General features: G+C 45.7%; 9 non-coding genes across 9 annotated transcripts; 5 read left to right on the top strand and 4 right to left on the bottom strand.

Moving 5' to 3' along the window:
- Nucleotides 1-11,186: 11,186 nt before the first annotated feature.
- Nucleotides 11,187-11,258, top strand: TRNAQ-CUG (transfer RNA glutamine (anticodon CUG)). Its single transcript has one exon. It is a non-coding gene; the product is annotated as a tRNA-Gln (tRNA).
- A 1,751-nt stretch (nt 11,259-13,009) lies between these two features.
- Nucleotides 13,010-13,081, top strand: TRNAH-GUG (transfer RNA histidin (anticodon GUG)). The gene has a single exon. It is a non-coding gene; the product is annotated as a tRNA-His (tRNA).
- Nucleotides 13,082-19,604: 6,523 nt separating this feature from the next.
- Nucleotides 19,605-19,768, bottom strand: LOC142438339 (U1 spliceosomal RNA). Its single transcript, XR_012782731.1, has one exon. It is a non-coding gene; the product is annotated as a U1 spliceosomal RNA (small nuclear RNA).
- A 3,651-nt stretch (nt 19,769-23,419) lies between these two features.
- LOC142437666 (U1 spliceosomal RNA) lies at nt 23,420-23,583 on the bottom strand. Its single transcript, XR_012782207.1, has one exon. It is a non-coding gene; the product is annotated as a U1 spliceosomal RNA (small nuclear RNA).
- A 14,156-nt stretch (nt 23,584-37,739) lies between these two features.
- LOC142438103 (U1 spliceosomal RNA) lies at nt 37,740-37,903 on the bottom strand. The gene has a single exon (XR_012782546.1). It is a non-coding gene; the product is annotated as a U1 spliceosomal RNA (small nuclear RNA).
- An 11,766-nt stretch (nt 37,904-49,669) lies between these two features.
- Nucleotides 49,670-49,743, top strand: TRNAN-GUU (transfer RNA asparagine (anticodon GUU)). Its single transcript has one exon. It is a non-coding gene; the product is annotated as a tRNA-Asn (tRNA).
- A 4,120-nt stretch (nt 49,744-53,863) lies between these two features.
- On the top strand, nt 53,864-53,937 carry TRNAN-GUU (transfer RNA asparagine (anticodon GUU)). The gene has a single exon. It is a non-coding gene; the product is annotated as a tRNA-Asn (tRNA).
- A 5,660-nt stretch (nt 53,938-59,597) lies between these two features.
- TRNAG-CCC (transfer RNA glycine (anticodon CCC)) lies at nt 59,598-59,668 on the bottom strand. Its single transcript has one exon. It is a non-coding gene; the product is annotated as a tRNA-Gly (tRNA).
- A 10,571-nt stretch (nt 59,669-70,239) lies between these two features.
- Nucleotides 70,240-70,312, top strand: TRNAV-CAC (transfer RNA valine (anticodon CAC)). The gene has a single exon. It is a non-coding gene; the product is annotated as a tRNA-Val (tRNA).
- Nucleotides 70,313-71,823: the final 1,511 nt, after the last annotated feature.

Genomic DNA, 71,823 nt, shown 5'->3' with positions numbered 1-71,823 from the left:
CTCTGGTTTCCCTAAAAAGAAAAGCTTTGGGATTTCTAGGCAACTATGAGTCCCATCTTTGTGTGAACAACGCCAAGAACCATAGGGAATGAATGAGCAAAAATGAGTTTCGACCTTGTACTATTCCTATTTTTCATTTCACACCAAGGAGTAAAGTAGAAAACTGTTTCTCCAGGTTTGTAGCAGCCAAGGGAAGGTGGGACATCCACATAACAATCACTGTACATATTGATCCTTTCGAGGAAGTGCTGGTGTCCCAATTTTACAAGGAATTAATGAGGACAAGCCAGCTCCAGCTAACGGTCCAGTGACTCCAAGTGTGCTTGGCTTCACAGCTCAGTCTGGCCACTGCCTCTGCAGTCTGCGCAGTCAGGGACCAGGCAGAAAGAGTGCTCTTCCCTGCGCAGATCATGTTTGCTAGACGTCTGGAGCCAGGGTCCTATGTATTTCATTGTCCCTACATTTGTGCTCAATTCAAAGGTCTAACTTCTGCAAAGGAGACAAGGTGCTATGCATGCTGCATTTCCCTCTAAGAATACACTTCCATGTGGCCAGTGCAGGGTTCACGTGCATGCTTGGACTTAGGTACCAGAAATCACTCATTTCAAGTCCAGTGCTGCCCGGAGAGATGACAGGAACTGGCAAGCACAACGTTCCCGCACCTGCCATTCTTGCAGCTACTTACAATGAGCTGTAACCTCTGGAGTACTACTCTTAGAAAACACTCCCCCACCCCCACCCACCGTGCTGCTCTCTCCCCTGAGGGAAACAGATATCTTTTTTTTAACCATTTAAATTCATCATTTCTCTGAGAGGCAATTTCCATCACTGCTTCTTCTGTGTTTGCTTTGAGACAATTTCTGAGCCAACCAATGTTGTGGCTGGTGTGGCAGCTTCTTTGTAGGTTAATTCCCCCTTGCAAGGGGCTGGTCTGCGTTGTAGTCATGGTGTGGTACGTGGTCTGTGTTGTGTGGCCAGGGAGCTTGGACTGATCACTGTTACTGATAGACTTAGAGCCTTCCATGTATAAATTGGGCTACTTTTATGTGCACGTGCTCCCAGATGCAGTAAATTAACCATAGAGGACAGAACAGGAACCACATGGATTAGCCAGGTATAAATACTGAGTTCCTCACATGAAAGCTCATTGTACCTGTGAACAGGAGCCAGACAAGTATGCCCTTTATCACTACTCAATTCAGTATTGTCCTGTAAATCTTAGCCAGAATGATAAGATAACAAAAAGAAAATGAAGGCATCCAAATTGGAAAAAAAGTAACATTCTATTTTCAGATGATATGACTCTATATGTAGAAACTCAAAGACTATTTGGAAGATTCAGCAATGTGTTTACAAGATTAACATGCAAAAATAAATCAGCTTCCTGTGTACAAATGAAGAGAACTCTGAAAAGGATATCCAGAAAACAATATCACTTACAATAGCAACCCCAGAGATGAAATATTCAAGAATGAACCTAACCAAAGGGGGGATATTAATTTTATATTATTTTTGTTAATTTTATAATGTTAAATTTTAATAATAACAATAATTGTTGAGAAATGATTATCGAGAACTGATTATCAAAGTTTGCATTGTTGATCAGTTGTTAGAATTCAACCACCATTGTTTGGACTTAATGAACAATGGCATTTTGGGGCATTGGCAAGGATGAAAGCATTTTGTAACTGTCTCTCAGATGATACACATTGTACTGTGTGCTAGTGCTAGTTAAACAAGTGATGTCAACAAATCAGCTATTCAGATCATTTATGTAAGTAATTTATTTATTTTATAAGTACATAAATTTTCTGGAATTTAGCAGACAGTACTCATATTATTTATATTTTATAGTGGCAACAAAAAGTTTAACGCCGGCCTTGAAAGTGACACGACTTACATTACGGCAAATTCAGAGAAAAAACTAATACAAGTTAGTATTGTTATTATTTAGAAAGAAATTTAGGATTAAAATTAAAATAATTAAAAATATATAGTTACTTTATAACAATCAAATTAATTTAATTTATAAACTAACAATAAAATATGTTCATGTAATCGTGTATCTACTTGCTATGTTTTTAAGCAATATGTATATAATAATTTATAATATAATTTTAAATTATTTTTTTAGATTTGTAACATAATGAGTAAGAAAAGAGGATGCGAATTCAATGATGATCTAAGAAGTGAATTTCCTTTTATTAAAAAAACCAAAAGCCATTACATGGTAAATGGGAGAAATGTAATGGTGAATTTTCTATTTCGCATGGCAGAAAAAAATGACGTTTCAAAGCACTTGGAGACACAGAAACATAAAAGATATTTAAATACTGCTGCATCTTCCTCCAAAATACAGGAATTTTTTTCAGAAAACAACTTATGGAGACGAAGAAAAGAAATAGCAGTAGCAGAAGGACTTATGTCTTTTCATGCTATTAATCACAATTATTCCTTCAGATCTATGGACTGTACATCACAAGTTGTCAAAAAGTTAATCAACAAAAATATTGCCTGTGCTAGAACAAAATCCGAGGCAATTGTGGGTAATGAGCTTTCCCCATATGCATTTTCAGAATTAAACAAAAATCTAGAAAAAATTCATTTTATATCCATATATTCTGACACATCTAATCATAAGGATGTAAAGTTATTTCCAAACATTATTAGATTTTTTGATTTGGAAACTCGAATAAAAATTAGAATTTTAGATTTCATTTCTGTGCCTGGCAAAACTTCTGAAATAGTTTTGAGTTCCATTATTAATATTTTGGGGGGAAAATTTTAAACATAAAATGATTGCATATTGTGCAGACAACACGAACGCAACTTTTGGAGGAAAAGTGAGAAGAGGTACAAAAATACTTTTTTATAAATTAAACAAAAACCTTAATCAAAACATTATTGGTGTTGGTTGTGCAGCGCACATAATACATAACGCCATTCAAACAGCTGCTGATTTGTTGCCTGTAGATGTGGCAGATATTGTTATTAAAATATAGTCATATTTCTATATATACCCTGTGCGCATTGAAATGCTTAAAGAATTTTGTGAAACTCGGAAGTCGAATATCAGAAAATACTTGGATACAGTAAAACATGCCGGTTAGCTCTTTTGCCAGCTGTCGAAAGAATTTGAAAATATACGATCATTTGAAATCCTACTTTCTATCACAGGATAAATGTCCTGGAATTTTAGAAGATATTTCTGAAAAAGAATCTTTAAAAATTTGGCTCGAGTTTGTACACAATCAAGCAGCTCTTTTTCAAAATGCTATAAAACTTATTGAAGGTGACAAAATTTTGGTAATCAAAGTAGCAAATGAAGTTAATAATATAAAATTTCAGTGTCAAGAAGTGGTTAGAAAATCATTTTCTTCCATTAACTATCCATAATAGTATAAGCCGGGTAGAAGAACAAGGTGCAATAAATCGTGCAGATATCACGAATCACGTTAAAAAGTTCTATAGTAACTGCATAGATTATTTAGAAGAGTGGATGGTAAATGACAGTGATATTGAACATTTTCATTGGGCTACATTAAAACAAGAACTTAATTGGAATGATGTACAAAAATCATTCGATAATATTACTCAAATTTTCCCATGTAGTAATATTTCAAAATATGATCTTTTAAATGAGGTATCATTATTAAAAAACATATATTGATAAGGAAAAGGTTAAATCCTGGGAATCAGCAAAAATCACAATAGAGAACAAATGGTTAGAAATATTTCAGCATTTTGAAACAAACCATTTCCATACAATAACACTAAAAATTGTGGAATACGCGCTGTCCTTACCAGGAACTAATGCTGAGACTGAACGCGTTTTTTCTACGGTAAATAAACTTTGGACATCAGAAAAATCACAATTAAGTGTTGAGACTTTGAAAGCCATTTATGTGTGAAATATAATTTAACAAATTCTTGTGAAAAATTTCATGACCTTTTAAAAGACAGCAATCTACTAAAAAAAATTCACTCAAATGATAAATATGCCAAAGAATAAAGTAATACTGTACATAATTTTAATGTCTTATATTTGTAAATTGTACCTATATTGAAATTTTAAAAATATTACAATACTATTTTTTCGTTCTATGAAAATATTTGTTGCTCCATATAGACCAAATTTTTAATCAAGATCCTTCTCCCCCCACCCCTGGTCAATGGTGTTCCATTTTACCAATGTTAAAATCTGGTCACATTAATATATATATGTTTGAATTTTGGCCTTTGTAAATGTCCTTTGCCTCCTGGTTCTTTCCTCTATTTCCTTTTACTTTCCTCTTGCCATCTGCATGTAATAAACTTTCCCTCAATCCTGATGTCGCTCTTTATATAAGCCAGCTTCTGATCACTTGCACAGCATACAGATTGCATAAGTGAGAGCACACCGCCCTGATTCACACCTTCACTTATTTTAAACTGTGCAGTGTGCCTTTGTTCTGGCTGCACTCTGTCTCTTGATCCGTGATCAGGGTCTTCATGAGTACAGTGCACTGTTCTGAGATTCCCATTCCTCTCGAGGCCATCCAGTCTGTTATTGTCCACAAAGTTGAATGCATTGGCATCGCCGATAAAATACAAGCTAACAACTTTCTGGTGTTGTCTGCTTTGAGCCAGTATCCATCTGGCATCAGCAGTGGTATCCCTTGTTCCATGTCCTCTTCTGCATCTGCCCTGTGCTCTCGACACCTCCCTGTCCAAGCAGTGCTGCGACCGTTGTTGATCTTCAGCAAGTTTTCCTGCATGTGATATTATAGATATTGCTTTATCATTTGAGATGGATATCTTCCAGTGAGCTGTACAAGCAGAGGTCTTCCGCACTTCCTGGCATAGAAGAGGAAGCGCTCCCAGTGCTTCCTCCGTTTGTTGAAGCCTTTCCGTTGGGATGCTGCCGATTCCTGAAGCCTAAGGCTTGCAGTGGAGCTACAACTTCATCACCCTGCTGTTGCTCATAGACTGCCTTTGAAATAGCAACTCATTGTTACTGTGCATTCTTTCCATCTCCTTTTTCCACCGCTCAATATTTTACCTACGGATTCTTTCAATATGCAACTCTAGGCTTGAATTTTTTCTCGAGTTCTTTCTGTTTCAGATATGCTGAACATGTTCTTCTTTTTGTTTTTCTAATTCTAGGTCTTTGGCGTTTGATTATATATTTTGCTCCGTCTTGTAGAGCTACCCTTTGAAATGGTCTGTTTAGCTCCTTGGCTTCATCGTTTCTTCCATTTGCTTTAGCTGCTCTATAATTAGGAGCAAGTTTCAGGGCATTCAGGGAATACTAGAAAACATTTACTTGTGTTGTATTGATTGTGCAAGGGCATTAGGGGCAAAAATCAGTCCTTATGGAAGAGAACTAGCACTTCTTTGGGTGCATGGTCTGCACAACATTCTTGAAAGTGTTGGGCAGCAGGTCTGCCACTGTGAACACTAGGGTGGCCTGACCCCAGTCTCCTGTCTTCAATCTTCTCATCTGCATGCGAATGCCCAAACATCGAATAATTAGTGCGTTTGAAATATGATGCTGGTGAAGAGTATTGAAAATACAGTGGGCTGACAAAAGAACCGACACATCTGTGTCCGAAGAAGTATAGCCAGATTGCGCCTTAGAAAAGAAGATGAGCAGGCGTGGTGATCATGGGTATGTTATCAGGAGAGGAATGAACTTGCTTTCACTCCCGTGTCACCGTGGCTCCTTTAAACTAGCATTAGGAAGGAGAAAGGTGATTTCCCCCAAAAGCCATTTTATTGGGAGCTCATACAGATATCATATCACTCTGTAGTCCAAGCACATCATGCAGTATTGTACAATTGCCACTCCATAATCAGTTTCAAAGCATTTTCTTCGTTCTTGGACTCCTGGATATCAGCTCCCCTTCCCCCTACATCTCTCCCTGTATTCCTCAGGAACCCTTATTCCACTTGTTGTCTCTAGAGGGTCATGAATGTTGGGTTTAATGTACCAAACAACATATAACAAAAATTCATAAGGACTACTCACAATGAAGTATACATCAGAGATAAACCCCAATATGAAACACACACACACACACACAATGTGGAAAACCAGATCAGGGCCAATGGATCAAAGGGATGATCAAGTGACAAGGTTTTAATGGTTCAAGTCAGCTTTATCATTTTGATCTCCTATAATCATCTCTCTCCCATACTTTGATAACCAGTTTATTCCTATCCCTCAATTGTGGTAAATGATGGGAGGCTGATTTCCGGTGTAGATCTTGCAGATGTATTTGTGCTCCCTCTGCCATCCATAGCCTTCTGCAACCAGAATCTCACAATTTAAGCTCTGAGACGATTTCCTCCTTTGGCTTTGGATCATATAATTTATAGTCAGTGTTTCACATGTTGGTATGCGTCTCCCATGTGGACTTAGTTAACATCTCACTTAGATAGCTGCTTGGTTGGAAACAAGCCTTTAAGATCCAGACAATATTCTATCTGATAACCAGACACCATATAATTTCTTTACCATGCTTTGCTGTAGCACCCAAATCTTCTGTGTTCCCTTCCTGAGGATGAGGATTGAGCAGGGCTGTGATGTAGGAACAAATTGTTCTCAAATTGGAGCTGGGATTTAGTGACAGCCCTAAATCCATTCCTGGATCTATGTTTTTTTTATCTGCCTCTGCTCCCCTTAGCGACCTCATTGTTAAGTTATGGTAGAGAGTCTTATGGATCATCTCCCGGAGCATAATGATTTTCTGTTAATAGTGGCATTGCAAAAGTGGCATAGGGGAAAAAGCTACTGTATACAAACATTTCTGGGGTGAAGACTGTGTAGTATGGCAGAGACCCGATCAAAACCAGGGATGCACATGGTAGACAACAGTGGAGGAGGAGGGGAAAGGAAAATAAAAGGATGAATACAAGGAAGAAAAGGGGAGTGGGGGCATGGGGCACTAATCCACACAAGGGGAGGGTATTGTTTATACCTCCACAGGGAAAGTGGGACCAGACTTCAACCCAGTGCCTCAAGGTGTGAATGCAATATCCCGGCGTGGAGTAGGGAACCAGTGGAGAGGTCTGGGAGGCTGGCCCCAGCAACAACATTAAGTGGATTCCTGCCACTCCCCTGAAAAGAATTTGTTTCAAAGGATGACATGGATTCTGCAGCTCCGGGAGATGGACATATCTGATCAGAGCACACGGGAGCAGATGAAGGGGCAGGAGGAGACAGTGGAACACAGCCTGGCCCACCAGGCCGTGATGATGATGTTCCTGAGTAGAGCAGCCAGTCCACAGAGAGAACAACATGGCTGGCCCTACTATGGGACATGATGCCCCTCAGTGACTAAGGGCGATACAGGGGACAGCACCGGAGACACAGTGTGGGAATTGCACCTGTCCTGATCCCACCACACCGAGGCAAAGCACGGGGGGAGTGCAGCGGAACAGCAAGGGAATGGAGTGGCAAGGTCCCCAGGGAATGCTGAAAGTGGACTTTGGGGCCAGGGCGTGGTGCCCAAACAGACTGGACTGGAAAACGCTCCTAAGGGCCAGCAAACGATCCTTGAACGAACTACAAGCCCTTCTTTTGTGAAGTGTTTTGTTTTGTTCTTTGTCAGTGGTTTGTTTTTATTGTTTTATTGTCTGGTTGTATACTGTTGCTTTGTTTTCCTCTGTCTTGTTTTCGTGCATGTTAGTGTCTCCACAGGTCTATCTGAATAGGACAGGATGGATGAACTATCTGGAGGAAAAACAATAGGACAGACAGTTCCGGGGGGACAGACAGATTGGGTGGGGGAGGGGGAGGAGGGTAAGGAAGTGGTGTTAATAAACACAAGGACAAGGGAACAACATGGGACCCAAAATGGTAGTGAGGGGGGAGTGGCAAGCCTGATGGGGAACGATCAAGGGTAAGGTTGCGTAGAGAAGAGGTATAGCTATAGCCCAGGTGGGGACGGAGCATGGTGGTGGGGCAGGAGGAAAGTCAAGGGAGATGGAGGAAGGAGATGGGAGTCAAGGGGCATTTATGAAGGTCTAGACAAAGACATGTACATGCAAACATATATATGAGGATGGGGAAATAGATCTAAGTGTCTACATTTATAGGTTTAATATCAAGGTGGCGGAAGGACCTTGGGCCTCTACTCAATCACTCCCTCAATGCATGAATACTTTCATTTATTAAATTGGTACTCTATGATGCTTACTCTCCCGACACAACTGCTGAAGCCAAAGTGGGTGAACAAGTAAATGTGGTGAAGAAAGCTGATGGTGCCTGGCTATCAAAAGAGATAGTGACTGGGGTCTTAAAGACTTGAAGATAAACAAGCGGCCCTCTAGCTCAGGAGCAACAAAGCCCACATGGAAGAACACACCAGCCTGTGTGAGCGAGTGATCCCAAAGGGATCAGTTATCACGCATCAAAGAACAAAAAATCATCATATCATTGGCTGCACACCTTCATGATAGGATCGCTGAAGACAAATGGGTGCATAAGCAAATGTGGCGAAGAAAGCTGATGGTGCCCGGCTATCAAAAGCGATAGTGTCTGGGGTCTTAAAGGCTTGAAGATAAACAAGCGGCCATCTAGCTCAGAAGCAAAAAAGCCCACATGGAAGAAGCACACCAGCCAGTGCGATCACGAGGTGCCCAAGGGACCAGGTATAAGGCATCATGCAAAAAAAAAAAAAAAGAATATGTGTATGTGTGTATATATATATATGTGTGTGTGTATACATATATATATGTATATATATACCATATTGAATGAAGGGGGAAGTGCAGAGTGGAGACCCAAGGCCCAAGTGTCGGCCACTGGAGATCCCCTCATAGAGGGGTTTAGGAGAGGAGATGGGTCAGTCAGGGTGCGAGGTAGTACTGATGAAGAGCACAGCTTTCCCCCAGATCCTGGATGCTTCCTCCCCCCAACTACCATGATCCGAATTCTACCTTGCAGGCGTGGATAAGGCAGAGGTTGTACACTGGAACATATGAGGGCTGGAGGCACAGGGAATCCAGGGTGGATGATACCTTCAGGACCAAGGGTGTGAGGGACGATGCTGGGAGAGTGGAGGGTGAGTGGGTTGGAAAGGGGGAACTGATTACAAGGATCACATGTGACCTCCTCCCTGGGAGAGGGACAGCAGAGAAGGGGGGGAAGGGAGACTCCGGATAGGGCAAGATATGACAAAATAACGATGTATAAATTACCAAGGGCACATGAGGGAGGTGGTAGCGAGGAGAGAGGGGAAAAAAAAAGAGGACCTGATGCAAAGGGCTTAAGTGGAGGGCAAATGCTTTGAGAATGATTGGGGCGGGGAATGTATGGATGTGCTTTATACAATTGATGTATGTATATGTATGGATTGTGATAAGAGTTGTATGAGTCCCCAATAAAATGTAAAAAAAAGAAAAAGAAAAAAAAGAAAGAAAAGAAAATGATTAGGGCAAAGAATGTACAAATGTGCATTATACAACTGATGTATGTATATGTATGGACTGTGATAACAGTTGTATGAGCCCCTAATAAAACGTTTAAAACAAACAAAGAATATTGGCATTGATTAGCTACTCATACTAATTTTTAGAACATCGTTGAGAAAGGGATATTTGACCAGGGTAAGCTAAGTACCTGTCACAAAACCTGAATTAATCGCTGTGGCAGAATCAATCCCTCTGTGACGGAGGCGATTTACACAAACAACGGAGGTTGGTTGTCATGTAAAATTTATAATAATATTCACTGACAATGTCAACCCCAGGTCTGCCGGGCTGATGTATACCCCAACTCAGCAAGTAGGGCATTGATGTAGGAAGGCAATGTTGGTCTGCCTACTAATCACAGTCCAACTCTCTTGGTATAGCTGTCTTCTGCTTCTTCACACACAGTGCGTTTCTCTTCAGACCTCAGGTTACAGGTGTGTTTGAGGAGAAAGGTGATTTTGAGAGCCAAAGTAAAGCATCCTTACATCCTCTTTGTACAATATTTAAATTATGGGTATACTTTAATTGTGAAGTTTACCTGTACTAACCAGATACCTATTTACTGGGGTGATGTTTTGTGCTGGTATGCAAATGGAATCACGAAACACAGCAACACCTGCATACCTGGGGAAACACCAGTGAGTGCTCCTGGGTGCCTTGATAGAGTCGCACAGGGAGAAGTCCGAATCCATTCCCCCTCCACGACACCAAACGTGTATCAGTCAATTCAGAGCCACCTGCTAGAACTGGATTGTGTCCCACCTCTGTTCTGACACCGAGTGAACACACAGTACTTCCTCCTCTGACCCTAATCACCTAGAGCCACTTTGACCCTCACAAGTCATGGACAGAGTCCTCGACGCCAATCTGCCCAGGACCTCAGAAGACAGCCCCCCAACTTGTGAGACCCTCATACACGTCTGCCCGGTGGCTCCAGATCCAGAGGTCCCTGAAAGCCCTTCCGGAGGCACGCGGAACCCACTCATCATTCTCAAGAATGACTCAGAGAACTCAAAATTCTGTTCTTATGACGACAGTTTAATAGGCAAAAGGGCACATTGGGCAAGGACTGGGAGGGTTTTCAGTGCGAAAAAGAAACGAAACTGTGAAGTATGGGTTGAGCATTTGGCATGCGGTGGGCTTGGCTCAGCAGGCAGACACGTAGGCGTCAGAGCCTGTCCTGTAGCCGCAACCGCTGTGCGCGATTCTGAGTGACAGTGGCTGCGTTCAGTCTGGTTTGTCTGAGGGTGTGCATGGTGCGCAACACCGTCGTTAGCTGACATCTCCCCTTTGAACGGGAAACTGGCCAAGTGTGTGATTTACTGAGGCTTGAAGTGCTCACGCTCAGTGCTTTTTACCTCGTTTTCTGATCTGCGAGCGGAGGACAGAAGTCACCGAGAGCGCAGAGCAGGATCCACGGCGGCGCTCGGTCCGGTCTGTGCAGGGGCCTCGGTCAGCCCCGGGCCGGCGACGCTGAACGAGTGCTCTCAGGGCTCGGTGGACGGAGGCAAGGAAGCCCTGGTAGCGCTGGCGATCAGGCGTTGGGCGGCCTCCCGAAAAGATTTACAGCCTCAGAAATCCTGCATTGTGAGTCGGAATCCACTCAGTGGCAGTGGGCTTGAGTTTTAATTCCCCCCATTAAAATCATGCGATCTGATAGATGTAAACAGGAGAGAACACCAGTGGACTGGGATTTGGCTCTGGGATGCAACAGGAGGATCACCACCGGTTCCATGGTGTAATGGTGAGCACTCTGGACTCTGAATCCAGCGATCCGAGTTCAAATCTCGGTGGGACCTGGGTCTTTAGGAGCTTTTTAAAACCTCACAGAGATTATGGGAACCCCTCTGGGTTTACTTACAGGGAGCTAAAGGGTTTAATTAAGATGACATCTCTCAAGTACCTGAAACTGATTCACATGAGAATGGAATGGAGACAGCACAGCCCTTTAGTCAGTTATGTCTGTGATCAGAAATCAACAAAATAGGATTTGCAAGAACCAGCTACCAGTCATTGTTGAGCCTCTTTCATATAAATAAAGATGAAGGCTTCTGATGGGGTGGTGCTGGTTGTCATCCAGTCAGCTCTGACCAGCAGACCTTATGCTAAGGGAGATGAAACACAGTGATAATAGTGACGAAAGCAAATTTTAATTGCGTATATGCATAAAGAAAAGAGAGAGTTGGGAAATGGGTTGACATGCCATCGCTACCTGTGTCTGACTGATTCAGAAGAACAATATAAGCATAAACAGCGCTATTGTGAAAATATTACCAAAAATACTTTACTAGTTAATGCAATTCCAATCCAAATGCCTACACAATTCTCCAAAGAAATAGACACATTATTCACCAGCTTTATATGGAAAGGAAAGAAACTCAGGATAAATAAAACACTATTAATTTTTTTTTAAGTAAGGGTCTTATCACTCCCAGACTTAGAAACCGACTGTGAAGCCATGGTAATCAAAACTGTCTGATACTGGTACAACTGTTGCAGGTTCAAATGAATGACAGCACGATCATGTCTCCATCACTTAAAGGAGTCCTGAGAGTGATGATGGCAGCAAATGTACATATGTGTTGACACAGTGGATGTATCTATGGGTTGTGAAAAGATTTGTATGCGCCCCCAATAAAATTATTTTTTAAAGAGTCTTTATTCATAGGTTATTACTGCACTGCTAGAATCTAAAAGTGATTCTTTGATTTAAAGGCGAAATGGTCTGCTTTTCCAGGCTGTAGGTGAAGGAGCTCTTCCCTCCCTTTCGGAAGCAGGTACAAAAGTGGGGAAACACACCCACTTCACTTGGCTAGGCAGGGAAGCTAAGCATGTTCTAGACATGTTGACATAGCTTCATGAGATGTGCTTTCCTTCGACAGCGATTTGAGATGAGGAGGACTCTTCGGCAAGTTCCCCTTTAGAGCGTACCATGTCTCTGAAAAGACAGGAGATGAGCCTTGTGTGTAGCTGTAGAACGGATGCCGCATTACACACAAGGGCATAGAGTGGATCCTGTCCCACACGGTTTCCTAGGAGGCCCTCTTATCTGAAACAGGTGATCGGTCTTTCTTCCGCCCAGCGCCTGTGGGTGGGAACCGGCACGCTTACGGCCTCCCTCTCAATGTGTGTATTTCAGTTGTCTGATAGCGGCAGTCCTGAGCGCAGCCACCTCTCACTGGGTGTTTGTGTGTATTTTCCTAACAAAGAGTAATGTCGGGGGTCTCGCATGTGCTTAGTCATCATTTAAATATCACTTTTACTGAAATTTCTCTTCAAAGGCTTTGTACCTTTTACTTTCTGAGTTTTGTTTGCTTGCGGATAGGTCGTATGCCTGTATGTCACTGTTTGTATGAGCTCATTGTATATTCAAGGCAGTGAACCCTTATCGGGAGCTTGGCTGTTGCATATTTTCACCCATTTTGTAAGTTCTTTCTTCACTTTGTTGCTTGGATCCTTTGAGGACCAAAAGTTTTCCGTTTTTTCTGCACGTGGTTTTGCTGTCATATCTAAGAGTCCAGGGAAGCCCGGCAGCGCGGGCGAGTGGCGCGCCGTGATCGTATAGTGGTCAGTACTCTGCGTTGTGGCCGCAGCAACCTCGGTTCGACTCCGAGTCACGGCAGTCTCTGCTCTCCACCGCAGTGGCCTTTCTCCTTTTAGGGAGGCCTCTCTGCTGCCCATTCTCCTGCTGTCTCCCCCAGAGCAGCACCCTGCGGGCTGCAGAAGGGAAAGCACTCGAACCGCGGGTCGCCGCGCGCACCCCACTTGGTGCCCAGCAACCGCTAGGAAACTGTGGGCGCCTGGCCTTTTCTCGGTGGAGGGACTCCAAATATTAGCATGAAACGAACAGGCCGATGAAAGGAGTTCGTCCTGCAACTAGGGTATTTTCAATAAATAGAAGTGAGTGCCGTCACGGGACACCTGTGTGTAAACAGTGCATTGTTGAAGGACGGCGTAATTCATACAGAGGGAGCCGTGTGCATTCCAGTACGCGGCACCACGAAGCTGACTGACCAGACCACGGAAAGCCGTCCTTGACCTACAGAGCCGCTCGGAGCGCTCTGTTCCCAGTGCACCTCATCCCCAGGAGACAAGTCACCATCCGGACGTCCAGCTCTTCCCACCGAGACGTGTACACAAATGACTCCACATTTCCGTATCTGTCTCTTTGTTTAATTCTTTGCCTCTCTTTTTAATGCCATCTAGTAGTTTGGACATGTATCCAGCTGGATGCATGCGTGTGTGTCGTTTCGGTGTTGTTCCTGCGTGCCATTCCCATGTGTGTGCAGACAGTTGATGGACAGTTGTGCTCTTTGAAGGTGGGTTGCTGTGCACAAGGTCGCTGTGACAAGTGTTCCACAATCTCATTTGTGCGTTTCTGCAGTCACTTCTTTTTCCTTCTGCAACTGTTTGACACTAGTTCCTGCGCCACAGACGCATGGAAGTCCGTTTCAATTCTACTTCTCCTTTTGCAGCCACTGGACCAGAGCTTAGCTCTGATAGGCAAGGAACCTGGACAGTTTTCAAGGTCCTGACCCTTCCTGCTCTCTTCTTTCTAAGTGTTACTTTCTGAGTTCTTATTTATTGAGTTGCCCTTTCATTTGTAAAGTAACAAAGAGGCTTTCTGCCCCCATGCAGAGGTAGAGCTTCAGAAAACCACAGGGGGCAATTCTTCTCAGCCAGAATCTCCTCTCCTGGCAGTGAGTTCACTTGAGGGCTGTCCTTAAAAAGTTTCACCAAGTGGCTGGCTGCAAACATCAGAAATTCATTCTCTCATCCTTCTGGAGCCGAGCCTTTGATCATCAAGATGCAGGCAGAGTCAAGCTCCCTCTGAAGACGACTGGGGAAGAGCCCTCCCTCCCTCTTCTAGCTCCTGGAGGTCCCAGGCCTGACCTGTCTGTGGGAGCGTCCTTACCGTCTCTGCCCGTCTTCTCTGCGCGTCCTCCCTGTGTATCTGTGTGTCTGACAGTCCTGTCCTGTTTCTATAGGAACAGCAGTTATGTTGGATTAGGGCCCACTGCACGCCAGTATGCCTCCTGTGAATTTATTTAATTCCATCCACAAGAGTCTGTTTCCGAAGCAGTCGACATGCTCAGGTACTGAGAGTCATGATATTATAGATGGAATATATACTGTATGATGGGCTGCTATTGGCATGGTCGGCAATCGGAAACCACCAGCACCTTCACAGAAGCCCTGAGCTTTCTTCTTCCTTAAACACTTACACTTTTGGAAACCTAGAGGGACTCACGATGAGACAACATTGACTAAATGGCAGTCAAAAGGAGTGACATATATATATATATATATATTTTTCTTCCCTGTTTTAACTTTTTTTGGTTCTGTTTTGTTTTAACTTCTTTGGTGGGAAAAACTTTCATGGTGAGACTAAGTGGAAGTTTACCAAGTAGACCTTCCTTTTTGCCAGGAGCAACATTCCATCTCCTAAAGGCTTACCCAGTTTTCCTCACGCTGTTCCCACAGGCTGATTCTATTCAGCCTCATGTCTTCCATTGGCAGGAGAAGCCAGCCCCCAACACATCATTAGGGGTCCGGTAGGCGCAATTGTACAGCGATAATAAGTAAAGATCACAGTAAAGTCATAGAGAGCATGAGAGATAGAAGTGAAGTATTGAAATAGATGGAGTCAGACAGGATTCATGGTAGCAAGCTCACCTCAGCCCCACTTGGTGGTCCACGTGGAGGAAGGGAGAGATCGTTAATGCTAGTCCAGGCTTTTTATATTCTCTGGGGACATGCAAGCCCCCTAATCACAGGTGAGGACATGTGTCACAGGAAGGGGTTGTGCTATAGGTAATACAGTCATGGGAGAGGGTGATCTAGGGGTATCCACGCAATAGGAAGAGGAGGGATTGGGGTATACATGTGGCAAGATGGGCGGATCCTAGGTACAGGATGGCAGCCTAACTTTGGATGTCACAGAGCCGGTTTGGCCTGTTCCCTGGCTCAACTGACAGACACCATTATCAGTGGGGTGTGAACTCCACCTACAGGAACCAAGCTAATGGTCACAGGCCCCCCCCCCCTGTGGTGTGGGGAGACAGCAGGCTGGCAGGGACTGCCTTCAGGGAAGATGCCTGTGAGCATCTGACCTCCCGCCACAATCCATATCAGGAGGCTCATAGAGTCATGATTATTTTTTTAACCGCGGGTGCTAATTTATTGTGTGCATGGACCAAAGACAACTCTGCCTTTCCACGGACGGGCGCATTGGCTGTCTCCATCCTCTCACGGTGGAAGGGCTGTGATGAGCACCAGGGTGCATGTCTGTCTGAGCTCCTTCTCTTTCAGAGGATGAACCAACTGCAGTGACTGTAGAGTCTGACACTTCTATTCCCAGGTTGGACACATCTTCCTGAGGGCACCGCTAACCCATATCATCTCGGAAAGACAGAGAGACCGCTTGTGAAAATGCTTCAGGATTATCTGGTTCCACACAAAACTGAACATCAATTGACAAAGTTCCCATGAGGAATATTAAAGTCATTGTAGTTTGCAGATATTTTATCAGAAATGTTGATGAAATTCAAGAAAACATAGCTGATCTCATCAGATCTCAAAAATTCTTTCCCAGGTTTGTGGAAACTACTATATCTCAATACTATAGTTAATTTGTTTGTAATAGAATTATTTTGTTATTTGTTTTGTTTTGTTTGATGTGAACTTTTTTGTCACTAAAGATACCAAGCCTACTTTCACTTTTACTCAATTAGAAGTATTTTAATAGTTTAAAAGGCAGGAAGATCACAGGCCATTTGGTGGGAAGTCTTGTGGATCCAGTGGTGGTGTAAGCATCTCAGCACTGGCAGGGATCTCCAAGTGGCTGCTCCAGCTCAGGGCACTAGCTTAGCTCCATGTGGCTTGTCAGCTGCAATATCTCCCAGGGACTCAGCCTGTATCCCGCCTCCAAGGAGCTATTTAATTCCTTAGTGTCTCCAATGAGGACATCAAACTGACATCTGATTGACAGTTTAGACTCAGGAGGAATGAAAGCACAAAAATTGATGGGACTAAAGTGAATGCTTGGGTGAGAATGAAAAGATTTAAACAGATCTCTCCTTTACCAGAATGTATTTATTGGTATGGATATTATGTCTAATTGGGTAAACTCCCTCTGCCTACTATTGTAAACTTGAAGGTGTATAAGTCTGCCCTTTGGCTGATATTCATTGGGCATGCTAAGCGAGAACCATGACAATTGCCTGGGCACCCTCGGACATCTTAAAAGGGTCCTTCCTAGCTGCCAGCGCAGCAGGCAGAGTGACAGCTGCCAGGCGCCAAACTTCAATAAAACTCTGTGCAGGCCCTCCCTGCAGGCACTTAGCAAGCACCCTCCAATAGTCAAGATGCCCAAAAGAAAGATTGGTTGGCTGAGCCAGCTGAAAGGGCAGTGAAGGGGGTGATCTGAAAGGTTGTCAGCCAAAGTGGAGACAACATCAAAGAAGGCAGCAGGAAAGGATAAATCTTCAGGTAAAATTGTGTCCCAAGGGTGAAAAGGAACTGTGAACACAGGTTGAAGGGCTAACTAGGAAACTAAAGAAAGTGGAGACATGAAATCCTAGGAAAGAGAAGCCTCTGTCTGATGTAGACCGAGAAAAAGAAGTCAGTGTGATCAATCTACCATGTCTTAGTGGACCCTGTTTCTCCCCCCCTCCCTTCCCCCCGGTACCATCTGAGGAATATTTTAACTATTTTGTAGATGCAAGTTTTTTGGTGGCTCTAGAAACATTTTTTTAATCATTTTATTGGAGGCTCGTACTATTCTTATCACGACCCATACATACATCCATTGTGTCAAGAACATATTTACTTTTGTTGCCATCATCATTCTCAAAACATTTGCCTTCTTCTTGAGCCCTTAATATCTGCTGCTTAGAACATTTTTAAGAAAAAGGAAATGTCACTTCATCCCATTTTTAAAAAGTATAAATGCTTCATTTTTTAAGGTCTAAAATCTACTGGCTGTTCATTTTTTGGTACAACCAGAAAATAATGAGATGCTGGATTATGGGAAAATTTGACTGTTTGGGGTAATAATATAACATCCTATGGGATAGGACGGAATGAGGTTGTACCACTAATAGACAACAGACTTAATGGAAATTTTTAGTTACTGCTATGCATTTGTGTGACCTGAACACTTAGAATGGTTTCCATGTTGCTTTTTAGTAAAATTGTATCTCAAAACCATTCCCTCATGATGGCTCTCCTGACAAAAGTGTGTGCATTCTGTAACACCTTGATCTCGGTAGTCCATTTTTCCTGATAACTTGGCTATGTGCTTTAAAAGGCTGAAAATTCAAGTGTGTGGCGTGCACAGCAGTAGTGAAAGATGTCAGTTTGTGATGTGCAGATGACACACCTTGATTGAGGAGAATGAGTAGGACTCAAAGCACTTGCTGATGAAGCTAAAGGATTGCAGTCTTTCATATTTATTGTAACTCAGTGTCATGGAGACCAAAATCCTCACAACTACATCTTTAAGGAAATCATAATAAATGGAAAAAATATTGAAATTGTTGAGATTTCATCTTGCTTAGATCCACAATCAATACACATGAAAACAGTAGTCAAGAGATCAAATGACCCATTGCATAGCATAAATCTGCTGTGTTTGACTTTTAAAAACTCATTTTATTAGGGGCTCATACAACTCTTATCACAATCCATACATACATCAATGGGTAAAGCACATTTGTACATTTGTTACCCTGATCATTCTCAAAGTATTTGCCTTCCACTTAAGCCCCTGGCAGCAGCTCCTCATTTTCCCCTGCCTCTCCCCCTCCCTCCGGCTTGAACCCTTGATAATTTATAAATTATTATTTTGTCATATCTTGCCCTGTCCGACTTCTCCCTTCACCCACTTTTCTGTTGTCCGTCCCCCAGGGAGGAGGTTATATGTAGATCCATGTAATCGGTTCCCCCTTTCCAGCACACCCTCCTGGTATCGCCACTGGCACCACTGGTCGCAAGACTTCTTTAAAGTGTTAAAAAGCAAAGATGTTGCTTTGAGGACCAAGTCATGGTATTTTCAATCGCCTCCTAAACATGTGAAAATTGGACTTTGAAAAAGGAAGACCAAAGGAGAATTATAGTTCTGGCAAGTAATATGGAAAGCACCATGAACTACCACGAAAAAAAGCATCTGTCTTGGAAGTACAGCCACTGGTCCTTAAGAGTCAAAGTTAGCACAGACAATGTCAGGACAGACCAGCGGCTACTGAAGGACATCATGCTTGGTAAAGTACATTGACAAGGAAACGGAGGAAAGCCATGACAAAATTGATTAGACTAGTCTGGGATTAGGATTGTCAGTTTGGAAGAGGATACAAATCAGGGCAAAGGGGAAACAGGATCCTCTCCTGGTGTTTACTTGAAATGCAGAGGATTAGTATAAAACTCTACCAAACACACAAAGCACATGTTGTTCTGTGCCACCAGAGAGCCTAGAAGCAGTATTACCTAGACCCTAAATCTTTGTTGCCAATGTCTTATCCATGGAATGAAGATTGCCAGAGTGAAACAGTAGCCTTTGAAATAAAACATTCTTGACTACAGTAACGCAACATGGACACAAGCTGCCTCTAAAAGATCAATTAAGCACTACTAAATTTAATGAGAAGTAAACAGCCACAGAGCAATGACTAAATATAAATGCGCTTCACTTGTAAAACACCAATGATAGTTCAAAAAAATTAGAATAAAAATTAAAGAATTCAAAAAAGTATTTACTGTTTGACAAGTGAGGATAAGGGGAGAGCCCACATACAGTCCCCACTACCATATATATATATATATATATATATATATAAGATGCAGTTGAATTAACTTCCCACACTTGGTGAACAAATGCAGAAAAAATGTAGATGACAGTCAAAGTACTTATGGGGCAGGTATAGATTTTTTATTGTTTGAGTTAGGAAATCATTTGTGCCTCACGCTCTTAACACAGAGTAAGATACACGTCCCCATCCCATCAAGGAACCATGCAAAAAGTACAAGGAATGTGTACGGAAAACCATTGAACAGAGACGCTGCTCTAAGAAACAGATATATTTTACTGAGCCTTGTGTTAGGAAGCAAAACACAGCTTAAAGGTCTACTTTTAAACCATCATCTACCAGGGGAGAGCGCGAACGCAGTCCCCCACTACCACAAATTATGCAGTCGAGTTTCCCACATTTGGGGAAATCGCAGGGGTCAGCACATCCCGAGTGCAATGGATAAGCCTTGCCCTGGGAAAACCACCTTTGTGATCATGGTATCTCCCCTGCCAGGTAAGTATGACTTGCTCGCCCGCTCGCCCCACGCGCGCTCACGCGCCCTGCACTTTCCACACGGATACTTAGCAGACCCTCGTTACAGATCGCTCCTACACCCTCTTGCATCCGAACGCACAAACCTTCATCCAACAACAGACACTCCATCCCCACAAAAGTACGGGAAATCACAGCGTAAGTTTTAAGCACCACGTGTGCTCATCCAGCAGCCACTGCGCTGCCTTATCTACATACGGCTCGACGTCACCACCGGTAGCTGGCTGTCCTCCAGTGCAATCCGGAAACCCGCTCCTTTGCTCTTTTCAGCTTTCCTGTGTTTGAGATCACAGTACTCTTGTGAAGACATAAGTGTCAGAAATCCAACGGGGCAGTTGTGCTCTGTCCTGTAGGGACTCGATGAGTGAGAATCCAATTCCTCGACTCAACTAACCTCTCTCTTTTAAAAAAAAAAAAATCAATTTTCTTGCTTTTTTTAAAAAGTTTTTTTGTCTTTTAAATTAAAAGATCACTTTACTGGGGTCTCTTACAGCTCTTATAACAATCATAACAAATATATTTGTACACATGTTGCCATCATTATCATCGTTATTTTCTAAACATTTACTTTCTATTTGAGCCCTTGGTATCAGCTCCTCTTTTATCCCTCGTGGCACCCTTGATAAATTACTATTTTCATACCTTACGCTGACCACTGCCTCCCTTCCCCCACAGTTTGTGATGTTCCCTGTGTGTCTGTTTATGTGTCAATCATTTTAATCAGTCCCCCCTTCCTCCCCTCTTGCCCCCAGCTTTCTCCTGTCCTCCTGGCATTCCAACTCCCATTTCTGCTCCTGAGGGGTTTATCTGACCTGGATTGCTTGTGTTAGGAGCTCTGTCGGTACCAGTGTGCATGCTCCTGTCTAGCCAGAACAGAAAGGCAGGACTGGGGTCATGATAGTGGAGGGTGAGAAGCCCCCATGAATCAGAGGAATAGTGTGTGTTTCATCTAATATACCACGCCCTAAATGACCCATCCCCTTCCTTGTGACCCTTCTGTGAGGGGATGTCCCATTGTCTAACGATGGGTTTGGGGTCTCTGATGGGCTCCCCACTTCTCAACAATGTTTTTTGTTTGTTTGTTTTGGGTCTTCTGATGCCTGTTACCTGATTCCATCGACACCTCCTGATAGCACAGGCTGGTGTGCTTCTTCCATGTGGGCTTGTTGCTTCTCTGCTAGATGGCTGCTGGTTTAACTTCAAGCCTTTGAAGACCCCAGACACTGTATCGTTTGATAGCCATGCACCATCCACTTGCTTCAACACATATGCCTGTGTACCCATTTTTGTCTTCAGCAATCATGCTAGGAGAATGCCGATTTTTTAGAACAAAGTGTTCTTGTGTTGAGAGAGGATTTGCGCAGAGGCCCAAAGTCCATCCACCATATAAATATATATATGTCAATAACTATTTTAGTGAATTAATATACTTACATATGTGCACACCTATGCTTATAGGTCTATTCATAGCTCTCCTCTGTTTTCTTAACCGTCCCCCTGTCTCACCATCATGTTCGCCCTTCTGTGTTTTAGTAATTCCTCTCAGCTAGATTGCCGTTGCTCCAACACCCCCAGGACTTCTACTTCTGCCTCATTGTTGATGCAACACACCCGACCTTGAGGTAACTGAGACATTTATTACTATTGATAATATGCCTAAATCACTTGAAATTTACACAGAGCCTCACCTCTGAGGCTTTTTTTTTTTTTTGGTTCATGTAATACTTGGCCCGTATGAAATAATTAAAAGAAATTTGGAATGCACACTTTAGTTTCATGCTTGTTAAAGGACAGAAAACCAAGGGAAACGTAAACTGTGTCCTCCCTCCAGACACACACATCATACAGTAGCTCGAGCCAAAAATCATTTTGTTCCAAAAAGCCAGACTAGAAACATTGTATTCAGTCAAAGCAGCTTGAAGAAATGTAAACTGCCCCAAATGTTTAAACTATTTGATGTTTAAGTTACAGTGGTAACCACAAATTGATAAAGCAGAAAGGGCAAGAGCAACCATAGCAACTGGTAAGTGTTTCTGGAAAGCACAGAAAAAGTCAGAGTGGGAGCCCAAAGCCCATGTGTAGGCAACTGGACAGAAGGGTTTCAGGGAGGAAACGAGCCAGTCAGGGGGCAGTGTAGCAAAGGTGAAACATACAACTTTCCTCTACTTCCTAAATGCTTCTTCCTTCCCCACTATCATGATCCCAATTTTACCTTACACATCTGGCTAGACCAGAGGATGTACACTGCTACAGATAGGAACTGGAACCACAGGGAATCCAGGGCCGATGATCATCCCTTTAGGACCAGTGGTGTGAGTGGCCATATCAGGATGGTGGAGGAAGGGTGGGGTAGGAAGTGGGGAACAATTACAAGGATCTACGTATAACCCCCCTCCCTGGGGGGCGGACAAGAGAAAAGTAGGTAAGGAAGACATCAGACAGTGTTAGATATGACAAAATAGGACCCGGGTCCGGGCTGCGTGCGGTCCCCGCTGGGCTGCTGCCCGCTCAGGGCTGCCGCAGTGGAACTCAGCGCCGAGTTTCTCCGGGAGAAGCTACAGCGAGAGCTGGAAGCGGTGCACCTGGAGGTGGAGGACAGGACTCCCAACCGTTGCTCCGCCAACTTCTGAGTCCTGCTGGTGTCCTCCAAGTTCCAGGGGAAAGCGCTGCTACAGAGACAACGTCTGGTGAATGCGTGCCTATCAGAAGAGCTTCATCACATCCATGCCTTTGAGCAGAAGACCTTGACCCCAGAGCAGTGGACAAAGATATGACAAAATGATTGATAAATTATCAAGGATTCATGAGGGAGCGGGAAGTGGGGGGGAAGCTGATATCAAAAGCTCAAGTAGCAAATGTTTTGAGAATGAAGATGGCAACAAATGTACAAATGTGCTTGACACATGGATGCATGTATGGATTATGTGATGAGTTGTATGAGCCCCCAATAAAATGGTTTTTTTTTAAAGGTACAGAGAAAAAAAAAACCCTGAGGTTTCTTGAGTGGGTAATATCTCACTTCTTGACTTCATACCAAGCCTGTTTGTAAAACAAGTGAGTTTTTATGGACAGAACAAGTTTCAGGCTTCACTGTCTCAGAGAATTACAGGGCATTTCAGGGAAAAGGCGCCATGCTGTACAGAAGCCACCCTGCACTGGGAAGGGCCCTACACTGGTCACGAACACACACCCCCACGTGGAGCCTGAAACAGCACATCGCAGCATAAATGTGGTGGAGAAAGAGTAAATGATTAGAGACTAAAAACACTTTTAGGATCTGTCAAGGGCAGAAAAGCTTGATTAAGAAAAAAGCACAGCTTTGCTGCCACCAGAGTACTTCAAAGCCGAGCTAGAACAATGGATACTTGATGATATTGACAAAACAGTAGATTTAACTACCCTACACCTCTTATGCAGCTGTCACACCTCTCAGGGATTATATTTCAGGTAAACCAAGGTATTGACACAGGTTGCCTCTGTTTGCGAGCAATTTGATTAACTAAAAGAATAGGCTAATGAGCACAGCTCTCAAGCAGTATGTATGAAAAAACAGCAAGGTCCTCTTGCTCAAGATCAGAGAAAGAACCCAGCTTAAGAGTCTGTTCTTTGACATCAGTTATTAGGGGAGAGCGCGAACGCAGTCCCCCACTAACACAAATTATGCAGTCGAGTTTCCCACATTTGGGGAAATCGCAGAGGTCAGCACATCCGGAGTGCAATGGATAAGCCTTGCCCTGGGAAAACCACCTTCGTGATCATGGTGTCTCCCCTGCCAGGTAAGTATGACTTGCTCGCCCGCTCGCCCCACGCGCGCTCCCGCGCCCCGCACTTTTCACACACGGATACTTAGCAGACCCTCGTTACAGATCGCTCCTACACCCTCTTGTATCCGAACGCACAAACATTCATCCAACAACAGACACTCCATCCCCACAAAATTACGGGAAATCACAGCGAAAGTTTTAAGCATCACGTGTGCTCATCCAGCAGCCACGGCGCTGCCTCATCTACATAAGGCTCGACGTCACCACCGGTAGCTGGCTGTCCTCCAGTACAATCCGGGAACCCGCTCCTTTGCTCTTTTCAGCTTTCCTTTGTTTGAGATCACAAACCTTCCAGTGCAGGGAACGGATTCACCTGGGAATGGAGACAGCACAGCGCTTTAGTCACTCAGGGCTCTCAGTAGAAATGAACAAAATAGGATGTGCAAGAACCAGCAACCACTCCTTGTTGAGCCTCTGTCATATAAAGATGAAGGCTTTTTGATGGTGCTGTTTGGTGTCATCCAGTCACCTCTGACTCACAGACCCGCCGTGATCCTTATGCTATGGGGAGATTAAACACAGTGATAATATTGAAGGAAAAAAAATTTAAGTGGAAATATGCATAAAGAGAAAAGAATTGGGAAATAGGTTGACATGCCATCGCTACCCATGTCTGTCTGATTGCGAAGAACAACATAAGAACCACCAGCCACATCGTGAAAATGTCATTACTAAAAATACTTTACTAATTAATGCAATTCCAATCCAAATCTGAGGTAGTTAAAGTTATTGTGCCAACCTGGCCGATAAACACATGTGGGGTTAATTGAAGGGTGGCGAGATAAATAGCTCAGTGAGCCTCACCTTTCCAGTTCTCAGGCCTCTTGCTTTGCGCTGGTCTGACCAGGATGCAGCTGCCTTCGCCAGTTCCCTGATAGAACTGGCAAAGCTCACTTCCTGCAAGGCATCCCTGAGGAGAAGCCACACGGACCTACCCCGATGCAGCACTGGGTGCTGGAGCAGCAGTGTCGAGACCCCTGCCAGCGCTGAGATGCTTACAAGATCACTGATTCGGCTTTCCTCCTGCAGTCGGCACCATACTGGGTGTTTTGTGAGATGGAGGAGGACTTTGTGGACTGGTGTTGGACATATGGGCTAATGTTGGACTTGTGGTCCTGGGCAGTACTGGGTTGGGATGTTTTCTTGATGTCCTCTTAACTTTTATTAAAAAAATCTTTCTTACACATGAGTTTCTGTGGATTTGTTTCTCTAAAGTACCCAGACTAACACAAAATCCCTGCACAATTCTCCAAAGAAATAAACACATTATTCACCAGCTTATAATTAAAGGAAAGAAACTCAGGATAAATTCAACACAATTAAAAAGAATTTGTTGTTGTTGTTTTTTTAAAGTAAGAGTCTTATCACTCCCAGACTTAGAAACCGACTGTGAAGCCATGGTAATCAAAGCTGTCTGATAATGGTACAACTGCTGCAGGTTCAAATGAATGACAGCCATCATCATGTCTCCATCACTTAAAGGAGTCTTGAGAGGGATGATGGCAGCCAATGTACAAAAGTCTTTATTCTGTGATATCTGCAGTGCTAGAAGGAATCTCAAAGTGACTGTTTGATTGCAGTCCTGAGTCCACATTTCAATCCCTCTTTTAAAGGCGAAAAACTCATTTATCCTGTGTCTAAGACTTAAGTGAGCCGTGACAGTTGCAGAAAGCAAAACTAATGTTACTTTTCTTTAGGGCTAGGGCGCATTACAAGGTATAGCATAGATTATAGAATCCCGGTAACTTCAAGAAGAGAAGAGCAAGCATTACAAGGTACATACCTTATCATAAACGAAATAATACCAACATTGACTATAACATACTGGTTACCGTAACAAGATTAACTGCACCATTCAGATTACGATCTCCAAGGGAACAATATTGAATCAGAACAACGGTATATTGAAGAATAGTCAAAAGTGATGCTGGCGTCCAGAACCTGGGAACATGGGAGTACATTCTAAAATACATCAGCAGCAGAGACTTTCCCATCAGGGGAGGGAGAATGGGCAGGTCACCTAGCAGTCAGCTTTCTGAGACAGGAGGGAGGAATGGGCAGGTCACCTAGCAGTCAGCTTTCTGAGACAGGAGGGAGGAATGGGCAGGTCACCTAGCAGTCAGCTTTCTGAGACAGGAGGGAGAATGGGCAGTCACCTAGCAGTCAGCTTTCTGAGACAGGAGGGAGGAATGGGCAGGTTTCTTAGCAGCTTACAAAATTGGAGTTTCTTTGGCTAGTCTGCCTCACAACCACAGATATGAAGATTAGAAGAGAGGTGGGGCCCAGCCCACACAACCAACAGGTCCCAGGGGCCGGTGTGTAACTGAGAGGTAAAATTAAAGGGACATCAGACAATATAAGGCATGCAATTGCTCACCTCCTGGACAGCTATGTTCTCACCAGCCAGGTCCACGCAGAGAGAGATTCCAATCATGGTTTGTGTACATTTTCCGGGTCATGCAAGCCCCCTAATTACATCCTAACAGGAAGGGGTTGTACCATAGGCTTACATGCAACAGGAGGGGGACGAGCCAGGGGTTCACATGTGACCAGATGGGCAGACCCTAGATACAAGATGGCAGCCGAACCTTGGTCCTCCTTGTGGTGGCTTGACCTGTCTTTGGGCTCTCCTTCAGGGGAATAAGTCACTAACCTTATCAGCAGGGAGAGGGCCCTCCTTAGGGTGGGGCAGAATCTAGAGTCTGATTGCTCTAGATGCTGATAACCCTCAGGGAGAGAAGCTTGAAGCAGCTAACCTCCAAGTGTGTAGAGGTTGACCTTGTGTTACAAGCAACTTAGGTTTGGCATATCATATGAGGGGACAAGCCTTCTTGTATCCCACAAATAGAGAACCGAGAAATACAACTAAGTACTTATAGACACCTAACCTTTGATAAAGGACAAAAACCTTAAATGGGGGAAGATGTAGTCTTCTCAAAACATGGTGCCGGAAAAATTGGACCTTCCTCTCCAAAACAATGAAAGAGGTTCCATACCTCACACTGTACAAAAAGGAACTCCAGATGGATCACATACCTAAACACAAACTATACCATAATATAAACCATCAATAAGCATGTGGGGTGGGTCAAATTTTAGGACCTTAATACAAGACCTAAACACACTACTGAACATGATGAGCAATATGCATACTAGAGAAGACAAAATATAGAACTGGCCCTGCCACAAATGTGACATTTATGCACGCCGAAAGACTTCAAAAAGACTTAACAGAACCCAAAGATTCAGGGTGTGAGGGGGCAATTCAGTAATAATATACTGGATAAAGGGCGAACCTCTCAAATCTCCAAATAATCCAATCAACTCGGCACAGGATATGAACAGAGAATATACGACATCCAGGAGGACAATGCCCTTTGATAAGTATTTCAGTTCATTAGCGAAAAGAGAAATACAACTTAAAACTGTCAGATTGATTCGGCGGTGGGGGGAAAGGAAGAAGGCAAAGATAGAAAACAGGTTTTAAAGGTTTATTTCAGAGTTCCCAGGTGAGATTCACGGGTCCCTGAATTGGGGCCTGTGAAGTTGGATGTCCCAGAGGGAGAGGAAGGGTTTTATAGTACTGGTCTGGGACAGGGGCAGGTTGGGGAATTTTCCATTTTGGTTTGTCTGGTCAGCCAGATGGAAAGTTAGAACTCAGTAACAATGTAGCAATAGTAACAATGTAGCCATGCTATCAGAGCTGGCTGCTGTGTCAGGTGGGAAGTGAGAGCTCAGTAACAATGTAACCATGCTACGGGAGCTGCCATCCTTCAGTGTCAGGGCTTGAAGGCCGTCATCAGGAGGGGTTGTGCACCATTGAGCACTGTTGTCAGGGTATTGCTTCACTTGCCGGCCCCACCAGTTCCCGTTTCTGCCTCACAAAAACAACACTGAGCTATCTCCTGAAATGAACAGTTTTAGCAAAATTAAATAAAACGGAAAATAATAAGTGATGGAGAGGATGTGGAGGGTTAGGAACACTTTACATTGTTGGTGTGACTGTGCAAGTGTACTACCACTATGGAAATCAGTGTGATACTTCCTTATGCAAATGCAAACACAAGTACCTTATGACTCAGCCATCTCTCTGCTCCCTATATGCCTTAGAGAAATAAAAACTGCAAGATGAATGGATATATTCGCATCTATGTTTATTGAAGCAATTTCCCTAACAGCAAAAACATGGAAACAACCCTGATTATAGAGGAGTCTATAAACAAGCCCTGGTACATTCACACGTGGACTATTATGCATTAAAAAATGACAACTCTCTTGAACACCGTGATATGGAGAAAAATAGAGAACATTATGCTTATCATGAGCAGTACGCACCTTTATTAAAAGGAAAAAGAAACATGGCTCCTGCAGAACCTGTCCACAGATCAAGAGGCAGCTGTGAGAACAGAGCAGGGCACACTCCACGGTGTAAAATCAGGAAAGGTGTGTGTCCTACTTATTCAATCTGTATGCTGACCAAAAATTCAGAATGGCTGGACTAGTAAGGTTAGGGATCTAGAGTCAGGGACAAGGGGTTTGTCCCTCCCATGTCTTCAGAGCCCCCCCCCCCCCTCCCATAGAGGAGATTGGGAGCAAATCAGGTGACTATTAGACACCTTTGAGGATACCCTAACTGAGCATGCTCAAATTCAGGCCCCCAATCCAGGTGGGAGGTACACCTGGGTGGTCCAAAGTAGGCCCAGGCTCAGGACATGACCCAAGTGAGCTCAACACAGCCAATGGGGGTCAACCAATACCATCAACCACGCCTCCCTTGCCTTAGATTTGAAATACCCTGACAGCAGGAAGGCTGCCTGCTAGCTCTCCTTTACCCTGCTTCTGGTCAGAGGCAGGTTGAAGAATGGAGGTGCACAGGTTCTGCCCCCTGGCATCCCCCTCAGGGCCTCGAGGGCCTGCTTGGGGCCCACAGCTTATCCACAGCCCCTCTGGCCTCTGTCCCACATGTGGGTGCTCATGACCTGTTGAGAGCTCCAGTGCGGCTTCCGCAGGCCTTGGCACGCTCCCCTGAAATAGGATGTACCCTTTAGAGACTGTAAAACCTGAAACTTGTCCCGTCTTCATAAAAGCAATTGCCTGTAGGAGGAGAGATGTACAATAAATCGTCCAAAATGAAACCCAGAGGGCAAAGGAGGTAAGGAAGGAACAGAGCACAGCCTCATGATCTCTGAGGAAACACCACATGGCCCAGTACCCATGCGATGGAGGCCCAGACACAGACCAGAGGGGCACAAGGAAGCCTTTGACTACATTGGCAAAGATAACGAGAGATCCTGGGGGCGTGTGTGTGTGTGTGTGTGTGTGTGTGCGTGCCCCTTGCACGTCTTTGTGGTCTCTGTGGAGACAGCTTTATTGACCTGTGCAATCTAAGGAGCTGCTGGGTACCAAGGAGATCCTGCAAGGGGAGATCCAGGAAAACCAACTAAAATAGAAGACTTTAAAGGGAGAAGGGCGTGGCCCTGGGCAGAGCTCGGTTGAAGAGTAAAAGCTAAGAAGTCTCCACTTCGTGCACGTGGTCATTGTTAGTGTCTGCCAGTTGGTTCGGAACTCAACAGCGGCCCTGTGTGCGCAACAGGGAACGCTGCTCTGGCCGGCACCTTCCTCACCGTCCATGCCATGTCTGAGCCCATGGTTGCAGCCCCTGGGTGCCTGCCTCTCTCGGAGGGCCTTCCTCTTTTCCCCGACCACGTGCTTCCCCTGGCAGGAGCCCTTCTCCTGGGATGAGCCCACAGTCAGCGAGTGGAAGTCAGCAGGGAAAGGTTGCCAAGTGCAGTGTATCTCAGCCAGCCCTGAAGGCAGCCTGTGGTGCGTTGCTGGTGAGGACGCTGGGGTCTTCAAGGCTTGAGCCTTGGTTCCCTTGACCTCAGGACTGTTAGGCATTAAACCAAGGTCCAGGCAGGCCTCTCACTTGTTGATGCTTCAGATCACAAGCTGCCGAATTAGTTCATGAGGTTGATTTGTCGATGGAAAGAAGGCAAAGATGGATAACAGCTTTAAAGGTTTATTTCAGAGTCCTGGGAGGGAGGGGAGAGCAGAGGAAGGAACGGGAGCATCCTGACCCCCCCGGGCATGGTCCATGGGTCCCTGAGTTGTGGCCTGTGAAGTCTCACTGCCCTAGGGGGAGAGGAAGGGGTTTATAGTACTGGTCTGGGGCAGGGGAGTTTGGGGGATTTTCCATTGTGGTTTTGTGTTCTGTCATGTTGACAGTTAGAACTCAGTAACAAGGGAACAGTGGTATCAAAGCTGCCACCCATCTGCATCGTCAGGATGGCCATCATCAGGAGGTGGTGCGCACCACTGAGCACGGTCCTCAGGGGATCGCTCCACTTGCCTGCCTCACCAGGTCCCCTTTCTGCCCAACAAGTTCAATCTGGGAGGATCAGGGTATACTAGCCCATCAGTTAGCTCATTAAAACAAAATAAAGATTTGATGTTTACTTCAATATTGGTCCCAATAAGTCTTTTAAAAAAATCATTTTATTGGGGTTTGTACCATTCTTATCACAATCCATACATACATACATTGTGTGAAGCACATATGTACATTTGTTGTCATCATCATTCTCAAAACATTTGCCTTCTTCTTGAGCCCTTAATATCTGCTGCTTATTTTCTGCTTCCGTCCCCACTCCCCACTACTTCATGAACCCTCCATAATTCATAAATTATTATTATTTTGTCATATGTTACACTGTCTGAGGTCTCCTCTCCCCCCTCTTTGCTATCCATCCCCTAGGGAGGAGGCTATATGTAGATTCTTGTAATCAGTTCCCCTTTCTTCCCCACATTCTCTCCACCCTCCAGGTATGGCCACTCTTACCACTGGTCCTGAAGGAGTCATCTGTCCTGGATTCCCTGTGTTTCCAGTTCCTATCTGTACCAATGTACATCCTCTGGTCTAGCCAGATTCGTGAGGTAGAATTGGGATCATGAGAGTGGGGAGGAGGAAGCATTTAGGAACTAGAAGAAAGGTATATGTTTCATTGTTGCTACCTGCACCCTGACTGGCTCATCTCTTCCCCACAACCCTTCAGTAAGGAGGTGTCTGGTTGGCTACCGATGGGCTTTGAGTCTCCACTCTGCACTCACCCACATTCACAATGATATGATTTTGTGTTCCTTGATGCTTGATAGCTGATCCCTTCGACAGCTTGTGGTCACACAGGCTGGTGTGTTTCTTCCATGTGAGATTTGTGGCTTCTGAACTAGATGGCCACTTGTTTACCTTCGAGCCTTTAAGACCCCAAATGCTATATCTTTTGATAGCCAGGCACCATCAGCTTTCTTCACTACATTTGTTTATGCATACGTTTGTCTTCATTGATCCTATCTGGAAGCTGGGCACCCACTGATATGATTTTTAGTTCTTTGATGTCTGATAACTTGTTCCTTCTATACCTCGTGGTCAGACAGGCTGGTGTGCTTCTTCCATGTGGGCTTTGGTGCTTCTGAGCTAGATGGATGCTTGTTAATCTTCAAGCTTTTAAGACCCCAAATGCTATATCTTTTGATAGTCGGGCACTGTCAGCTTCCTTCACCATGTTTGCTTATGCACACATTTTTCTTCAGCAATCGTGTCGGGAAGGTGTGCATCCTGGAACGCCAATTTAATAGAACAACGTGTTCTTGCATTGAGTAAATGCTTGAGTGGAGGCCCAATGTCCATCTGCTGCCTTAATATTAAACCTGTAAATACATGCACATAGATCTGTTTCCCCACACTCTTATATAAATATATTTATATATGTACATTCCAGTCTTTAGACCTCTATAAGTACCCTTTGTCAGCTAGTTCTTTCCTCTATTTACTTTTACTTTTCTGTTGTCCCACTATCATGTTCAGCCTTCATTTGGGTTTCATTAATTTCTCTCGGTTGCCTTGCCCTTGCTGAATCCCTGCCAGGCTTCTCACATTCTCCTTGCCACTGGCTTTGGATTCCTTGTTGTTCGCCTCTCCCTGGGTTGGTCACCAGTACCTCCTTACCCCCTGCACCCCCTCTCCCGTGTACCCCCGGAACCATTGGTACCGTTGCAATAAGACATTTTTTATGGTTCTGAAAACTGTTTTAATTGTAGGATGCACCATAAACATTTTTTTTAAACTTCATGTAATGGCTGAAAACCCCCTACTGAAACACAGAGCACTGTAGTTGGGTCAAAGGTTATCAGTACCTAGAAGGATGCGGAAAGCCAAGTGTCCGCATGAGGTTAAAGCACAGAGCCTGGCTGCCATCTGCAGGGAAATGCAAGAAAGGAGCGAGCAGGGTTGATCGCGTTCGCACCAGTCACATCACTGAGTGACGCTCCAGGGCACTACACACAGCGATTGTCTTCAAAGGCTCTCTTCTCTATTGGGCCTTACCGCCACCCCGAGGTTCCCGCCGTGGATCCTGCTCTGCGCTCTCGGTGACTTCTGTCCTCCGCTCGCAGCTCAGGAAACGAGGTAAAAAGCACGCGGGCGTGAGCACGTCAAGCCTCTGTAAATCACCCACTTCGCCTCTTTGGCCAGTTTCAAAGGTGAGATGTCTGCGAACAATGGAGTTATTCCCATATTCTGTGCCGTCACCTCCTTCCCATGGCTGGGAATGCAACTGACCGATGGGCAGGGCAGGGCTTCCGTCGTCCTGGGTTTCTAGCCCAAACAGCTTCCTTCTCACTTCAAAGTCACCGCAGCTAACCACGTGTAAAGACCGGGTGTCACCAAATTCGTGGGAAATGGAATGAGAAGGGCCATGCGAAGCCCCTCACAGCCAGGTGCACCAGCAGTGGGAGGTGAGAAGACTTCCATTTCCCTCCTTTGACCTTTCTTTTCCTGGCAGGTGTTTCTTACAATGTGTATATACTTGTTGGATTTACAACAAAAAGCAATCAGCAACCCTGTGTATACACTCAAACAAACCAGACTAATGGAATCTGCCATGACTCAAATCAACCAATTGCTGTTGAAGTCCCAGGACAGGGCTCTGACACAGCTGCAGACAAGGAAGCAAGCGAGCATTGCATTGGGTGAATCTTCACAAGACCTCCTTACCTGCTGCTTGAATGAGCATTGCCTTTGGATCCAAGCAAGAATACCTTTGGACAATCAATAAAAGATACGTTAACTTTTCAGGTATTTCCTGCTTTGAGCTAAGATTCATCTGATGTCAGCAATAAGGTCCCTTGCTCCATGTCCTTTTTCGAACCTGGCTTGGATTTCTGACAGCTCTTTGTCAATGTACTCCTGTACCCGGTGTTGAACCATCTTCAGCAAACTTGTACTGAAGTGTGATACTGTTTGATAAGGTGTACATTCTATGGGGTCCTTTTTCTTTGGAATGGGCACAATATGGATCTCTTCCAGTCAGTTGGCCAGGTCTTCCAAATTTGTTGGCATTGATGAGTGCGTGTCCCAGCTTCATCAGTTTGCTAAAGCATTCCAATTGGCATTCTCTCACTGGCGGGAGCCTGTGTTTTCGCTCATGTCTTCAGTGCAACTTGGACCTTTTCCTTCAGTGGAGGGAATAATACAAAGTTGTACTTATTATTGATACATGCTTATATTTCAGGAAGGATGGGCAGAAGACAGTGAAAAATGTTTTCATTTAGGGAATGTGACAAGCTAAAGAAATGATGCTGATACTTTGCTAAGAATTTTATTGGAGACTCTTAAATTTCATAATAATCCATAGATCAATTGTATCAAGCATATTTAAACATATATTGCTATCATTCTTTTATAAACATTTGCATTCTATTTAAGCCCTTGGTGTCAGCTTGTCTTTCTACCCTCCTCCCCCCTCCCAACCTTGTGACCCCTTGATCAATTATAAATTATTATTATTTTCATATTTACACCTAACGCTGTCTCCCTTCCCCCAGTGGTTTGCTCTCCCCTTGCCCTACCTTCCTGCTACCTCCTTGGTATAGCTACTCCAGGTTAGGTTTCTGAAGTGGGTATTATTTCAATTCTTGGCTATGCACGAGAGAAAGCATTCACACCGAAACAATCCAAGTGGCTTTTCAATGAAGGACTGGAGAAGTTTCAGGTTCTACAGTCCAAAAGGATACACGCTATTTCAGGGAAGTGCTCCAAGAAGCAGGAAGCAGCACTGGGCTTCACCCTGAACAGGAGTAACCTCTTGGGGCAGAGCACGCACAGGTGTGGGACTGGGGAGGGCAAGGCAGGAGGGGAGCAGGAGAGAGCACCAGGGAAGAGAAAGGCTGAAGCCCCAACTAGGCCCTGGGGGTGCTTGTGCACTTGCTAGAGGAGTAGGTTTCCCCTGCCAAGTGCCACTGACCAGGAGTGGGTAACAGTGGGACAGCCTTCTGGCTGCCAAGGTATTTCAAACCTCTCTGGCTAGGGAGGTGCGGTTGATGCTATTCTTGGCCCCACTGGCTGTTAAGCCACCTGGGTGATGTGATGGGCCTGGGCCTACTTTGGACTGTCCAGATATACCTTCCAGCTAGCAGGGGGCTTGAATTGGAGCATGCTCACTTAAAGGGTCCTCACTGGTGTTTAATGCTCTTTTGATTTCCTTCTTAACCCCCTCTGGGGGCTTTCCCAGGACAACCCATTGTCCCTGTCTCTAGCTACCTAACACTCCCCTTTCTATTCCTGAGGGTTTATCTGACCTGGATTCTGTGTGTCCCCAGCTCTTCTATGTACCACTGTACATGCTCCAGTCTAGCCAGAACTGAAAGGCAGGCCTGAGGTCATGGTAGTGGGGGGTGAGGAAGCCTCAAGGAACCAGAGGAATATTGTGTGTTAAATCATCATCAGTGATATACTTCGCCCTGGTTGACTCATCCCTTCTTTGTGACTCTTCTGGGAGGGAATGTCCCATTGTCTACAGATGGGTTTGGGGGTCTCTGCTCCCACCCTCCCCCACCCCAACTAGTTCTCAACAATGTTTGTTTTTGGTCTTCTAATGCCTGTTACCTGATCCCTTCAACACCTAGGGATCACACAAGTTGGTGTACTTCTTCCATGTGGACTTGTTGCTTTCGTGCTAGATGGTTGCTTGTTTAACTTCAAGCCTTTGAAGACCCCCAGACCCTATATCTTTTGATAGCTGGGCACCATCAGCTTTCTTCAATACATTTGCTTGTGCACCCATTTTGTCTTCAGCAGTGATGCCCAGAGGGTGAACATCACAGAATGCCATAAATATATATATATGCGCCAATACTTCTATTTTCATGAATTAATATATTTTCATAAGTGCACACCTATGTTTATACTTGTATTCAAGATGTGCTTCCTAGATCTTTCCTCTGTTTCCTTTTTCCCCACCATGACTCTCACCCACCTTCTGCATCTTAGTAATTCTTATAGGAGTATAACTTCTGGCCACCCACCCGCCAGGTTCCACAGACCCTCCACACCGGACCCATGTGGACGTTGCTTCCCGCCAAGGGCCCATCCCCAGGAGAACCATAAAGACTTTTAACTGCTGTTGAATATGTTGTTGGAAGGAAAAACTGTGACATTCTAATTTACAATGATCAATCAATCAGTAGAAATCATGCTGTGCTAACTGCTGACTTTTCTGGAATTACCCTGAGTCAGTCAGATGAGTGTAGAGATCGCCCTTCTCAACTGCAACAGACCAACTCCATCAAAAACTACTTCCAGCCATCCACCCCGGAAAGGAACAAGCACAAGCAGCTGCACTCACAACCTGGAAAAGTACAGAGCAGCATCCGTCTCAGAAGGAGTGTGGATAGACAAAATCAGATCATCTGTTTCACATAGAGATTTAAAACCTAATGCGAAAAATTTCACCAATAAATGCATGCATGTTTGGCTACTTACTGCCTGTTTGGCCCAGAGTGATGAAGTGCCAGTGGGCGTCTTTTCTTCCGCGGAGCTCTCGTCCTGCAGCCGCCCGTCACAGATTAGGTAAAATGATGGGTGAGTGTGCTGCTTGCCTCCACTTGGTCACGTTTACATGGATCCAATGGTTTTGTTTGGGTTTTTCTGTTTTTTAATGGCTGTCAGCTGGTGTTCGTGAGAGAGCAATGAGTACCTAGAGCTGTGTCACCAGTGACAAGAACTCCCCTCTAAGGAGGTGCATTTAGGTCCCAGAGCTGTGTCACACCATCTTTTGGGCCCTCTGCTGGAAAAGTAGAATCACGTCGCAAATAAGGCCTTTTTAATTGTGTCCTCTAACAGATGCAGGACCCTGCTGTATCATGCCTCTGTGGATGTAAAACATCTTGTACCTGTTTTATGATGTAATCGTGACTGTGCTATATCAGAGCTGTTTTTTAGTGATGTTATCCCAGAATACTTTCTTTCCAGTGATGACTGAGAAACTCATTTTTAAAAACTGGTGCCAGGTACCACAACAGTTGAGAACTTTGCTGTTTTCTGAGGTTTTGTTTTGTATTTTTTCCTTTTGTGTTTTTAATGGGTGTGCTGGATGTCTCTATAATTTTGTTCAGATGACTGCAGAACCTGGAAAAGCTGTTGCTGTTTTTGATGCATAACCGTGTGATGGGTCTTTTTATATAAATATATATACATATATATAATTTGAGTTTTTAGAGACTTCAGCTGTGCTGTCAATTTTGGAAAAGTATCCCAGTTGTACTGTGTTGAGTTGGCATTGTACAGAAATTAATAGCCATATTGGTCTAGAAATGTTAAAGTTAATTTTTTCCCATTTGTAAAGGGGTAACACTGTATGAACTATGTAAGGTCTTATCTACATGGGTTTGATTAATAAAGTATTCTCTAAGTAATAATACTTATAAAGTCAGAAAATACAGAGAGATGTTGAACTTTACTGGAGAGTTATTGTCAGTAGTAATTCATTTGGAAACAATTGTGTGTACTATACGAAGGAGAACATATTTGAACATACTGCAACAGTTTGGGATCAGGGTGATCAACATGTGAGAGACAACATAAACTGTAGCATAGGAAAAAACTCCGGTCTCCCAGTGTTATGCTTGAAATGCAAAATATTAGTATAAACTGTTACCAAACACACAAAGCATATGTCGTTTTGTGTCACGAGAGAGCCTAGAAACACTGTTACCTAGTGCCTACACCTTTGTAGGTAATACCTTCTATACACAATGATGCAGATTTCCTGAGAAAAAAAATGGCAGCCTTTGTAATAAAAATTTGGAATCACTTGTGCTAGGAAGTCAGACATGATCCTTGACTGATGTTTCAAACGTGTTATAATATAAAAGGTTGCATGGTGAAGAACTCTGACGGTGCCCGGCTATCAAAAGATATAGCTTCTGGGGTCTTAAAGGCTTGAAGATAAACAAGCAGCCATCTAGCTCATAAGTAACAAAGCCCACGTGGAAGAAGCATGCCAGCCTGTGTGATCACAAGGTATATGAAAGGGATCCAGTATCACAGGGGTGTATAGAGTGGGGACCCAAAGCCCATCTGCAGGCAACTGGACATGCCCCTTACAGAAGCAACACAGGGAGGAGACGAGCCAGTCAGGGTGCAGTGTAGTTAGCAAGGATGAAACCAACAACTTCCTTCTTAGTTCCCCCATCCCACATCATCATGATCTCAATTCTTCTTCTACCTTACAAATCCTGCTAGATAGACCAGAGGTACATGTACACTGACTGGTACAGAGAAACAGAATCCAGGACTGAGGAACCCCTCAGCACCAGTGGTGCGAGTGGAAGACTCTAGAAAAGGGGAACCAGTCACAGGGGCTCTGCAGATAACCCCCTCCCTGGGGATGGGACCAACAGAAAAGTGCGTGAAATGAAACATAGGACAGTGTAAAAGACAGGGCAAAATAATTATCAAGGGGTCAAGAGGCAGGGAGAAAAAAGAGTTGTTAGAAAGCAAGGGCTCAAGTAGAAAGCAACTGTTCTCAGAAAGATGGTGGCAAGAAACATGATTAGCACAGTGAATAAGGAACTATTGTTAGCGATCAATTGTAACTTCAGAAACACCAGCAACCTAAGAAGTGTATGACAATCCAATGAAATAATAACTAAACAAAGAGTAAAGCTGAAGTGAGCAAACTCTTGGAGCTATCTTGAAGCTTAAGTGAAACAAAATATAGAAATGCTACATTGTAATTGGGAACATTCAAAACTGACAGTTCTGTTTTTTTAAAACCATTATCAGGGGAGAGCGCGAACGCAGTCCCCCACTACCACAAATTATGCAGTCGAGTTTCCCACATTTGGGGAAATCGCAGGGGTCAGCACATCCGGAGTGCAATGGATAAGCCTCGCCCTGGGAAAACCACCTTCGTGATCATGGTATCTCCCCTGCCAGGTAAGTATGAGTTGCTCGCCTGCTCGCCCCACGCGCGCTCACAACCCATACACTTTACACACAGGGACACTTAGCTACCCTCGTTACAGATCGCTCCTACACCCTAAAGCACAAAACTCATTCAATATCAGACACTCCTTCTCCACAAAAGTACAGGAAATCATAACGTATTTAAGCACCACATGTGCTCATCCAGCAGCCACTGCGCTGCCTCATCTACATAAGGCTCGACGTCACCGGTAGGTGGCTGTCCTCCAGTGCAATCCGGGAACCCGCTCCTTTGCTCTTTTCTGCTCTCCTCCCACCCAGCCGCGCTGTGAGCGCTCCACCAGCCAGAGCGGGTGGAGAGGTTTGCATCACCCCTCTCTGCCTGTCTCTACCCTGTCTCTACCCCCCAGAGAAGCTGAGGTTTCCCAACGAAATCGTGGGTTCCTCAGCTGAAAAGCACTCTGGGTTTATGAATAAAGAACTAAGGGGAAAATTGAGAGTCCTTTGTTTAAGTTTATAAACCCTCGAGTGCCTGAGTCGAATTCACCTGGGGATGGAGACAGCACAGAACTTTAGTCAGTCAGGGAAATTAACAAAATAGTATTTGCATAGCAAACTCATTCGGCAGCTTATGATCTGAAGCATCAACAAGTGAGAGGCCTGCCTGGACCATGGTTTAATGCCTAACGGCCCTGAGGTCAAGGAAACCAAGGCTCAAGCCTTGAAGACCCCAGCGTCCTCACCAGCAACGCACCACAGGCTGCCTTCAGGGCTGGCTGAGATACACTGCACTTGGCAACCTTTCCCTGTTGACTTCCACTCACTGACTGTGGGCTCATCCCAGGAGAAGGGCTCTTGCCAGGGGAAGCACGTGGTCCTGGGAAAAGAGGAAGGCCCTCCGAGAGAGGCAGGCACCCAGGGGCTGCAACCATGGGCTCAGACATGGCATGGACGGTGAGGATGGTGCCGGCCAGAGCAGCGTTCGCTGTTGTGCACACAGGGCCGCTGTTGAGCTCAGAACCAACTGGCAGACACTAACAATGACCACGTGCACGAAATGGAGATGTTCTTAGCTTTTACTCTTCAACCGAGCTCTGCCCAGGGCCACGCCCTTCTCCCTTTAAAATCTTCTATTTTAATTGGTTTTCCTGGATCTACCCTTGCAGGATCTCCTTGGAACCCAGCAGCTCCTTGAATGGCAGATTCCTATCAACTGTCTCCACCTAGATGCCAAGGAGCGTTAGCCCCCCCTCTCCCCCCTCCCTCCCTCCCCTGGATTCCTGAGATCTATCCAAATGAATTCAAAGGGTTTATTCTGCCTCTCTCCTTCTCTGTTCCTGGGACTGCAACTGCATGGACAGCAGGCCACTTGCTGAAGAGACTTAGTGGCCTAGAGGTGAGCCACTGGGCTGTGGTCGGAAAGGTGTGCAGTTTGAAAGCACCAGCACCTCTGCAGGAGAGCCAGGCCTTTCTGCTCCCACAAAGAGCTACAGTGTTGCAAACTCAGCTGGCAACTCACTATGAGTTGGCATCACCTCAATGGTAATGAGCTTTTTAAGTTGAGGCCATTTGGTGGTTTCTCACAGATCAGTGATGCCGTGTTATTCTTAGTTATTTTTTTCAGCCGTACATCATTTATTGTTAAACTTGATTAGGAAGCAAAAAACCAAGGAATAAACCAGATTATTTGCCAATAGAAGTTCAAGTCATCAGATGGGGACAAAATTTGAGCCTGGGAAAATGCGGCCATGCGTGCCACCCTCTACGGAGCTCCTTACAGCCCCAGCTTGGTTCATCTCCAATGTCTTCTCTTGGAGTTGTACCTGATTTTATTACCGGTTTTCATTCGAATCCATTGGGGAATGGGCCGATTCTGCTTCAGTTTCTTGGCCAGGAATCTCTTGATCCTGAAAGTCTTATGAGACGACATGGTGAAGTCGGAGCACCACCGCACTCAGGGTGGCAGAGAAACGGAGAGAGGGAGGGGTTATTAGTTATTTTTATCTCTGAGTTTCATTTTGGACAATTTATATTGCTATGTTTACTGCAATATCCAATCTATTGTTAACATCGTCCAGAGATTTTTCACCTCTACAGTCCCCACTCCTATTTAATATCGTGCTGGAGGTTTTAGCTAACAGCATAAAGCAAGGAAGTGACATCAAAGGTATTCGTCTAGGGAAGGAAGAGGTGAAACTATCGTTATTTGCAGATGATATGATTTTATATATGGAAAATCCCAAAAGTTCCACAAGGGGAGTACTGGAAGCAATAGAGGAGTTTGGCAGAGTGGCAGGATACAAGATCAACAAACAGAAGTCCATCGGACTGTTATACACATCAGATAAGACCACAGAAGAAGAAATCAAAAAGGTGGTACCCTTCACAATAGCCAAACACAAATTGAAATATCTAGGGATACACCTGACTGAAAAAACAAAAGATCTATATAGGGAAAACTATAGAACACTATTACAAGAAACCAAGAGCGACCTCAACTAATGGAAGAATATTCCATGCTCTCTGATTGGGAGACTTAATATAGTTAAGATGTCAGTTCTGCCAAAAGCACTATATAAGTTTAATGCTATCCCGATACAATTACCATCATCTTTCTTCAAAGAAATGGAAAAACTGATTACCAACTTCATATGGAGAGGGAAGAAGCCCAGAATTAGCAGAGAACTCCTCAAGAAGAAGGACACCGTGGGAGGGCTTGCTTTACCTGACTTTGGCACATACTATGCAGCCACAGTTCTCAAAACTGCATGGTATTGGTACAATGACAGATACTCAGACCAATGGAAAAGAACTGAAAACCCAAAAATAAAAGCATCAGCATGCACACACCTGATCTTTGATAAGGACCCCAAATATATCAAATGGGAAGCCGATGCCCTCTTTAACAAGTGGTGCTGGAAAAAATGGATATCAACATGCAGATAAATGAAGCAAGACCCTCATCTCACTCCATGCACAAGAATAAACTCAAGGTGGATCACAGACCTTGAAGTTAAACCCCAAACATTAGGGCCATCAATGAGGGAATTGGGACCAACTTGAGAACTTTGGAACAGGGAATACACAGGCTATCAGAAATAGGTAAGGACACAAACACAGAGGAGGCACAAATTGACAAATGGGATATACTGAAGATAAAACACCTGTGTACATTGAAGAATTCACCAAGAGAGTAATAAGAGAGTCCACAGACTGGGAAAACATCTTTAGCAATGACACATCAGACAAAGGCCTTATTACTAAAATCTACAATACTCTGCTAGATTCCAAAAAGAAAAAAACCAATAGCCCACTGGAAGGGTGGGCAAAGGACTTGAACAGAAATTTTACAGGGACAGAAATCTGAATGGCCAACAAACATATGAGAAAATGTTCCTGATCTTTAGCCATAAGACAAATGCAAATTAAAACAACAATGAGGTACCACCTGACACCCTCAAAGGTAGCCCAATTCAAAAAATCAGAAAGCAACAAGTGTTGGAGGGGCTGTGGGGAGACAGGAACTCTCATCCACTGCTGGTGGGACTGTAAGTATGTACAGCCACTATGGAACTCAATCTGGTGATACCTAAAACAGATGGAAATAGAGTTACCATATGACCCAGCAACCCCCCTACTGGGCATATACCCAGAAGAGGCAAGAAACAAACCAAGACCAGACATCTGTGCTCCAATGTTCATTGCGGCACAGTTCACAATTGCAAGGAGTTGGAAACAACCCAAATTTCCATCAACTGACGAGTGGATTAAAAAACTGTGGTATATATATACAATATAGTACTATGCATCACTAAAAAGCAGTGATGAACGTATGAGGCACATAGCGGCATGGGAAGAACTGGAGGAAATCATGCTAAGCGAGGTAAGTCAGGCACAAAAGGACAAGTACAACATGAGCCCGCTGAGGTAAGAATTAAAAAAATTTTTAAAAGCAAAAGTAGCATAGGGAAAAAGCTACTGTATACAAATATTTTAGGGGTGAAGACTGTGTAGTATGGCAGAGACCAGACCAAAACCAGGGATGCACATGGTAGACAATGGTGGAGGAGGCGGGGAAAGGAAAACAAAAGGATGAATATAAGGAAGAAAAGGGGAGTGGGGGCGTGGGGCACTTTTTAGAATTAAAAGAAAGAAAAAAAGAAAAAAATTGATTTCTCTCCTCATCAAGCTGATACGTCCCTTCACCGCCTAAACACGTGGGACATGTTTATTACAGCTCTTCTCATATTGTGCTCATTGCATCATTCATGTCAAGTCTGTGCTTCTGTGGGCTGATTCCCAGTCCCCGAAGATTTGTGTGCTATTTTTATCTTTCTTTACATACGTTATTCTTTACTAGACCTTATGAATCTTTGGTAAATACTAGGCATCTCTACCCTTCTTGGTGTGTGCGTTGTGCTTTAAGTGGGAAGTTTACAGAGTAAATGAGCTCCCCATTGCAGTCTGTACAGATGTTCGTGACTTTGCCCGCACCCCCCCAGCCCCGCCATTGATTAGCATCCTCCTCATTTTGAAACTGGGTTCTCCTTTACATTTGTCTGGATTTCATACCTCTCATCTTTGCTTTTGGGTACATGTCCTTTTGCTTTTATATTATTTACTGCTGTTGGGGACCCCCTGAGCCCAACAGTCCACAACACATCTGCTGGGGAAACACTTGCATTCTTTCTGGGCTGGCTTTTAAGAGCTCAGATCGGTGGGTTCGGAGGTCTAATTTGGACGCAGCCTTGGGGTCTCACCCTTCTAAGAACTCTCCTGGATGGCACCTGTGTTAGACGCTTTCTGTTCAGGCTGCTGGGACGCACACGACGATGAGCTCAGTCTGAGCAGTGTCCGACGCTCCTGCAGCCAGTGTCTGCAAAGAGTTGTTTCATATCGCATAACCAGTTTCTTTTGGGAGGATTAGTATAAGACTGGGCCCTATGTGGTGAAGGTTAAAGATGTCACAGATGTCCACCTTGTCTAAATACCTGCACCACTCCGTCATATGAGTCCTAATCAACTCTGGGGCAAACACCTTCCCTGAAGTCAATATTTAGATCTAGCCCCACTAAAAGCCCAATTTATATTTACACCTGAAGCCATCAGCCAACGTTTGCACACTTGCATTTATGACATGAAGTATACAGATCCAGGCAGAGTCTCACTGGTTTAATTTCTGTACAGACGGGGGCCACCACAGCTGCCAGTGTGTCTGCTCAACTTTGCTTTTCTGGGCGAAGGCCCAGCTCTCTGGCATCCACGGTGCTGCGCAGGCAGCTGAGCACCCAGAGCAGCAAGTGTAGTTGAAGATCACACATTCGTGGCTCATTCGGGCTCGTGTTTTCACCCAAGTGGGAAGTTTGAGGGTTCTCCTGGCAGCTTCCTCTCAGCCCTATGCTGGTCATTACCCATAAGCCGTACCCTGATTCTAAGGTCATGGTCTCTAATATCTTCACTACCCCTGTGTATCTGTACAATGCTGGAGCTACTCTCTTTCCTGAAGGCTCAATCGCTCGATCCCCACTGTGGTTAGCACAGAACTTCGTCCAAGGTCCAGCATGCAAATCACAGACAAACCGACTGTAACTTCATGATTCCTTCCCTGATCAATCAGGGGAATAGTCACTATGACAAGACTATTTCTTCTAAACATTATGCATAACTGAAACACACGAGAATTTGTTTTCCATCTTGTAAGAAGACATGGTGAGAGGACGGTTGTCGCATTTCAGGCTAAGTATTAATGCGCACAGCAGTGGTTCTCAGCCTCCCCAATGCCATGACCCTTTAATACAGTTCCCCATGTTGTGGGGACCCCCACCCATAAATTTATGTATATAGTTGCATAAAATTATTTTCATTGCTACTTCATAACTGTAATTTTGCTACTGTTATGAATCAGGCCACCCCTGTGAAAGGGTCCTTCAACCCTAAAGGGGTCACGACCCACAGGTTGAGAACCACTGGGCTAGAGGATCACACTCTGGCCTACAAAGCTATGAAGTTACTCTTAGTGGTAGGCACATTTGATATCTTTAATTCCGGTATCACTCCCCAGTTCTCTACAATTTCTTCATTGACAGAAGTATTTGCTCCTGGCTGCTGAACCAATGTCTGCCTGTACCAGACTTGCCTATGGAATAAAGAGTCCAGATATGTATAAATTGGGCTACTTTTATATGCACGTGCTCCCAGATGCAGTAAATTAACCATAGAGGACAGAACAGGAACCATATGGATTAGCCAGGTATAAATACTGAGTTCCTCACATGAAAGCTCATTGTACCTGTGAACAGGAGCCAGACAAGTATGCCCTTTATCACTACTCAATTCAATATTGTCCTGTAAATCTTAGCCAGAATGATAAGATAACAAAAAGAAAATGAAGGCATCCAAATTGGAAAAAAGTAACATTCTATTTTCAGATGATATGACTCTCTATGTAGAAACTCAAAGACTATTTGGAAGATTCAGCAATGTGTTTACAAGATTAACATGCAAAAATAAATCAGCTTCCTGTGTACAAATGAAGAGAACTCTGAAAAGGATATCCAGAAAACAATATCATTTACAATAGCAACCCCAAAGATGAAATATTCAAGAATAAACCTAACCAAAGGGGGGGGGAGAACGCATAATAAGACTACACAACACTAATACAAGAAGCCAAAAAAGATTTATGTAGGTGGAAGAATATACTATGTTCATGGATAGGAAGACTTAACATTGTGAAAATGTCTTTATTGCCCAAATCAATTTTTGGATATAGTGCAATTCCAATCCAGATCCCTGCATCATTCTAAAAAAGATGGAGAAACTAATCACAAACTTTATCTGGAAAGGAAAGAGATAGAGGATCAGCAAAGCTCAACTAAAGAAGAAGAACAAAGCAGGAACGCTTCTTTCCTGACCTCAAAACGTACTAGAGTCGCTGTAGTGAGAATAGCGGGGTGCTGGCACAATGAGCGACACATGGACCAATGGAACAGAACAGAAAACCTAGAAATAAATCCATTCCCTATAAGGCATCATGCAAAAAAAAAAAGAATATGTGTACATATATGTGTGTGAGTGTATATACATGTATATGTATACATATATATATACATGCCATAGTGAATGAAGGGGGAAGTGCAGAGTGGAGACCCAAGGCCCATTTGTCGGCCAATGGAGATCCCCTCACAGAGGGGTTTAGGAGAGGAGATGGGTTAATTAGGGTGCGAGGTAGCACCGATGAAGAACATAGCTTTCCCCCAGATCCTGGATGCTTCCTCCCCCCAACTACCATGATCTGAATTCTACCTTGCAGGGCTGGATAGGGCAGAGGTTGTACACTGGTGCATATGGGAGCTGGAGGCACAGGGAATCCAGGGTGGATGATACCTTCAGGACCACGGGGGTGAGGGGCGATACTGGGAGAGTAGAGGGTGAGTGGGTTGGAAAGGGGGAACTGATTACAGGGATCCACATGTGACCTCCTCCCTGGGAGATGGACGGCAGGGAAGTGGGGGAAGGAAGACTCCGGATAGGGCAAGATATGACAAAATAACAATCTATAAATTATCAAGGGCACATGAGGGAGGGGGGAGCGGGGAGGGAGGGGAAAAAAAAAAGGACCTGATGCAAAGGGCTTAAGTGGAGAGCAAATGCTTTGAAAAATGATTAGGGCAAAGAATGTACGGATGTGCTTTATACAATGGATGTATGTATATGTATGGATTGTGATAAGAGTTGTATGAGCCCCTAATAAAATGTAAAAATAAATAAATAAAAATCCACTCCCTTACAAATGATTTTGACGGACGGTCCAAACCCAATTAAATGGGGAAGACGTATCTCTTCAAAAAATGTTTGGTTAAAAAAAAATGTTTGGCAAAATTGGATTCCCACTTGCAGAAGAATGAATCAGGATCCATATCTCAACTCAAGCTGGATTAGAGACCTAGATGTAAATTTTAGAGTTATAAACATCATCAATTAAAAAACCAACCAGGAACAGACATGAAGGCCCTGGTGGTGCAGTGGTTCAGTGTCAGCTGGGAAGCGAAAGGTCAGCCCTTGGATCCCACTAGCTGTTCCTCAGGAGACGGTTAGCGGACCAGGCAGGAATAGGGCAAGCCATGGCCTGATGCAGGTTGGTACATTCTTCAAGCTGTTTAATGCACACAGCATCTGATATTTAACCCCTCCACCTACTTCACAGTAAAATGCTTTAGAAGTGTCTAACCTGTGCTGGTGAGTCAAAGGCAGGGGAGCAGCTGTGAGGAACGAAGCACCTGCCCATTCTTCAAGGGTAGCTTGTCCTAACAGAGCATGTCACTGGGACACCTCCAATTTATCATTCCTGATCTAACAGAATCTGCTTCAAAGTAACAACTACCAATTCATTCAAGTTCTCGAGGATCACACTTCAAGGTTCGGTTCCATTTTGACAACTTTCTATCTTTCCTCCTAAGGGATAGGAGGGGGTCAAGGGAGCAGGCTGAGGGATAGGAGGAGGCTAAGGGTTAGGAGGGGGTAAAGGGAGCAGGCTGAGGGCAGGGCCCTCTGAGGCCCTGTGCTCAGGTCCCTCTCCTGCAAGTCAGAGTGCCTCATCTCTCCCAGGTGTGGTGCAAACACGCCTGCGTGCCCCAGGGGTCCCGCTCTGTCTCTCTGCCTCTGGGTCCAGGCTCCTCTGGGGGATCTGTGGACTCTACTTTCTGGGCATTTTCCAAAGGGTTTTTGTGCTCCCCGGAAGGGCCATTTTCAGTCTTAAACTTCTCCAGGGTCCCCCGCATGAGGCCTGGCATGCTTCCAAGGATAGTGTGTACCTGAGACAGTAATAGGGGAACTTCCTTTTCCCTCATGAAAGTTACTTGGATTTACAAGGGTCCCAGGTGGATTCTTTCAGCGTTGAGAAGCAAGAAACAAGGTAAACCATCACAGAAACCTGACATATATACTTTGTAACCAGTAATGCATCTGCCCTTCCTCTCCCACTCCAAAAAACCCTCAAAGAATCTTCCTTCCTTCCTTCCTTCCTTCCTTCCTTCCTTCCTTCCTTCCTTCCTTCCTTCCTTCCTCTGTTTCTTTTTCTTTTATTGCAGCTTCATAGATGGGTTTGGCCAAACCTTTTATAAAGTGTTTGACCTTGTTTCTACACTCCCAACCTCGGGCCCAGAAAACTAGCCCTATTTTGAGAAAGATCTTCCATTGTTCTGAGACAGAAACGTTTTCAAATACACCTTCTCCACACTGAATAATGTGCCCCGCAAGAGCTTTCCCTTAAGGACTGCCACCCTGGATAGGTCATTCCTGAGTCTGGCTGCTTCACTATGCTCAAAGGTTGTCTCTAGACGAGAGCAATCAGGTTCTATAGCCAACCCACCGTAAATGCAGCAAGTGGTATCTTGACATCTCCTGCTGATACTGATCCGTGATTCCAACCCCTGGGGAGGGCTTGGGGGTGTTATGGGTCAGCAAACACTAGGTCAAGACAGTGACTCACCTCATTGCTTATTTATTGCATAACCCACTTATGATATTACCTACAAGGTGGTACCCAAAGATAACCGGGATTATGTTTTTCAAAGATATGTGGTTTTTTTAACACAACAATCTTATCACCTTCAAGGTACTCTCCATTGCCCTTAATACATTTGTTAAAACTTTGATTCCATTCTTGGAATAGTTTTTCAAACTCATCTGTTTGGATAGCTGACAGCATTTCACGGTTTTTTTTTCCTTCTTCACCTCTTCTACATCATCAAATCGCTGTCCTTCCCTCTGCATTTATGGAAGCAAAAAAGTGTCAGGGAGCTAGGTCTGGTACATGGGGCAAGAGAGGCATGCTGGTTTTTGCCACAAACTGGTGCACTGAGATGGCTGCATGAGCAGGTGCATTTTCATGGTGGCAAAACCAGTCCCTTGTCTGCTGCAAATCCTGCCTTTTTGTTTTTTTGGTCACACGCTGTTACACTTTCTTTTCAGAACCCTAAATAGAAAGCTTGATTACGAGTCTGACCTGATGGAACACACTCCAAATGCACGACGGAAATTGACAGACATCCAGAACGAGATTTATCATCAATCCACATTTCACCTCTAAAAAATGATTTTATTGAGAGCTCATACAACTCTTATCAAAATCCAAAATACATCCATGGTGTCAAGCACGTTTGTACATTTGTTGTCCTCATCATTCTGAAAACATTTGTTTTCCACTTGAGCCCTTGGTATCAGCTCATTTTCCCCCTCTCTCCCCAATTCCCCCTTCCTCATAAGCCCTTGATAATCATAAATTATTATTGTTTTGTCATATTCTACACTGTCCAAGCTCTCTCTTCACCCCCTTCACTGCTGTCCATCCCCCGGGAGGGGGTTATATGTAGATCCCTGTAATTGGTTGCCCCTTTTCACTCCACCCTACCTCCACTCTCACCACTGGTCCTGAAGGGATCATCTGTCCTGGGTTCCCTGTGTTTCCAGTTCCTATCTGTACCAGTGCACATCCTCTGGTCTAGCCGGATTTGTAAAGTAAAATTGGGATCAATAAAGTTAGGGGGGGGGCTTTTACCCTTCTTGAGACAAGAGAACTGCTTGTACACTTGAGTTTTCCTCAGAGAGCTGTCACTGTAAGCTGTGTTCAACATCACAACAGTTCCTGTGGCGTTTTTCCTGAGCAGGAAACAAAATTTCACAGCTGAATGCTGTTCTCTTAAAGCGGTCATCACAAAAAAAATGAAGTGGGAGCAAAACTGCTTTTACTAAAAATTCCACTGTGACCAGAGAGCATTTTCCCCAGCGATGCCACCGAGTGAACTAACTCAGAGTTTCTGGCCTTTTGGGGAAATGGGAACTATGGAAGCTCCGCTCACCCAGAGCACTTCCTGTTTTTTTGGATGCCCCTCTTATGGCTCATATGTTGGCTCCAATGTGTATGCTTCAGGAAGGCTATGTAATCCCCGTTATGCATACCCATTGGGAAATGCATTCACACTCAGTCCTGACACGGGATAGGGAGCCCCTGTGCCTCACTGTCTGTTTGTCTGTCTTTAATATTGTCCACAATCGCAAAGTCTCTCCTGGGGACTAGTTAGAATGTTGGGGACCCCTCACTCCGACAAATGACAGAAAGGCAATGCATTGGCCAGCATTATCCTCGTTTTGGGTTTACTGGGGAACATCACATTCTTGATGCAAGCATCTGATCTCAGTGTGTAACCAGAGAATATAAAGATTTCAATTTGAAGACACCTGGCATCTGCAGGAGCAGAAGCAAAACCAACCACACAGGCGGAGTAACTCACACCTACAGTTTCGAGAGATGCTGTGGGAGACCGTAGAGTATCGCCTGCCTCGTGTACGGGAAGAATCAAACGAGAGAATGAGAAAGGCCTGTGCCTCGGCCGCACAGCTCTCTGGACAGAGACCAAGCCCGCACCTGTGCTTCCCAGCTCCCATTCCTTCCCTTCCCGGTTCCCGTGCCCCTCACTCCCGGCCCCTCCCGCCCAACCTGCCGCCTGCCCGTCCAGCGGGGCCGGGCGCCGCGGGCTGCGGGACTCAGGCGACCCGGTGTCTCCGGGGCCCCGAGGCTTCCGAGGCAGGTGAGGAGCAAGAGCGACGAAGGCCACCCGCTGCCCTTCTACCTTGGGGATCACCCACGTACAGATTCCAAATGTGACAATGGCGCCATTCGTGGCCCCAACCTGCCGGTTTTCTGAAGTTTTGGGGCAGCGCAAGTGTTCTCCAAAGCGCGGAGTCTTGATGAATGAATGCCCTGTGCCGCGGCGGCAAGAGACGCAGTCTCTGTGGCGCAATCGGTTAGCGCGTTCGGCTGTTAACCGAAAGGTTGGTGGTTCGAGCCCACCCAGGGACGGGCGGGCTCACTTTTAAGATGTGAGCTGTTGGATTTGTGTTTGCATGGCAGACCCACACCCTCTCCTTGGAAGACAAAGAGGAGACCTTGTATGACCCCTCCTTATCTGTCCCGGACCCTCCACTGCTGTCTAGAAGATTCAGATATGTACGCGCCCGCATTCCAAATACCCCTTACCAGGAAAACCCACCATTGCTCCCATGAGCACTGGCGGTGATCCAAGCAAGACAAAATCCTCGACAACTGCAATCTTGACCCCCTTTAGCACACTGCTACCGAGTGGTTTGGCCGTGAGGATTTTTCTTCTCCTTACACTGAGCTGTAACCCGCGTGGAAGGCTGCAGTCCTTGATCGTCATCAGCAAGTGCTTCAAGTCCTCCTCACTGTCAGCAAGATGTCACCATATTATTCTGTTTTGAAACCCTTAAGGATAGGATGGAAACAATACAACGTGGTGAGTTTTAAATAAAAATACCAGAATATCAAAGTGAGCTGTTCTGTTAACTCATACTACACCCCAAAAAGAGTCTCTTCAGGTGCACCATGTATATCCTAATGAAGAGCAGCAGACATCCGTGCAGTTCCCTTGTCTTGTCCCCACACCTGCCATTGTTCATGTCAGACTGCTACCTTATGTTTTGAACACGTGAAAGTTATATATATATATTTATTTATATACACACACACACATGAAAACCAGCATTAGAAATAAAGAATTAAGAAGGAAAGAGGAAGGGTAGACATGGAATCTAACCAATATCCCTTATGAAGATATATATGCTAAGTTTTTATATATTTTATTTTTTAATCATTTTATTAGGGGCTCATACAACTCTTATCACAATGCATACATACAACAATTGTGTAAAGCACATTTGTACATTTGTTAACTTCATCATTCTCAAAACATTTGCTCTCCACTTAAGCCCCTGCCATCAGGTCCTCATTTTTCCCCTCCTCCCCAGGTTCCCCCTCCCTCGTGAAACCTTGATAATTTATAAATTATTATTTTGTCATATCTTGTCCTGTTCGACATCTCCCTTCACCCACTTTTCTCTTTTCCATCCCCCAGGGAGGAGGTTATATGTAGATCCTAGTAATCAGTTCCCCCTTTCCACCCCACCCTACCTCGACCCTCACCTCTGGTCCTGTGGGGATCATCCGCCCTGGATTCCCTGTGTTTGCAGTTCCTATCTGTACCAGTGTACATCCTCTGGTCTAGCCAGATTTGTGAGGTAGACTTGGGGTCATGATAGTGGGGGAGGAAGCCTTTAAGAAGGAGAGGAAAGTTGTATGTTTCATCGTTGCTACACTGCACCCTGATTAGCTCTTCTCCTCCCTGACACCCTTCTGTAAGAGGGTGTCCAGTGACCTACAAATGGGATTTGGGTCTCCACTCAGCACTCTCCCTCATTCACGATGATATGATATTTTTGTTCTGATGATGCTTGATACCTGATTCCTTTGATACCTCGTGATCACACAGGCTGGTGTGCTTCTTCCATGTGGCCTTTGTTACTTCTGAGCTAGATGGCCGCTTGTTTAACTTTAAGCCTTTAAGACCCCAGTCGCTATTTCTTTTCATAGCTGGCACCATCAGCTTTCTTAACCACACTTGCTAATGCACCCATTTTAACTTCAGCAATGGTATCAGGAAAGTGAGAGTCACAGAATGCCAGCGTGTTAAAAGAAAGTGCTCTTGTGTTGAGGGAGTAGTTAAGTAGAGACCCAATGTCCATCTGCTTACTTACCATATAAATATATGTACATGAAGCTATATCCCAATCGTTATATATTAACATATTTACATATGAACATGCCTTTATTTAGACCTCATAAATGCCCTTTGCCTCCTGGTTCTCGCCTCTATTTCCTTTTATCTCACTATCTTGTCCCACTAACATGCTCAGCCTTCATTTGGGTTTCAGTAATTCCTCTTGGTTACATTGCCATTGATCAAGCCCTAACAGGCCTCTTACACGCGCTTTGTCACCGATTTTGTATCACTTGTTTTTCCCTAGTCAGGGATATTGTCCTCAGGCTTGGTGGGCCAGGGCGTGCTCCACTCTCTCTTCCTCCCCCTTCATTTGTTCCCATGTGCTCTGACCAGACACATCCCTCTGCCTGAGCTGTAGCTTCAGTGGTGTCCTCTGAAGTACAATTTTCTGAGTGGAGAGGCATAGTTGGGATTGGGGCCGAGGGCCATGTCTTAAGGCTTAATTTTTCTTATATCAGGGTTGCAATCAAGTGATAACTCAAAATCCATTCTTATAGCCGTTGTTATCTACAAGTCTCTACTTCAATTTTTGGGACAGCAAGAAGAATGGTAATACATTCGTCATCAAGAAGAATAGTTCCAGATCTCTCTTGAAGTCCAATGCAGCCTGTGACAGGACGCAATCATTAATGCCCACAAGGAAGCCCACTTTATACAACTATTCTTCAAATTAAAGCTAGTGATGAAGAAATGGAGGAATCCTACCAATTTCTGCAGACTGAAATGGACCAAACAGGCAATTGAGACACATTCTCACTGCGGGTTAGAATGGGAAAACTGGACACAGCGAGGAAGGACCCACAGTTCTACGAGATGATCTTGATGCTGGAAACAAAGCTGGCCATCTCCTGAATAATTTTGGAAGAACCAATGACTTCTTCATTGCAAATCTCTTTTTCAATAGCAAAAATGACACGGACCTTACCAAAAGTTAGGATATGGACGCACATGTTCACTAAAAAAGAGACACAAGAATTTTCTTACAGTTCTTTGCATAATTTCCGCAAATATCCATCAACTGTGCTGTATTAGAACAATGAACTACAAAGTTAGGCAGTGTTATTTGCAACAATGTAGGTATTATTGTTAGGTGCCAACCCACAGGGACCCCGTGTACAACAGAGGGTCCCGTGCCAGCCTCACAATTGTTCCCGTGCCGGCGCCCATGGCTGCAGCCACCAATGTAGTATGCCTCAAAAAAGGAACGGGAGAGAGAAAGGGGGGAAAGCCAGATCCCAAGAACGCGTATTCATGCAGGCGAATCTCAAGAACAGCAAAAATAGCCTTAGGCGGGGGATCTCAAACTAGCGATTAACTAGAGATAGAGATGATTGATCTTTTCTGCCCATTGACCTGTCGGATGTGTTAAAATTCAACAGTTGCTGCATGGATTTTGTGGGAATTGTGTACTAACTTGTCGGGTACCACGAAATCAGTGCCACTCGCAGCGGCCCGATGAGGCGGAGGAACGAGTCCATTGGGTTTTGTTGACTCAGATGACAGGTCTGTCTCCGGCTGAGTCTCTGCCTGGTTCCTCAGCGGGTACGCAGAAGTCCGGCTCCATTCCAAAGCCATCCCCAGCCTCGTGGGCAGCTGCGTGAGGGTTTGCGAATTCCGTCTCCCAGAGGGCCCGTCTCCCGGGCAGGGCTGAGCTCTCTGCCAGAGGAGCGAGCCTGGTCTCCCTTGGCAGAGCAAAGGGTGGTGCAAAGTGCTGACAAGCGCTCCCCGCAGCCAGCTTTGACACTCGATTCTTTCCTGTCCGGCCGGCAGACGAAGACGCAGTCCGGCGCGTCTGCAAGTCCCCTCCATGCAAACAAGCCACTGTCTCGCAGATCGCTTCCAGGTCAAGTTTTGGGTCTCTGTCCCTACTTCCAGGGAGTTTCGCGCTCTTTGGGGCTTGGATGCAAAGGCATCCGCAGGATCCCGCCGGTCGCAGCCCGCCTCCCTTCGTCCTCGCAGCTCCGTCCACACTGAGCGCCAGCCGGTGCAGCGGGCCGCGGAGCGCGGCGAGCGGAGCCGGGACGCAGAGCGAGAGCCGCCCGGCGCCGCGGGCTCCGAGCCTCGGGCCCCACTCGGCACAGGCGACCCGGAGCAGCGCAGACGCGGAGGCTCTGGGGCCCGGTGACTTCCGAGGCAGGTGAGGAGCAAGGAGGGACGACGGCCATCTGCTGCCCTTCTGCCTTGGGAATCACCCGGCGTGCAGGTTGCAAATCGACAAAGGCGTCATTCATTTGCCCAACCCACCTGTTTCTTTTGAGACTCTGGGAGACAGCACACAGTATGCCCACGACATGAGGACATGGTGTATACGTATTCCCTGTAGGGTGGTGTGAGTGTATCAGGGTCTCTGTGGCGCAATCGGTTAGCGCGTTCGGCTGTTAACCGAAAGGTTGGTGGTTCGAGCCCACCCAGGGACGGGGTGTACGTTTTAGTCTGTAAATCCGTTTGGTTTGGGTCTGCACTACACACCCTATGGAGTAAAGGCAATGAAGAGACGTCATCTGTCTCACCTACTTTACCTTTGTACACAACACCCCGCACTGCGAGCCAGCAAATTGTTTCCTAACTATAACCGTTTCTATGTAAGACAGAGAAGTGCTGTTTTTTTATTTTAAAAATTCTTTTATTTTTTAAGAGAAGTGATTTTGATGTTTTGGTTTGTTTGGGTTTTTTTGCTTTTGAATTTTTTTTGACGCTGCAGATCTTTAATTTTATCTTTCTTTTGGAATGGAGCTTTGTGTTTTATTCATGGGCCTTCCCCCATTCCTCCTGCCCCCCTTGGTGTGGTAGGGAGGGCAAGGTAAAGGAAGGGAAGATGAACTAGGGGGGTCGGTATGCAGCTGCCCTTGGTGGGCATATTCCAGGGCAGTGGCAATGGTGCGCATGTCCAGCTCGATGCTCTGAGGCCAGTTCTCCCCGTCCCCGATTTCCTTGAGGGCGGGATTGAATTGCTCCATCATCCCCATCCACGGGCCAGTCGTCTTAGCAAAACTAATGGCCTGATGCGCAGGGCCTTCTCCTGGTTCAGCTTCCTCTGGTTCACGTAGGCTTGGGCCAAGCACATCCAGGTGGTCCACCAAAGTGTGGGCAGGTGGCTGCCTGTCGCCCCATCTTTTCCTCGCACTCACTTGCTTGGCCTGGTGCTCCTTCAGCAGGCTGTACAACAGCATGGTCGCGTGGGCTGGGAGCTGGGCATGGAGCACACTGGATCCCCTTTGCGAGACAAGTGCAAACTTAGCCGCTGGTCTCCAGCGGGGGTGGGAGCTGGAGCTGCCCTCTTTTGGGAGCGTGGCTTGGTAGTGAAATATCTTGGCTGAAGGGAATGCATATCAATCTTTTAAAAAATCATTTCATTAGGGGCTCATACAACTCTTTTCACAATCCGTACACACATCATTTGTGTCCAGCACATTTGTACATGTTGCCATTATCATTCTCAAAACACCTGCTTTCTACTTGAGCCCTTGGTACCAGCTCCTCACTTTACCCCCCCCCACCTTTCTGCTTCCGCCTCCCCTGAACCCTTGATAATTTATAAATAATTATTATTTTATCATATCTTACACCATCCGACATCTCCCTCTCCCAGTTCTCCGCTGTACGTTCTTCAGGGAGGAGGTTACAGGTAGACCTTGTCATCTGTTTCACCTTTCTCCCTCACCCTCCCTCCACCTTCCCAATATCGCCACTCTCCACTGTTCCTGATGGGCTCATCTGTCCTGGATTCCCCGGTATTTCCACTTTCTATCCGTGCCAGTGTACATCTCCCTGTCGAGCCGGTTATGTAAGGTAGAATTGGGATCATGATAGTCGGGGGAGGAAGCATTCAAGAAATAGAGGGAAATTGTATGTTTCATAGTTGCTACACTAAACTCTGACTGGCTCGTCACCTCCCCACAACCCTTCTGCAAGGGGATACCCAATTTCCCCCAGATGGGTCCTGGGTCCCCACTCTGCACTCCCCCTCATTCACAACGCTAGGATGTTTTTTGTCTTTGATGCCTGATTCCTTCGATGCCTTGTCATCACACAGGCTGGTGTGCTTCTTCCATGTGGGCTTTGTTGTTTCTTAGTTAGATGGCCACCTGATTGTCTTCAAGCCTTTAAGACCCCCAATGCTATATCATTTGATAGCAGGGCACCATCTGCTTTGCTAGCAACTTTTGCTTATGCACCCACTTTGTCCTCAGCGATCAAGTCGGGACAGGCTGGTGTGCTTCTTCCATGTGGATTCTGTTGGCTCTCAGCTGGCTGGCTGCTTGTTTATCTTCAGGTCTTTAAGACTTCAGGTGCTGTATCTTTTGGTAGTTGGGCACGATCAGCTTTCGTCACCACATTTGCCTGTACACCCATTGTCATCAATGATTGTGTTAGGCAGGTGAGCATCTCAGACTGCCGACTTGTTAGAACAAAGTGTTCTTGTGTTGAGGGAGTACTTGAGCAGGGGCCCACTGTCCATCTGTTTCCTTAATACTAAACCTATATTAAACATCTCCATTGCATTTCTGGTTGTGGAATCACAAGTGCAAAGACTGTCTAGATTATATTTATCAGAATATTTCTACAGATGGAGGGCTTTGGAGGGGGAAGGAAACTTTGCCTGGCTTAGATCTTGAGCATCCCCGTGTGTCTTTGAGGCAGTGACGTAACAACTATAGCAGGGCTTTGGCCTTTCCTTTCCTTTCTAAAACATGCTCAGCAAACTGCACCCGATAACTACAGTTTGGTAAATTGCTAGGTTAACAATTATGACATATGCAATGTTTTATACAGCAACTAATTTAATAAAATCACTATTGTGAGGGAAAAAATACTACACCTATAAATATATGTACATAGATCTATTCCCCTCTCGTCGTATATAAATATATTTACATCTTTACATGCCTGTATTTAGATCTCTATGACTACCCTTTGCCTTCTAGTTCTTTCCTCTGTTTCTTTGTACTTTCCTCTTGTCCCACTATCATGTTCTGCCTTCATTTGGGTTTTAGGAATTCCTCCCATTTACATTGCCCTTGATCCAGCCCTGCCAGACCTCTCACACCCTCCTTGAGACTGATTTTGGTTCACTTGTTATTCCCTTGTCTCTGGGCTTGTTAACACCCTCTTCCTTTCCTCCGCCACCCCTACCACATGTCAATCTTTTATTTTTTAAATATTGGGTATTAGTGAGGGTTTACATTGCAGATGATATTTAACCCAACAATTTAAGTAACTTATCAAAGGGGGCTTGCACTGCCCTCCTCCTTCTCCTCTCCATCTCTGAGAATGTTATCTTTCCACCTCCGTTAACACCGATCTCCCCTCCAGCCTACTGTTTCCCCTTTCTTCTCCTTCTACCCCTGGAAACCATCAGAGTCTGTTTCTTTTGATATAAACAATTTTCATCTACTTTTCTTTTATGATGTGATCTCATATAATATTTTCCTTTGTTGATGGGCTCACTTTACTCGGCCTAATGTCCTCCAAATCCATCCATGTCATGACTTGTTTCACAGGTGAACTCTTCCTTAGCAATGTGCAGTATTCCATTGTGAGTGTGCACCAGAGTTTACCTGTCCATTCTCCCATGGATGGGTATGTAGACTGCTTCCCTCTTCCTGTTATTGTGAGTATTGGTATAATGATGAGATGGGTATATATGCTCATGTTATGGTTTTTATTTCTGTGGGACATATGAGGAGTAGCCTCCCAAACCCAGAATTTTTCTTCAAAGCTATGTATTTAATTTTTTAAAAACAAAACAACCTTATTACCTTCAAAGCACTCTCCATTACACTTACTACTTTTGTCAAATCTGCAAGTCCATTCTTGGAAACATTTTTCAAACTTGTTTGTTTGGGTGGCTGAAAGCACCTCCTTAGCGTATTTTGTTCCCACACCCCCCGCCCCATCTCTTCTACGTGTCCAATCACTGTCCTTTCATGACCCTCTTCTTGCGTAGAAACACTAAAGTAGTCACATGGAGCGAGGTCAGGCGACTCAGGTGCATGGGGCAAGAGAGGCATGCTGGGGTTTTGGCCCAAAACTGGTGTACTGAGATGGCTGTGGGAACAGGTGCATTTTTGTGGTGGCAAAATCAGTCCCTGGTCTGCCTTTTTTGTTACACACAGTTGCACTATCTTTTCAGAACCTTGAACTAGAAAGCTTGATTAACAGTCAAATTGCAAACAGAAAGCTCCAAATGCACTACAAGTGGACACTTTTGTCTGTTCAGGAAGTTGACGGACGTCCAGAACGAGGCTTTTTTGAAAAACTCACTGTGAGCAGAGAGATCCTTCCCAGGTGATGTCACTGGGTGCACCAACTCAGAGTGAGGTGCTCAATGCTCACCTAGTGGGGAAAATGCAAACTATGACAGCTGCTGGGCAGAGCTTGTTTCCAGTGTTGTTTTTGTTGGTTTGTTTGTTGTTGTGATACCCCCTTATAAACCTAGTGAAAGGATTGCTTGGTTACATGAAGTGCCAACCACTTTTCACAGTGGTTGTGTAGCTTGACAATCTCATGAACAGTGTACGAAGGTTCCAATAGCTCTCCACCTTTCATTGTCTGATTTCGAAACCCCCGACCTCTCGCTGTCAGTGTGTTGTGCAGTAGTAGCTCACGGGTTGATGTGCCTCTCTCGATTGGCCAGTCACCGTGAGCCTTCCTGCATGTGTTTGTGGCAGCCCGGATGTCATCTTCGGGGCAGTGCTCGCTCCACCATCTGGGCCACCTTAAAATTGGATTATTCATAGTTTCATTGCTGAAGTGTTGTTATCGTTTTACAGAGATTTCAGTCTCTTGTCCAATAGGTCATTACCAAAAATTTTTAAACACGTGGTGGGTTTACATTTTTGCTACACATAAGTGTCTTATTTTTATAAGGCCTTAGTCCCCTATTGTGTGTGTGTGTTTACATAATGTTGGTAGTGTGTTTATGCCCTGGCTTAGGGAACTGAGGTTTGTCCCTACTTTTTCATCCATTAGGCTTTTTATCTTCAAGACATTTTGGGATATGGCGTGAGGGATGGAACCGATTGGTTCTTCTGTAAATAGATCGCCAGCACTATTTGTTGAAGAGACTGTCTCTTCCTTCCTGTATAAAGTTGGCGACTAGTTTTTCCTTTGAAGAACGATGCTGGGACAGGATCAGGATTGTGTTATACTTGTAGCTTGTTTGGGCTAGTATTGGCAGTTTCACAGTGTTAACCAAAACGTAACTTGTGGCCATCGAGTTCTTTTTAACTCATAGCCACCCCGTTGGACAAGGTCAAATGCCCCTTGGGTTTTGGAGACTGATTTTCTGGAGTATGAAGCCTTATCTTTTTTCCCACAGAGGCGGATGGGGGGGTGGGGAGGATGATGTCCATCTGCTGACCTTACAGCCCAAATTGTTACCCATAGTTGTTGGTTTGTTGTTTTTTTTTTGGGGGGGGGCAGTGAATTCTAGATGCTACTATAGTCACTTAAAATGTTATTTGTGGGTACATCTTCGGCTCTAAAAAGAACACATGCACTTGGACTCGATTCTGACCCCTGGCGACCTCCCCCGCAGAGTGAGAGGTTTCGGGGCTGTGCGCTCCACGTGGAGCCGCTGGCGGAGGCTGCGGGCTCGCATCTGCTGAGTGCGTGAGGGCACGGTACCCAAGGGCCCGTGCGCAGGGGAAGGATGAGCGCGTTCTCCCGCGTCAGCTCGTCCTTGGTCCGCGCCGTCCCTGCCGCGGCGGGGTTGGAGCGCGTCCTGCAGCCTCCTGTCCATCCATCTCTCCAGGTTTCCCCTTTCCCCTCGGCTTCTTTACCGCGCAGGCCCGTTTACAGGGGCTGGTCTCTCCGGATACGATGTCCGAAGTCGCGAGTGGAAGTCTCACCATCTTCGCAACCCAGGAACATTCTGTGAACTTCTTCCAAGACGGATTTGTGTGTCAGGCTCCCCAAAGTCCATGTTTCTTGCTACGGAAATGTTCAATGATCTTCTCGGCTCAGGTCGTCTCCCTGAATCACCATATGGTCGGGCTTATTCTTGCAATAGATAATCCTGCACAGAAGGGAGACACTCTAAGAACCTCGTGTTGAAGAATAAAACAAAGCAAGTTGCACTGGCCGGGAATCGAACCCGGGTCACCCGCGTGGGAGGCGAGAATTCTACCACTGAACCACCAGTGCCCCTGTGCGGCTTGTAGCATAATTATACCTAGAAGTAGGACAGCCACTGAGTAACAACCTTCCCAAATAGGTCTTCTATATGTAGAAACCAAAAAACATGGTTTCATTAAAAGGAGACTTCCATCAGGCAACAGTCTAATGTGAAGACATTCAAATGGAAGTACTACACTATCAAAGTGAGATTTGTTGTGCTTGGTAGTTCAAACCACACACTGAAAAGGCTCTTTCCAACTGCATAACAGACCCAGAGGCACAACATGTCAGGAATTTATTCAGGCCACTTGTTTATGCCCTTTCTCTGAATTGTCAATCTCCATCTGCTACCTTATATTTTTATCGCAATTTTTAAACTGCGCCGCGGGCACGCACACACACACATAAAACAACAACCATCCCAAACGCAGGAGACTGGCAAATCCCCAGCCTTGGAAATAAGTAAGAACGGGAAAGGAGCTGGCGGGCTGACATGGACTTCTGCTCCCGTGGAGAATCGCTTTACAAAAGGGACTCCATTTTGAATGCGGTGACTTCAGCCTGGCTCTTAGAATTCACCTCTCATCCACCTCCCTCTAACCTACCTCCCCCTCCCCTGCTCAAGGCCAAATCCCTGGAGCCAGCTCATCCAGGAGCCAGAATGTTTTCTGAAGATATGCACACTCCCCTCTACCTGTCCTCAGACTGATGAATGATAAGATTAAGGACCTCTTCCCTGCTGAAGGCCCTGTGTGCCCAGCTTTCATCCTTCCCAGCTGTGCCTGCCAGCAAGGGGTATAAAAATGCTGCCTGAATTCCCCAAGGCATGGTTTCAATAGCTGAATACCCTGATTGCGGAACCCGCCAGCAAGCTTCTCAATAAAGCCTGCTTCTAAAACTTTGCCAATTGGATCTTCAGTTCTGTTTCGCGCCCCATTAAACCTTACACTTCTAACAGCAATTCCTGAAGCTCTTTGGTAAGTATCTCAACGAGGAAGACCGCAACAGAAATGGAAAGATATGACTAGAGGTACGTAATGCCTTTGGGAGCAGTAACAGCACATGGTCACTGTACAGCTGTGTACTCGCCTTCATCTCTCCCATTGCCGTGAAGAGATAGGCAGATGTTGACTCTCTTGGTCCTTGATAAATTTTACCTTCTTACAGTCATTGAGCATGACCAAAAGAGCTGCCATGACCACTGCTGAACAAAAGCAAACACATAAATTACATTAAAATGAAAAGTGGCTTCCAATGTGGAGGAGAACTGGCAGCGAGCAGAGGGCAGCGCAGTCTGACCTGGGGGAAGTCTGTTGCCCTGCACCGTCAGGGAATCGGGAAAGCTTAGATGAAAAATGCCAAGGTCCAGGGAGGCGACCCAATTCAGGTACAAGGCCAAGTGCTAGCAAACAGGGAGACTTATTCCGAATCTGGATGCAGACCTGTTGAGGCAGAAGAGAGCTGTCTCAGCCGGGCTGAGGCACAGCACCCATCAGCGCTGAGCTCAAGGACTGGCGCCCCTATAAACTGCAGCGAAACGAGGAACACGGCTCCTCTGGGGTGGAGAATGCACGCGGAAGTTTTCCTGACCCATCGGCACCATCAACGCTCCAGTTGAGGAAAGGCAGGGACTGTGTAGACCCATGTCCACATTTGAAGGACAACAAGACAGGACCGTCTAAGGAATCCGACGTGGTGTCTGCAGGGAAAGCCTGGTCCCCAGGAGAAGGGGCTGAGCCCGTGGAAGGAGGGCGCTGCCACCAGCCAAGACTCCGGCAGCGCAGGGGCAGCGGGTTTTCCAGCGCAGGCCTGGAGGTCAGGAGTCGGGTGCCAGGGCCCTGTTTGCAAGTGTCTTCTAGCCACACGGCCCCCCCTTGGGCGCCTGCCTGTCTGAGACTGGAGATCGCGGAGGGCCTTGCTCCATCGTCACCCAGGGCGCCACCTTGTTAGAAAGTCGCCCCCTGCCCAGGTCCCGGTCCCTGTGCGTCCCCACACGGTCTGCGCGTCTCTGAGTGGGGTCCAAGGTGGGGCGGGGAGGAAAGAGCCTGGCGGGCCTGTGAGCGCCCACTGGGCTTATGGAGCGGGGTGAGGTCCACTGGTCGCCTCTTTGGAGAAAGAGGGCAGGCAGTGAAATTCGGGCTGATCTCCAGAGGAGAGGGAGGCCCCCAGGAGGGTAGAGGTCTGGCCTCCAAGTTTGTGCTAAGCGACAAAGTGTCAGTTGGAGGCAAATCAGATAGCTGCTTGTGATTCCCTGGTGGTCTAGTGGCTAGGATACTGTGCAGAATTGAATCCTGGTCAGGGAAAGTCTTTAAACTAGTCATGGCATTTAGACAAATTTCAAGCTTGGCAAGATGAAAAGTTATGGGTGGCATCCCCTGGGCACCCCAAGCAGTTACCTCCTGCTCAGAGGGTAATAGGCTACCACAGCTCTAGGTTTCCAATCATATTTTTCAAACATACAACGTTGAACTGATAGGAACATCATTTATTACTTCTGTTCCTTCAACTATGAAGATTTCCCATAGTTGCTTTTCCTGTGTATCTCCCTATATATCTACTTGCTACACCTTGAGAGTAACTTGGTGATTTCCTGAGTTTCTTGAATAGGGGAAGACTCTCATTTTGGCAAGTGTCTTTCCTCCCTGTCTTCTCCAAGAGGCCCCTGTTGTCCCTTAGCCAGGTAGTGCCCAGTCTCCTCAGGCCCTGGAAAAGCTTTATTCCGCTCTCCCCTTTAAAGGTGGAGGACAGGATGCTTGTCACTCAGAGGCCCCAGGGGCTGGGCAGAACTGCCCAGAGGGGTCTGAGACTGCGGCTCTTTATGGGAGTGGAAAGCAACTGTGGACCTGCGGATAGCAGCCCAATGCACAAGCATTTGGGAGTCCACTTGAGTCAGTGAGACTTTGAGCATGCTGGTGGTTAGTTGGAGTGTGCGCAGAACTGGGCCTCCTCCCAACTCCTCCTGGTTTCTGGGTTCAGTTGTTGTCCTGGGTCAGTCAGAGCTCTGGAGCTGCCTCCAGGGAAGGGGTCTTCAGGGAGGTTAGCTGTCCTGCCACACTGTTCTCTACCTTTCAGCGTCTGCAGAGTCCTGACCAGACAGACAGACAGTAAGGCCTCTCTTATGGTAGGAGAGCAAAAGGAGCAGAGAAAATTGACGCACAGGGAGGAGGAAAACTCCCCGGAGCTTTCCAGAAGGATCTAGGCGGTGCTATAAGGTAGGCGTCGCCCTTCAGTCTGGTGTTCACCTGGCTTTGATCTCCTCCTAATTCTAACCCGCATCCAAGCAGAAAGATGTCCTGATTTGTGGAGTGCACTCAGTTGTGCTTCTGCCCAACGGAGAGCAGCCACTGAGCTTCTCTTGCCACAATGGCCCTGCAGTGCAAGGCAACTGTCCGTGTGTTTCCCCGTGCACTTCCATAGAAACCCTTGAGGAAAAAGATACATGAAGATATGTCACAAAAGGGCCTGCTTCTATTTGTCTTCAACCCTTATCTGAATCAGAAGCGAACAAATGCTAGAGTTGAATTAAGGATGCTTCTCTATGCTGTACTTAATCCTGAGTAAATCCTTACTTGATTATCTGAATCAGGAACTAAGGGGGGAGTGGAAGGGGAGGTAAAGAAAATATATCTGAAACAGTGACAAAACAGTTATTGGAAAGAAAAGAGCACAATTTTCATTAGCAAAGAATGTCATTACATGGAAAATATTGCTATCATCTACATAAAAATGTGATATGAAGAGAAACAAGAAAAATAGGGTCCATATGATATGTGGTACTTGGATCTCGGCCCTATGAAGTGGTGGACCTGGGCTACAAACTGCCATTACCAAGCAAAGTTGGTCAGCCCATAGAGACAGATACTGTTTGAGGCCACTATTTTTATCTCTATCCTGGAACATTTATTATTATTTTTTATTCTTAAACGTTTTATTAGTGGTTACTACAACTCTTGTCACAATCCATACATACATTGATTGTGTAAAGCACATCTGTACATTCATTGCCCTCATCATTTTCAAAGCATTTGCTCTCCACTTAAGCCCTTGGCATTAGATCCACTTTTTTTCCCCTCCCTCCCTCCTCCCTCCTCCCTCATGAGCCATCTTAATTTATAAATTATTATTTTGTCATATCTTTCCCTAACTGATGTCTCCCTTCACCCACTTTTCTGATGTCCATCCCCCAGGGAAGAGGTCACATGTAGATCCTTGTAATCGGTTCCCCCTTTCCTACCCACCCTCCCTGTATCCTCCCAGTATCGCCACTCACACCCCTGGTCCTGAAGATATCATCCGCCCTGGATTCCCTGTGCCTCCAGCTCCCATCTGCACCAGTGTCCATCCTCTGGTCTAGTTAGACTTGCAAGGTAGAATTTGGATCATGATAGTAGGGGGGAGGTGGGAGGACACATTAGGAACTGGAGGAAAGCTGCATTTTTCATTGGTGCTACATTGCACCCTGACTGACTCATCTCCTCCCCTAGACCCCTCAGCCAGTCGATCTCTAGTGGCCGACAAATGGGGTTTGGGTCTCCACTCTGCACTTCACCCTTCATTCACTGTGGTAAGATTTTTTTGTTCTGATGATGCCTTATACCTGATCCCTTCGACACCTCGTGATCACAAAGGCTGGTGTGCTTCTTCCATGGGGCCTTTGTTGCTTCTGAGCTAGATGGCTGCTTGTTTACCTTCAAGCCTTTAAGAACCCAGACACTATACCATTTGATAGCCAGGCACCATCAGCTTTCTTCGCCACATTTGCTTATGCACCCGTTTGTCCTCAGCGATCTTATCATGGAGGTGTGCAGCCAATGATATGTTTTTTTGGTGAGGCCACTATTACAAAATTAAGAAAAATGTTTTCACACCCAAAGAAGGAGTAGACTTAGATGGTTATGAGAAGCCTGGGGAGGAGGAGGGGAAGAAAGAGGAGGAATAAAATAAATGAATAAAATTTATGGAAAAACAGATGAAGAAATGTACAGTCCCCAGAAGTCTAAGGAGTGGATTTGACGTGATGCCAGTGGGCCGTTCCGGCGCAGACCCTGGCGACTCAGTGGGCAAGTGTTAGGCTGTTAATCAAAGATCCAGGTGTGAGCCCACCAGCTGCTCTGCAGGACAAAGGCGTGCGGGCTGCTGTGGGAAGAGCACCGCCCTGGGAGCACTCTGGGCAGTTCCACTCTGTCCATACGCCATGTCCTGCTTCCCCGACCACGGGAGCATTTTGCTTTCTTTGCAGTTAGGTTTAATCCATAGTATGGGGAATATGGGAGATGGGAAAAATGACGGTTAGTATGCTGTACGTCGCAATAAGGCATACAGTAAATGGACGCAAGGCCCACAGATACAACTGCTTTAGTGCTCTGGGCTTGCATGCTGGCCCATTGTAGAAGGCTCTCATTGTCAATAGCATCTTCAGTCTAAGGTATCCTTTCTTTTCCTGACACATCTGGCCTGGTTTCTTGCTTAAGCTTGCATGGTAAGTGACAAGTTGGACAATGACTGAGACCGAAGGGCTGGATCATGGGGTGGAAGTACAGTGAGTGGAAAGGCTGGACAGAGGGAGCAGAGTACATCACCAAACCCTCCCAGCCATGATGGCAGAGCAGTGGGTGGCTCTGCTTTCACTTGCAGGTACTCAGTCTGTCCTGTGGTGCAGGAACAACACTGCTGGATGTAGTCCTGCCCACAACATGCCAATGTGGTTATTCGTCTCTTTTCACAGGTGAGACTATTACCTGAAAAATGAACATTTAACACTCTCAGAGGACCCTTTGGATTATATTGAGAATGGTGACTAAAAAATATTTTAAGATGAACATGGACACAGTGATATGAGTTTGTAAGATCAATTTTAGAGAAAGCTGAGCAGAGGTAAAATGATTAATTTCGTCACAGAAGTGTGATTGTCTGCTTAAAACTGGGGAGATCAAAAAGTGAATATGTAAGAAAGTTAGGTTTCTGAGAAAGTATTCCGTTTGAAGGCAAGTAGCTTAGTATTTCCATTTTATTCGTCAACGGAGAAAATCTGGCACAAGCATGTAAGTGGCCCATCTAGTGAGGACCAGGGCTGTCTCTCCTAGTCAGACATTTCGAGTAGTTCCTGGGTGGAGCACATGGTTCCGTGCTGAAATACTAGCCAAAAGGCGGTGGTCCTAAATCGCCCAGAGACATAGCCGAAGGCAGGTCTGCAGAGGGGCTTTTGCGTGTTCAGAGACCTGAAAACGCCGAGGAGCAGTTCTCCTGTGTGCAGATGCGTCCCCACAGTCACCATCGACTCAGGGCAACTGGTAGCATGCACATGGGCACTCTTTGTCTTGCCCTAGTCACGTCCTGCTCTAGAAATAATGGCTGTTTCCTGCGGAGTCTTTCTCTGCAGGGAGAGATATTGCCCCTGGAAATAAGAGTTTCCTTGTCGCCCCCCCCCCCCTCCGTTCTATGAAAGTGCCGGCCACTCCATCTTCTTTTGCTCAATTTCAGTCTGAGCACTCGGAGCTGGAATTGAGAGGATGGAGTCTCCTCAGACATTCCATTTCCTTGGAGTACCCTGGTGAGCCTGGATGGAAAGGAGGGAGAGAGGAAGGAGGGACTTACTTCAGGTCACAAGGCCTAAGTATATCTCAGAACATATTTCTTTAACCCACTATTACCACTAACTCCTAGAGTCTGGAAGGCGAAGCTAGAATCTCATTGAATCTACACTGTAGCTCCTTCACTAAACTGTGCTCAGTTTGCCCCTGGCCTCCATCACCAGATGGCTCTCACTCTAGCCTCTCTTTTCAGCAGGGACTGAGAGAAGATTATCATTTGGACTCTCTCTGTGTCTGCTAACCAGGAATGCAGGAACCATGAAAAGATGGTCTCTCATTCTCCTCAGTTCCCAAATTGATGACCACGCTGGCACAACAGAACAGGTCAAAGTCCAACCCTGCACAAGATGAGAATCCGATGCCTCACTCACGGATGATTTTCACTTCAAGTGGGTGCTTTGGTTGCCGAAATCACAACCCCTCTGCCTCCCACAGTGAAAACTGCCTGAAGCCTGGATGAGTAGCTTCTCAGGTGACCAAACCCCTTTGCTGCCCATCGCCACCCTCTGGAGTCAGCGTCACGGGAAGAAAGTCACAAGGACGTGAGGAGGTAAGAACTTCAGGGTAATGCCACTGTACACCATTCATCAGCTCTTTGGAGAGTAGATTCATTTTTCATTAAAAAATGAGATTTTAGGGGAGGGTGGAGGGAAGGGAAGGGAGAAAGGGGACACAGATTACAAGTCTCTATATATAACCCGCTCCTTGGGGGATGGACACGGGAGAAGTGGCTGAAGGGAGATGTCAGACTGTGTAAGATATGACAAAATAATAATAATTTATAAATTATCAAGGGTTCATGGGGAAAGGGGAGTGGGGAGGGAAGGAAAAAATGAGGAGCAAATACCAGGGGCTCAGTGGAAAGGAAATGTTTTGAGAATGATGTGGGAAATAAATGCACAATGGATGTATGTGTGGGTGATAATAGTTGTACAAGCCCCCAATAAAACGATTTAATTTAAAAAATGAGATTTTATAAATCTTTGAAAATAATCTTTATTTTACATATTCTCCGAAGTCTATCATTGGTGTAGACATAAACGTATACTATTTTATTTTCCAAGCATATTAATATAAGAGCATATCATCGTTAATGCAGCCACTACATCTATACTTCAGAATAATAGGGGTCCAGTCTAGGAACCTCACTTCCTTCCAAAGTCAAATATTCCTAACCACCTGGTTTTAGATAGAAAACTTAAATTGAGTCTCAAGGCTCAGAGCACAGAAAATCAGCCATCCCTGCAGTGAGGCCTTCATAAACGCAAGCATTTGTACATCTGGACCCAGGGAAGCATTGCATCACATGTCCACAACTGGATTCCTAGAAAACAGCAAGGGAATCTCTACTGAAGAAGGACCGTGAAAGTTTGCTGTTGACACACGAGAAGAAAAATATTTCTTACAGGGCTAGCAGAAGTTCCAGCCTGCAACTCTCTGCTGAGAACCAGAAAAGATGGACAGAGTGCACCTGGATCAAACTGGGAGGGCTCAATAGCTTTAGGATCCTGGTTTTGGTCAATGTGGTTTGTTCCTGTTCCTCTTCACTCTGCCCTGAAATGAATGTTTAATAACTGAAGGAAACATCTTGCTCAGGAACTTTGAAATACACAAAGCAGCCCCAAACTTATCAGACTTCCAGTCTAGAGTAGACTGATTCATGGAAACAGTACTAAGGAGATACTGATGTGGATGAGTTTACACAGCAGATCAGTGATCTGTGTTTTCCTATGGCAATGACTGGTTCTGAAGACTGTCACCGTCTCCTGCAGGAGACACAAGGGCAATTTTTAGGCCAAGACTCTACCAGATCTTCAGTTTGCCAAAGTTCACAAGTACAACCCCCCAACTATTTACTGTACTTGGAAAATGTTCAAACCTGTAGAAAAAGTGGAATGAATAACACAAGGATTGCCGCATCCTGTTCTACTCATTTCACGCTGACCTTGAGAGTCAGATAATCTGTTGTCAATTTGAGGCTTAGGAGTGAAGGGGCGGAGTCTAGATGGTCAATCAGATTGCAGCTTGATGAAGTCATCTGGAGACACTAAGGAGGAAACTCTCACCCCATTCCAGACATTCCTGTGGACAAGGCACATGGAGCCACATACACTAGAGTCCTGCAGCTGATGAGCCAGGTGGATATCCCTGCCACTGCTGAGGTGTTTCCACTGCCACTGGATCCACAGGACTTTCCACCCACTGGCCTGTGACGTTGGAATCGGCATCAATGCATGTGATGTATAAGTCTGAAGGGGAGTATATAAATTGGTATTGGACATATGGGCTAATATCAGACTTATGGACTTGATCTGGACTGGCCTGGGATGTTTTTTGTAATATTCAATTGCTCTCGTCTATAAAGCTCTTTCTTAAACACGTATGCTTGAGTATGGATTTGTTTCTCCAGTCGACCTGGACTAACACAGTGCCATTCATTTGTTGTCGACATAACCCACACAAGCATACATATTTCTTTAGTGAATTCAGACAAATCTCTGAGTACATTAGTGTGTACATCCTGAGATTAACAGGCATTATCATGCATAACCATACTATAAATGAATTATCCAATCAGAGAACTATAATGTTAATTCAGCAAGTGTGGTCCTAGGGTCAAGTTACACATGCTGCAGTTGCGCTGGTCCATCCACCCTGTGGACAACAGGCTTGCTCTGTCCTCACGATTGTTATGTTGACGCTTATGGCTTCCCATCACAGCCCTTTCCCTTCTGAGGCAAAAGTGCTAACCACTACACTCCTGAAAACTGTATACTCTTTGGGGCCTCAGACACTAAACAGGGAAATACCTAGGGCCTTTCTACTAGGAACCTGTATTTCAGGCCCAACTGACAAAATGCAACATTTCACCACAATTCCCAAATTTTTAAAGTGACACAGAAAGCCCTGCTGGACAGAGAGTGTGCACATCACAGTCGCGTCTGGAAGAGCAGACAATCTGCATGCAAAGGAGAGCCATCAAGACTGACTTGCACTGTGAAAGTTGATGGTGTCTGTACTCCTAAGAAAACCCAACCCAAAGCCTGAAATCTTGGGCAGACAACTGTCCTTAGGTCACACCCAGAGCTCCCCCACAGAAGCAAGTCCTCAGGAGAAGATTCCAGCCAGCACCTTGTGCATCCAGTGTTCCCACCTGCTGTCTGTTTGGAAGACTGCTGCACTAACCGGTGCACAAGTAGCTGATTTCACTCCCGGAATTGCAGGCCTGACACCAGTGTGGCAATTCTTTGTTTAACTTTCTGAACACCCCAAGAAGGATTTCCACAGAGATGGAATCATTTACAGTCTACCAGCTGGTGACAGTTTCGATTTTGCATGTCTTGGACCATAGTTGTTTCCCGCTTTCCTATGAATGGATGAAGCACCCCAATACTCACCTGCAGGCTAGTGCTGGGACACGCAGAGGCCCTGGGAAGACAGCCCGACGACAGGTCTCTGAAAGACCACCTAGAAAACGCGGCAGAGCAGTTCGCGTTGCACACGTGGGGTACCGTGGAAAGGATCGCCTGCAGCCAACGTGAGTGCTTGTGGGTGTGTGTGGGCGGGTCGTAATGAGGAAGGACACTGAACATCCTTGACTGGGAGCACTTACCTGTTGTCAAGAGTTCAGAGGAGTGACCACCGCTGAGGACTGGGTCGCAGCTCCGCAGAGAGGGCTGCAGCGAGCTGGAGGCCCGCGGGGAGGCTCGATCTGGACACAGGAGTACTAACTCGTGAGCCGTGGGACCCCGAACCCGGCCACGCCCCACGCGCACCCCACCCCACCCCAGGGCTGTGCTTCTGGGTGGGGAGCAGACAACTACTCTGACAGCTCGCCTTGCCTGCGGGGACGGACTGTGGCGCTTTGCCCGCAATGTTGTCAGTAGTGGTTCCTAACTTTGGGAGTCGAGGTTCATGTGCAGCCTTTTGTCTGTTGGAACCACATACTTGGAGAAGGACGATCTCAGGATGTGGGTGCATAACCTGTGCTGTGCCTTCGTGTACCTGGTTTCCGTAGTGTAGTGGTTATCACGTTCGCCTCACACGCGAAAGGTCCCCGGTTCGAAACCGGGCGGAAACAAGATTCTTTTCTTGAAAATAATGTCGTCTACACCCTCCTAAGAAGCCACATGTGAAAAAAGAAAAAAAGAAACCACGGGTCTAATACCGCGTGCTAAGAGGCCAGAAAGCAAACCCAATCGTCTTGGGAGGAGACTGCTGGTTACCAGCATCCATCTGTGCTCTGTCTCTGCACAGGGTCCGATGGGGGTCCAGACGCAAGTCTCAGCTGGCTGTGGGGAGGCGAGCCCCGAACAAGCCTGCTTAGTGCTCCCTGGTTTTCCTTCCCGATGGTGCCAAAGCTTCTCTCGCTTCCCACCTGGACCTCAACTTCCCTACTGACTCTGAAGGAAGACTGTGCGTTTGAAGGCGCCCTTCCTGCGGCGCCCAGTGTTTGCTGGATCCGCACAGAACAGCTGGTCTCTGAGGAAAGCCCACCAGAGCCCTGGTGGTGGAGTGGAGTGGGCCACGCCCGCAGCTGCTAACCATAAGGTCTGCGGTTTGAGCCCACTCGCTGCTCCCTGGGAGAAAGATGAGGTTGCCGACTGCCACGCACATGTCAAATACTGGAACCTTAAGGGCCGTTCCGCCATGAATCCATATCAGCGGATGGGCAGTGAGTCGTGTTGTGGTTTTGTTTTGGAAAAGCACAAGGACCGTTTCCGCAGCCTCGCACTACCCTCGCCCAAGGCCCAGTTGCTTCCTCTGGCCTGCATCGTAAGCCTTATGCCCACCGAGTCCCAGCAGGCGAATCCCGGATGGACAGTGGCAAACTCATCTGCAACTGTGACAAGGACACTGGTCCGCACGCTTCTGACAGATAGACTCACACTGGCAGCCCGTTCTCACCTTGGGAAACGTGGGCTCCACGGGGCGCTGTGCCCCGCCGGCCGAGCCTCCTCTCTCTTCAGGGAGCACGCTTTGATCCCAGGCTGCCAACTCACTGTGTAGACCATGGTGCTCCACCTTCCTCAGGCCGTGACCTTTCCGACAGCGCCTCACGCTGGGGTGACCCCCAACCATAGTGTTTGCCTTGCTACGTCATAATGTTGCTGCCGTTATAAATCGTCATGTAAATATCTGATATGCACGATGCATTTTCATTCTTACCAAAGGCACAGGATTAAAGCACAGTGATTAATCACGAAAACAACAAGTAATTTTATTTTGTGAAGTATTTATGTCTCATGACAAAAATGAGAGTTTGTCTTGAAGCGCGGTGTAGCATGGGTCCCAGTCCTCACGCAGGGACCGTGGGCATCTCTGCACGTGGGCGGACCCGCCTGGAGACACAGAGAGGAGCGGTGTCCCGGTGTCTAAGGCCATCGGAAGCATGTGTTTCCTGATGGTCTTAGTCGATCCCTGTGAAAGGGTCGTTTGACCCCGCAAGGGGTCGCGAGCCCAAGGATGGGAACCGCTGGTGTAGACAAACGCATTGACATCCTTCGTTCCAAGTAACCTCAGAGCTTTCTTTACCCCACGTCTGTTTCTCCCTTAAAAACATCAGGTTTTGTTGGGATTCAGAATCTCTGG

Source organism: Tenrec ecaudatus, chromosome 1 (assembly GCF_050624435.1).
Source record: "Tenrec ecaudatus isolate mTenEca1 chromosome 1, mTenEca1.hap1, whole genome shotgun sequence".
Lineage (NCBI taxonomy): Eukaryota > Metazoa > Chordata > Mammalia > Afrosoricida > Tenrecidae > Tenrec > Tenrec ecaudatus.
Note: the sequence above shows the minus strand (reverse complement) of the source record. Positions and strands in the feature narration are given on the sequence as shown.